The 64,779-nt window shown below is 33.1% G+C and overlaps 8 protein-coding genes and 1 long non-coding RNA gene across 13 annotated transcripts; 3 read left to right on the top strand and 6 right to left on the bottom strand.

The window, feature by feature from the left end:
• Window positions 1-6,889: 6,889 nt before the first annotated feature.
• On the bottom strand, window positions 6,890-12,139 carry LOC107260735 (probable methyltransferase PMT3). The gene is made up of 8 exons (XM_015727958.3): window positions 11,902-12,139; window positions 10,481-10,955; window positions 10,224-10,388; window positions 9,913-10,095; window positions 9,113-9,707; window positions 8,475-8,587; window positions 8,110-8,330; window positions 6,890-7,604 (listed from the first exon to the last, which is right to left on the bottom strand). Exons 2-8 carry the CDS (start codon window positions 10,727-10,729, stop codon window positions 7,283-7,285), a joined length of 1,848 nt encoding a protein of 615 aa, XP_015583444.2. The 5' UTR covers window positions 10,730-10,955; window positions 11,902-12,139; the 3' UTR covers window positions 6,890-7,282.
• Window positions 12,140-26,974: 14,835 nt separating this feature from the next.
• Window positions 26,975-28,597, bottom strand: LOC107262398 (protein LIGHT-DEPENDENT SHORT HYPOCOTYLS 4). The gene has a single exon (XM_015727955.3). It carries the CDS (start codon window positions 27,850-27,852, stop codon window positions 27,229-27,231), a length of 624 nt encoding a protein of 207 aa, XP_015583441.1. The 5' UTR covers window positions 27,853-28,597; the 3' UTR covers window positions 26,975-27,228.
• A 5,547-nt stretch (window positions 28,598-34,144) lies between these two features.
• LOC8280436 (putative E3 ubiquitin-protein ligase XBAT35) lies at window positions 34,145-38,817 on the bottom strand. 2 transcript variants are annotated; one of them, XM_048379668.1, is made up of 11 exons: window positions 38,547-38,817; window positions 38,349-38,463; window positions 38,148-38,228; window positions 37,895-37,983; window positions 37,695-37,786; window positions 37,432-37,513; window positions 37,040-37,142; window positions 36,824-36,877; window positions 36,467-36,552; window positions 34,864-35,551; window positions 34,145-34,462 (listed from the first exon to the last, which is right to left on the bottom strand). In XM_048379668.1, the coding sequence occupies exons 1-10, from the start codon at window positions 38,646-38,648 to the stop codon at window positions 34,895-34,897; spliced, it is 1,461 nt and encodes a 486-aa protein (XP_048235625.1). In that variant the 5' UTR covers window positions 38,649-38,817; the 3' UTR covers window positions 34,145-34,462; window positions 34,864-34,894. The 2 variants fall into 2 exon arrangements, with proteins under 2 accessions (XP_048235625.1, XP_048235626.1); XM_048379669.1 differs by lacking the exon at window positions 36,824-36,877.
• Window positions 38,818-39,785: 968 nt separating this feature from the next.
• On the bottom strand, window positions 39,786-46,564 carry LOC8280435 (PH, RCC1 and FYVE domains-containing protein 1). Of its 4 annotated transcripts, XM_048379255.1 has the most exons (10): window positions 46,448-46,564; window positions 45,606-45,830; window positions 45,193-45,279; window positions 44,774-44,863; window positions 44,539-44,625; window positions 44,347-44,445; window positions 41,896-43,983; window positions 41,614-41,760; window positions 40,622-41,052; window positions 39,786-40,358 (listed from the first exon to the last, which is right to left on the bottom strand). In XM_048379255.1, the coding sequence occupies exons 2-10, from the start codon at window positions 45,651-45,653 to the stop codon at window positions 40,142-40,144; spliced, it is 3,294 nt and encodes a 1,097-aa protein (XP_048235212.1). In that variant the 5' UTR covers window positions 45,654-45,830; window positions 46,448-46,564; the 3' UTR covers window positions 39,786-40,141. The 4 variants fall into 4 exon arrangements, with proteins under 4 accessions (XP_048235212.1, XP_002533468.2, XP_048235213.1 ...); XM_002533422.4 differs by having other exon boundaries at window positions 45,606-46,466; XM_048379256.1 differs by lacking the exon at window positions 44,539-44,625 and having other exon boundaries at window positions 45,606-46,466.
• Window positions 40,144-41,042, top strand: LOC125371106. The gene is made up of 2 exons (XR_007217337.1): window positions 40,144-40,278; window positions 40,436-41,042. It is a non-coding gene; the product is annotated as an uncharacterized LOC125371106 (long non-coding RNA).
• A 44-nt stretch (window positions 46,565-46,608) lies between the features above and the next one.
• On the bottom strand, window positions 46,609-51,870 carry LOC8280434 (protein tas). Its single transcript, XM_002533421.4, has 8 exons — window positions 51,576-51,870; window positions 50,921-51,016; window positions 49,615-49,698; window positions 48,544-48,704; window positions 47,987-48,104; window positions 47,528-47,663; window positions 47,236-47,414; window positions 46,609-47,000 (listed from the first exon to the last, which is right to left on the bottom strand). Exons 1-8 carry the CDS (start codon window positions 51,777-51,779, stop codon window positions 46,761-46,763), a joined length of 1,218 nt encoding a protein of 405 aa, XP_002533467.1. The 5' UTR covers window positions 51,780-51,870; the 3' UTR covers window positions 46,609-46,760.
• Window positions 51,871-53,281: 1,411 nt separating this feature from the next.
• Window positions 53,282-55,313, bottom strand: LOC8280433 (legumin B). Its single transcript, XM_015727957.2, has 4 exons — window positions 54,941-55,313; window positions 54,586-54,845; window positions 53,984-54,490; window positions 53,282-53,880 (listed from the first exon to the last, which is right to left on the bottom strand). Exons 1-4 carry the CDS (start codon window positions 55,266-55,268, stop codon window positions 53,503-53,505), a joined length of 1,473 nt encoding a protein of 490 aa, XP_015583443.1. The 5' UTR covers window positions 55,269-55,313; the 3' UTR covers window positions 53,282-53,502.
• A 1,613-nt stretch (window positions 55,314-56,926) lies between these two features.
• LOC8280432 (11S globulin seed storage protein Ana o 2.0101) lies at window positions 56,927-58,993 on the top strand. Its single transcript, XM_015727956.3, has 4 exons — window positions 56,927-57,381; window positions 57,476-57,735; window positions 57,833-58,339; window positions 58,414-58,993. The coding sequence occupies exons 1-4, from the start codon at window positions 57,066-57,068 to the stop codon at window positions 58,819-58,821; spliced, it is 1,491 nt and encodes a 496-aa protein (XP_015583442.2). The 5' UTR covers window positions 56,927-57,065; the 3' UTR covers window positions 58,822-58,993.
• A 4,011-nt stretch (window positions 58,994-63,004) lies between these two features.
• On the top strand, window positions 63,005-64,252 carry LOC8280431. The gene has a single exon (XM_002533418.4). The coding sequence runs from the start codon at window positions 63,335-63,337 to the stop codon at window positions 63,956-63,958; it is 624 nt and encodes a 207-aa protein (XP_002533464.2). The 5' UTR covers window positions 63,005-63,334; the 3' UTR covers window positions 63,959-64,252.
• The last annotated feature ends 527 nt before the right edge of the window (window positions 64,253-64,779 follow it).

The following is a 64,779-nucleotide window of genomic DNA, read 5'->3' as shown; positions in this document are numbered from 1 at the left end:
TTAATCTATGCTGTGAGAAAGATTTTAATATGGCAATAAGATATATATATATATATAAATTTTTGAAATCTAATTTTTTTGATTTTGTGTACTTAATTTTTTATACATAAGATTGTTGTCTTAATATGTGTATTTATTTTAATATATGGGATTCAAACTTATGTGTAATTTTGTGATTCTTAATTAATGAATTGCATTTCTAATTAAACACTTATTCTAATCTTAAGAAATAACATATTAATAATAAATTAATTTCCTAATTAGATAATGATTAATTTTCTAATTAGATAATAATTAGTTTTCTATTTAGATAATGATTATTTTAAATATAGTATATTAATTATATTATAATATTATATTAACTAATAAATTAGTTTTTAATTAAATAATTATTTTAATTCCAGAAATAATATTATTATTTTTACTAATAAATTAATTTTTAATTATTATAATAGTTTATAATTTTAAAAGATAGTAATATAAATTATATTGATAGTATTAATTTATATAATATTATAATTAATAAATTAATATCTTAAAAATTATTTTTATATTATTACATTAGTATAATTTTTAAAAAATTAAGAATATTTAAAAATTATTAGTTTCTATTATTTTTTAAAATATTATAAATGAATATTAAATGGTCGTGCAATGCACGAACAAACGAGTAATTAGTTTTAAATATCATACAAAAAGTTATTAAAAAAGAGAAAAAAATTATTAGGTAAATATATAAAAGAGTTAGAGAATAAAATAAATCAAATTTGATTAATTGGAAAAAAATATTTTCTTTTATTTAATTATTGAAAAAATAAATGTCTTTTGGGTCTCAACGTATATTAGTTGTTGTATTAAATCACGATTTGCTTTTGTAAATGGGCTATTTTGTCGATTTTTCATTAATTATTTTCATTAATATTTTTCTCCTTCGAAATTTTGTTATTCCCATTGTGTAGTAAGCATTTACTCAATATTCTATATTTAATAAATACATTATAAATTTTTATAAATTTAATTTAATTGATATATTTGTTATTTTTATTTTTATATTAATAATTTTTTTAAAAAAATTAAAACTATTAATGTTATGTAAATAAAAGTAAAATAAACAATAAAATATAAAGAATATGTTAGATTTAAATAAAAAATTATTTTTTTATTTAAATACTCTTCATAATACTTTTATAATAAAAATTATACTCTTTAAAATAAAACGCACCATTGGAAAAGCTCTAAATTAAATTATTTATAAAAGTAAGAATATGGTTATTAAAATTTAATAAATAAATTTAATTAAATATCTATATTTATATATATTTTATAAGTAAAAATATTAAAATTATTGCTATATTTTATGAATTAGCTTATCAACTGGTCATACCTAGTTTAGACTTAATTTATTTATTAAAGATTTTTACAAATTATTTTTTTCATTTTATTATAACTTTTTTCAAATAAAAAATCTAATTATTTATACTTTTATATATTTAATGCAATTAGCTTTTTTATTTTATTTTTATATTGGAATAAGTGTAATAAATTTTAAAATATCCATAAAATGATAAATTTATCTAATTTAGCTAATTTTTTAATAATTAATCTTATTAAATATTTTTTTAATCCAAATAAATTACTAAAAGTCGACTATTATAATAAAATTAGAGGAGTAAACTTGCATAAAATTCGGCTTATTTATAACTCTAGTTGTATATTGGATTATGTAATAGAGATGTTATTAAATATAAAAAAGTGAAAATAAAAAGACAACAATAGAGAAAATTAAAAATTAGTTAACAAATGGTATATGTTCATAAATTCAACAATATCGTTAAGAGAAGAATTATCTTTTTATAATAATTAACAACTCTTTATGACAATGAACAAAATCATAAAATTACTAATCTAGTTTTGAAAAAGTAGAGTCGGACTTGTACATAGAAGAGTAATAGTAATTAATTCTGTAATATATTGTTATTAATATATTTAACTTGTAACGTCAAAATATAAATATAAAATAAAACTAAAAAGATTACATGCCAAATTATTTATTATTTACCTATATTAATTTATATAATCATTAAATTTTTTTTCATCAAATTATTATTTTTATTCTTTTATTATTTTAACTCCAAAATTAAACATGAATAATTACTGACATATTGACTCCATTCAATATATATGTTCAATAGATATAATATATGGCATCATAATTAACTTGGCCTCAATAAAAGATTTCAAATTACTCAAATGGTGCCATATTTTTCATTTTTGGGTCAATAGAGAGTAAGCTGGGACTTTGGTCCCCCACATCGCAAAAATGTTTTCATAGTCTATATTTATTAATATTACTATTAATTTCTCACTAATTTTTGATGTTATATTAACTTTAAACTAAAATACTAACTAATTATTTTAATTTTTAAAATATATAAATTATTATTTATAATTAATTTGATATGTTTTATCGAGAAGGTCTACGGTTTACAAATTACATCTATCTATATCAATTAATAAGCATTGATAACAAATCTAAATATAAATTTCAAATTATCACATTACATGTACTAATTAGTTAGCACATCCTTGCTAAGTAATACTCAAATGTTATAAATTTAAAAATATAAATAATATTTTTAATATTTACATGAATAATGCAAGTTTATATATTCACAAATGATTAATTGGTAAAGTTCACATCAACTTTAGGTTTTCAATGGGTCGATGTGAAGTCATGTTAGACTTAAATCACATCGCACTATGCCAAAATAAATGCTACATATGTATCAAAAATGATATTCGAAAATTCACTCTTTTCTTTTGTTTTTTACTTAACAATATATATATTACCCATAAATAGAAAAATAAAAATAAAAAATAAAAGATAAAAGCAATAAAACAAGAGCACCCACCGATTACTTTATTGACTTATGTCGCAACAGCAACACTAAAACACTATAGGCGATAAATTGAAATAAAATGGCGTGAAAATGAAGATATGGAAGAAAAAGAAAATGATATTTGTGGGGGAGGGGAGAAATATATAGTAAAGTTACAAAATTGCCATTGAGAGAAAATGGGTGATGAGCTGGACCATATTTTAGAGAAAACTGGCAAAGCATGATTGCGTGAACAGCGACGACTTTTTAAATTTAATCTTCATATATATTAAATTAATAAATAACAATATTAGAAAAAGCCTTAATATCCGCCTCAGACACGGCGAGCATGATTGACACGTGGCTCTCTCCGCCCATTGCCTCTCCATCTCTGCCACCTTCTATCATTTCACGCTCCCCGACTCCTTCCGCCTTGCTTCTTTTCCGTTGACTGCTGTATATGTACTTAATATATATATATGTATGTATAAAGAAAATTTAGAGTGTTTTATTCTTTATTAAAATTAGTAAATATTTAAATTCATTTCGATGCTGAAACCAGTTCCGAGTACAATGTCGGTTCGGATCTAGTATCAAATCAGAACTAGTCCATAGAGTGAGACTAAAAACCAGTAAAGATTTTAATTCCATCTCTGGCACTTGAATTGGACTGAAATAAATATTTTATTTTTGATATGAAATCATTATAAATTATTTTAGAAAGTATCTGAATTTCAAAATTAAAATTAAATCAGCCCAATATCCAAAACGACTCAGTTTTAGTTTTTATTTTTAATTTTTATTAAAATCCGAAACATAATAAAATCTAATTTAAAGTAATTGTAAAATAGCAATCATCTTATAGTTTTCGCTATAATAACACGAAGATCACTCACTTTTCTCTATTAGAACCATCGGTATAAATATATTTGATATAATTTTTAATATAAGACGTAATGAAATGAAAAGATTATAATGCAAGTCGAGAACACATTTTATTAATTATTATTTCATTACACAAATTATAATAATTAATAAGGGCAGTGAAAATATTTTATAGAAAAATATTAATCATCTAGCTATGCATAGCAAAAATCTGCGTTGCTATTTTGATTACAATAAAATCCATTGTTATTATTATTATTATTATTATTATTATTATTATATAACAAGATGGTTTTTTTTTTTTTGTATTAAAAAGTAAAAAAGGTCTAAAAACAAAGTTATTTATTTTGTGTGTTGTGTGGTTATATAATAAATATGGGTTGGGTTTGGGTAAAAAGGGGTGTTAGGAAGTTACAGAACTGAACTTAAAAATTGAAGTTGAAGTAACTTAAAAAAGAGATGCATAAGTTTTGAGCATTGGCTTCTTCACCCCAAAGATTACAACAAAATCGAAAGGAAACATAATAGTAATAATAATATAATGTATATGTTGTAGTTTTCAGTCTCCACGAAGTGAACCCCACGACAAAGGCAAATTGAGTGGAGTGAGGGTTCTTCCCTTATGAGTAGGGCAACATGGGGACCATCTTCTTAGCCTTAATTTTGTTAGATATGCATCAATTTGAAAAGACCCAAAAAAAAAAAAAAAAGAAGAGGAAGCTGGTAATAGGGCAAAGGCAAAAGCTCTTGATATTAACCATTCCTCTCACATACAATAAAACCTAATTATCCCACTTGCTCTATTTATGTTCATCATTATCTAACCTTTTGCCTTTTGCTTCTTTATATGGTAGAATATCTCCTCCTTCTTATTCTTATTGCCTTTGTCGAAATGAACCCTTCTTCTGGGTCATCCTTCTTTTCCCGGTTTTACCCTATAGCTTTAGGGACCCAGCCGTCTTGCCAAATCATATACAATTGCTTCAGGTTCTGGCCATTCACTTCATTGGCTTAGGCTAATCTAGTTTTTATACATTACATAAAAACAAACAACCTAAGAACAATTAGCATACTTCTAGTGCAAGAAGAGTTTGTTTTGAAGAGCTAAAAACTTTACGGGGATGACGATTTTTTTTACATGTATCTAGAGTTAGTCTAATTCTTATTTTTCTAAAACGTTACAGATAATAAAATATTATTTTAAATATTTTAATGTAGCTGCGTATTCAATATTAAAATTGAAAATCTTATTTAAACTAAAATAACACACTTTTTAGCAAAAACAATGATATTACCGGCCATTGTAACCGGAAATATGTATTTAAACATTCTTACAATATATTACTCTATAGATAGTTTTATTTTGGTTGGTCTAGTTTGTCATATTTCGTGGGTGACAGGTGACTAGGAAATACGAGGGATAAATTTTGCTCTTAACCGTCCAGCCAGCAACAGCCAACAATTAGGAAACAAAAAGGACATGCACTAAACTTAATTAATAAATTAGAAATGGGTTGCCAAGTGGAAAGAGATTCAAGCAAGCACAAAGACGTGGGTCAAACCCATAAGATTGCAACTTTAAATGCCTATGGAATCATATGGTGTGATGTGGCAAAAACACAAAAATCCCTCTTGCCTAGGGAGAGCATAATTTCCTCTTGGCAGGAGAACAAGAGAGAAGAACAACAGAAACCAAGATTTTGTGGTCTGGGGGCATTGGCCAGAAAAGGGTCCATATGTGCCCCAATTGGGCAAGGAATTGGACTGGGAGAAACATGATACATGTTGGCTAAGATGGGTTGGTCTTAAGTGTAGTTGTATGTGGAGGATGGCGGATGGTGTTATTGAGGCACCATATGGCCAATCAGAACTGACAGAGTGATTGATTATTTATAATAATTTGTGAGTGCCAAATGGTAGGGAACGAGGAAAAATTCATTCGACAACATTAGAAATAGGCAGCAACATGACATGTGCTTTATTTTTGGATGTATTTATGGTAGTACCATGGGCATGTTGGTTTAGGTTGCACTTGCACCCACAGTTATAATACCAATAACCAGATGACTCATTTCTTTATAAAAATTAAATAAAAAGATGACCCATATCTTTGCAACGTCCACTTTTTGGGTACTCAACTCCATTTTTTAGTCCACCTAATTGAGTGTTTGATATTTTAATTAAATTGATCCAGTTCAAGTAGACATATCATATTAGTAATAATATTTTTTAAATGATTTTAAATAAAATTACAATTTGTCCAAGCACAAACGTACTTAGAATGGATATATATGCAAAGAAATTTATTTATTTTTAATTATTTTGAGTTCTAAAATTATACTTATTTATATTTAATGATTAAAATTGTTAATAGAGTTGAATTTCTAAAATTAGAGTTTTATTTAATAAATTATTAATATAATTTATTACCGAATTAAATTAAAATTAATTCAATTTATCAGAAAATTAATAAAACTCTATTAGTAAATTTATTTGTCTCTCTTTTTCATTGGAACTTTTATATATGTTATAATTATAATTGTAATGAATATTATTATGTAAAATTATTTTTTTTTTCTTTCTACTTTGAAATTATAATTTTTATCGACTACAGTTTTGATATTAGATCTTTTATTTGAAATTCAATTGTTATAAATTATATGACAACAATATATAAGTCGGCAAGTTTAACAAAATTAATGTGAATAGTTAACATATAACATGTCTAACAAAGTGATTTAGTAAAAATAGTAAAAGAAAAATCAACTATATAAAGAAGAAAAAACTAACTTTTAAATCCATGTATATCATTTTAGGACGGACGGAGCATAAGTTTATCCACCCAGTTTTTCAGTTCCATAGTGAACAAATACTAATATCTTTCTCATTTCAACTAGAACTTGGCAGTCTTGTCTATTTTCTCTTTTTCCCAGTTAGCTGGGGGGCTTTACTTCTTTTAAACAGACAAAAACAACCAACAAGAAGAAGGGCTCCAGAATGCCGACTTGTTACAAGGCAACCGCATCTTAATGGTAAGCACATATACAACATCTGAATCAAGAAAACTACCTACCTCCTGGAGCAAAATACCACAACTGTTCTTTGAATTTGCATCTTCAGGAATATTAGCAAAGAAATGAACTTATATAATTTAGAATGCAGACAGTATTCTTTAATAAATAATATTAGACAATTAGAAGCCACAATTCTTATCAACTTCAGCTGCACATATTGCGTGTGATTATTAATCAATAGCTGAAGTACTACTTGCCACTGCACTCAGGACTAAAAAGGAGATAAAGAAGAATACCCTATAAAAGCTGAATTGCTGATAGTTTATCGCTATCGAATTGAATCATTATATGGAATAAAGGTGGGCAAAAAAAATTGATGTGAACATCACTTAATGCTACAAAATGAAATTGTTTACTGCATCACTGCCTCATATGACCTTCTTAATCCATTGGAGCACTAGGAAATATAGAGGAGCAGGCATGAAAGGACCATATTTTGTAGTCCTACTCTTCATCTCTGAGACTTTCACTTGTCAGCCATAACTTCTTTTGGACAATGAACACAATTTCGCCTCCATCTTGGTCTGAATCTGAACTGGAATCAGATGTTGCCACTGCTTCCCAGTGCAATGCCACTAAGTATTTCTTCACAAAATCTACCACTGATTGTTTGTCACGAATGATTATAAAACCACTAGGTCTAAGGATGCGATCCATCTCTATAAGCAAATCTTCAGGACTACAGCCTTTTTTCTCTATTTCAGAAAACACAGTCCAAGCGTGGAGCAAATCATAAGTCCTAGGATATGTTGAAAAAGCTTCACACCTGTCAAAGAAGATAATTTATGTAAGTTTCGGTTTGGCACATATTACATCTAACAATCCCCAATACATTAAAGTTGATGGAAATGAAAAGTCATCATCAAACTTAAAAAAGAAGTCTGAATTAGTCAAACTAGGAACATATTATGATCTTGAGATACCAATTCGTTTCACAATCTACAGCCTGTGGTCCTCTTGGAATATTTACACTCTCTCTCTGTCCCTACCCCCATTGAGGAATAAGTCTTGCTAACATAGAGAGGTTATATCATATACCTCAACCCAATCATAAAATTATATTTGTGGGGTCAATAACTAAAAGAACTCACTGAGTTAGATCTATTCTCATCACTGTAAAGAAAAGACCAGAAAAAGATATAATAAAATGAACCTCCTAAGGAGTTAAAAAAAGAAAAAACGAAACAGGGAAAAGCACCAGAGAGTAATCTTGGCAAGAAGAAAAGTCAGATGTCTGTTTAAATGAATTTAAACAAAGTTGATTTCCATACCAGTTATGAACAGTGCCAATCAGTCCTCTGTCATATATCACCTTCAACGTCTTCGGTCCATCTTCAGGGATGACATTCATTACCCAAACATCCTTGTTTCTAAGAGCAGCTCCAAATGACCCCAGGTTTGCTTTCATGTCCATCACGTTCCTCAATGTGTTTGATTGTATCTTTGGACTTAAGAGATTCCAATAATTTTCCACTCTATGTTTCCAAAGTTCCTGCACCACACACAAGCAACACCGAAGCCTAAGTTCTTGTCTGTATGTTGCTACTGAGAAGTGCTCCCAAATAACCACAGATAAACAGCAATTAGGGAAAACAAAGTTTTTAAGACACATTTTATAGTATTTTCCATTACTTACAGTGTCCTTCTCAAACATTTCATTTGAATAGCCAAAATCAGCCAGTCTAGGAGGAGGAGAAGTTAATCTGGCAGGCCAAGGAGCCAAACCACTCCCCTTAACTCTATGGTCATCTGATAGGAAAGTAAAATCTTAGAGTTAGGCAAGTCCAAAACAAATATCAACTTAAAAATACAGGCCATCTCATAGGGATGAAAGATTTTATATCCATATAATGGGTTGACACCAGAATTTACGCAAAAAGAATACAACGATTACATTTTTATACACGAATACAGCAATTACATGCTTAATAATTTTGCAAGACTATATACTCTCCAGATTCATTGCAAGTACAATGACATGACAAAATCTAGAGCACTTATTGCACGTATCTAATCAAACTTGGTGTAGCCTAAAGCACCTTTGTTCCCGGTATAATGACATATAATCAACGGATAAGGAATCAAAAGAATCACTTCATTTTAGGAAACAATCCATTAGTTCGTAATTACAGCAAACTTAACTAAGGAAAAAGATATAATATTAATGAGCAGAAAGTAGGTACCAATCATTATTCAAATAAATAACAAATGAAAAAGATTAGCTACTAAGAACAAGGAAATTCAATAAAGAACATATGCAAAAGGAACACTCACGATCAGAGTAGGGTGTAATGCAAGCTTCCATAGACACGCCCCACACTGCATCTGGATCATCATCAGACCGACACAGGGGAGGAAGTGTACCAGGTTCTCTTTCCATGTAACAGTCATTTGTCAGAGGTTTTTGCCAAATAACAGTTTGGTTCCTCTTTGCAGCTATCCTCCAACACATTCGTTCCACAAGGGCACTCATTTCTCTCCAAATCCTCAGATCTTCTTCATCTTGTGCATAAGCTTCAGGAGACGAGTAGGCAAAATAGCCTCCTGGTCGAAGTAAACGATCAAGCTCAAGAAGAAGTATACCATCTCTTTGAAGCCAATCTATTCTACACCGTGAACAGTGGGCAAGCTCAAAAGATCTGCTTGGGTAAGGGAGTCTCTTGGTCCCCAGAACACCAAGATATGCAGGAATTCCTCTTTCTAGGGCAAATTGGATTTGGTTTTGATGCACATCATTAGGTGCCAATGACATTGCAATGATATCAGATGACAGAAGATAAGCACCAAAGCTAGCAACACCACAGCCAACATCCAAAACTGTTCTCAACCTTCCTTCATTGTTTAAGTTATTTTTTGAGAAGTTAAGCATCTGCCAACAGACAACAAAAAAGTAATTTATTGCTATAATCATGCAGGACAAGGAATGTATAAAAGAATTAAGAATGCTTAGAATAGGGGGAGAAAAGCAGACAAATCCTACATAGTATAGAAATAAAGAATATGCATCAGAATTGGTTCAAAAAAGAAGTTGAAAACCATATAATCACATCCATAGCAAGAGAAAGAAATCTTACGTTTGCAATTGAAGCAATATATTTGTCAGCTCCATAATGAAAATGTGTGCCACCCCCAGGAAATGATATCTTCTCACCTTTTACAACCATCCAGTTCTGGTCAGATTTCTCATGTGCAAGGTGGGTATGAGGAATGTTTGCTTTCCATACCTCATCTCTACTTTTTGGCCACTTAATTGGGATCTGTATGATCAGAGCAGAGGTACAGCATTACAATTGAATAATTAATACATATTAAATCTACAATTGGTAAGACAATCACAAGGAAATTATGAAACTATTCTGACTGCTAAGCTTTAGCACATATGCACCTTGTACCCTGCTGGAGGAGGAATCAGGCAATTGTACCGCCTTTCAGGAGGAGGGCAATGGCGTTCATAATGCTCCATCAAAGAGAGATCCAGCTTCATTCTCATTTGATAAATAAGATGCCTGTCTAAGCAGGGAATGAGTTCTGAATGTCGATCATCGCATACCTTCATGATCAGGATCAGACAAATGAATCATTATCAGTTAACAAATTGCTGCAAGAAGAGTGTCAAATTAAAGAGAAAGGGGAGAGACTTACAGGGAAGCTCTTTGGTACACTATCGTCCTCTCCATCTTCCTGGCCGAATTTGATTGATTCATCTTGTTTCCCATCAGAATCATCATCCCCACCCCAATAAGGTGACCCGAGTTTTCTCAACTTGCTCCCATATTCTTGAGAGCCAAAAATGGATCCATAATAAAAATATATGAATCCAAGAAAAATTGCCACTACACAGACAGAAGTGATCAATCGCTTCTTCTGGTTCCCATCAGATCTCCCCCTCATTGTTTCCCTCTCTCTTAGATGCTCAAAAATATTTTTCTGCTCTCACTTAAGCACTATAATATCATAATGAAGATCTTATCCCACTATACTAATCTTATGTCAATTTCACCATCCAAGATAACCCTGCTTGTTTAATACCTCAAGGCTCTAATTTGAAAGAAAAATGAGGTAATACAGATTCACTTAGGATTTAGCAGATATCAACAATAGATATTGGCTGATCAACCTGTTAATAATAAAGAAATTAATGGGCCATCAGTAAATTCATATTCAACGGAATTGATTAAGATGGTAGACATAATAATAGATCCAATAACTGATGCTGGATCGAACTTCATGTATGTCTGAATCCACAGATGCCAAAATAAAAGGCTTATAGGTGCAAAGAGTAACCAAGAAAACAACATAAACTTAATCATGAAGGAAAAGAAACAACAAATGGATCCCACCAATATAACCAGTCAGAATTTTGAGAAATCTAACTCCACCAGTTCACAGGAGGGTTATCAGTTATTTGAATATGAAAAGGAGAAACGGACCACTCATCAAGAAAGCAAAAGTAGATGTCAAATGCCTAAATCTTTGGGCAAACAAATACTATGGTGCATAAACATAATTAAAATACTAAAGTTCAAGAGCATGTGGCAAGCTTGTTTTTGATATATAGATCCGTGTTCCTAGGCAACCAGACTAGAAGCTGAACATTTATTGCCAGTTATAAAAGCAATCCCAATTATAAAACATTTCTAACTACGGATAATTCTATCTACTAAATAGACAGCCAAACTAAATGAAAAGCAATGATACAAAAGCAACATTCAATTACACAAAAATATTAAACTTCGTGAACTAAAACTGATAAATTGACAGCTAAAGGAGCAACAAAAATGGACAATATCTAACGGATCTGCAAGAGGTATACCCTTTTCCATTCAAAACACATCAAGAACTAACAGAATTGACAAGAAACATGACGATGAAACCAGCAGAAAAAAAAGAATGTGACAAATCCAATTTAAATAAAAACCGAATCGAGATTAACCAGGTTAATCAAAACCGAGATGGAATTCCAATAAGATCCAGCAAAAAAACCAATATTTGTAAGATAAAAACGCAAATACAGCACCAAGAAAACAGTTTCAAAGAACAGAAAGAAAGCAAAGAAAGCTTACTGCTTTTGATTGAATGGGGAAATGGGTATTTGCAAAAATGAGATCTGAGTCTATAAGATGCTCTGTTGTATAAGAAGAAACGGGCAAGAGACAAGGAACCGAGATGATAGACTGAGAGAAAGAGAGATTAGATCTCAAATAAAAAGTTCGATTTTTTTGATAATTCTATTTTTGAAGAGAGAGAGAGAGACAGAGAGAGAGTGTGTGTGTGTGTGTGTGTGTGTGTTTGTAATGCTGTTAACTTACTGTCAAATGTCAATGCCGTTGAGGACTATTCAGTAACTTACTATTTAATTATTAATAGTGAATGATATTAATAATTAATTTATCTCTATTGAAAACTGATTTATAAAAAAAATCCAAATTTGGCAAATAAATAATAAATGAGAAAATTGACTTTTGGTGCCCATCATTATCATTTTTTCCTTTTTTTTTTTTGTTTGTTATATTGGATAAGGAAATTCCAGCAAATTTAATTGACATTAGATCTCTTCTTCTTAAAAAAAAGTGTCGGTGATATTAATTCTTCTCCTGATCTAATTTGTGGAGAATTTGTTTTTGCTTTTATTAATCATTAATTAAAGTGTGTTTTACCTTCTTCTTTTCTTGAACATGGTCATAATTTATGGTATTAAAGAAAAAGTACAAAAGAAGCATGGGTTTGGTACATGTTGGTTCTAGCCCCAAAACTTTCAACTCTTCCGGAACCACACTAGAATTAATTAGGGCAGCAAATGATATAAGAGCGGTCCAACACATCCACAACCCCATTCAACACAACAAATGCAAAAGCCTATACTGCAGCCATTAAAAACACTTAGACGAATCATTTTGTAAAGCTGAAACACTTGATGAACTTTAATCTGAAAGGTAGCTCCAGCAGAATGTAAAAAAGAGGCTGCAACAACTAGCTAGAGGAGTGGATATAGACATCAAGCAGTGGCGATCTTAAAAAATTTTATCCGTGAAACTAAAAAGAAATGTTAATGAAGACTAAGGGTAAACAATAAAAAAAAAAAGGGATTATATTATTAGTGTGAATAAATATGATAAATTAATAAAGATTAAGAGGAAAAATGTAACACCTGGAATTTTTATATATTTAATAATGAGTTTTTATTTAAGTTAATTTTAACTTCATTATTATTGGGTTTAATTTGAAATGATTTAATGAAAAATTTAATATTAATCAAATAAATGAGTTATTTTCTATACCCAATTAGTTTGAAATTTTAAGAAATTATTCAAGTAAATTATTTGAGAAATGATTATATTTTGGTTATTCAAAATTTTCCCAAATGCATATTTATATAAGTAAAATTATATATTGAAAAATTTTGGAAGAAATTATAAAGGATGTTTTTATAAAAGAATTTTGGGAAAATTGGTATTATAATTGATTAGTAGTATTAAATTTTAAGTTGGAAATTGATTATTTAATTTAATTGTGTGTAGGATTTAATTGGAGGATTATTTTGGAATAAGGATTAAAAGTATAATTTTATTTTTATGGGGTTTTAATGAAAATTTGTGAGCTTGGTATTTTTGTAAATAAATATGTCGGTCAGGGGTATTTTTGTAATTGTGTAATTTCAGTAATTCTAATTTGGCCCAAATTAAATAGTTAGGGGCTTAATTGAAGGCTAAAAAGAAGTTTGGGGGTCAAATTAGAATTCTGCAGGATGAAATTGTAAGTAATTAAGAAAGTTGAGGGACCAAGTTGTAATAAGGAAAAGTTCAGGGGTCAAATGTCGATATTGAAGGGAAAGAAATCGGGGAAGAAGAGAGGAAGAAAGAGAGAAAGCGGGCGTCGACGTGAAGAAGGAGGCCGGGTCTTTGCGTCTTGGTGATCAAGGGCTAAGCGCAAGAAAAAGCTACGTCTGGCGGTAATCGCGTAGGGGCCGGAGGCCGAGTCAGTGGCGATCGGCTCTCCCTGCAAGGGCTCTCTTTGGCGGCGCTGTGGTGGCCGGAGACGGAAGATCCGGTGGAGAGAGAAAGTAGGGGGCAGCCGCGTTTTTCAGCTTTTCCAGCGAGCTCCGGCGGAGGATGGACGTATCCCGACTCTCCTCAGCTCAAGCTTCGCGATGGCACTGGTTTCGTGGCGATCGGGCTTCGTTTGCAAATCGACAGTCGAGATCGTCCGCAAATTTCTCCGGATGATCGGGTGTCAGATCGAAAAATCGGAAGCAGGGATCGTCATCAGCGCGTCGTTGTGAGTCCGATGATGTGTTCGGATCGTCGATCGGACTCCGGTGGCTGGAGGCGAGTCGACCGAGCGATCGAGCGTCTCGGTAATTTTCTCTGGCCGTTGATCTTAGAAATCCTTTGATTTTAAATTTGTGTTTATTGGGTTATATTGAGTATTTGATGATATTTGTGAGTCATAAATAATTGTCTGTCAGTTTGCTTGCCTCGTATTTTATGCTGTGTGGCAGAGTCGGGAAATAGTGAAGTTTGGGGACCCGACTCCCGTTGTTTAAATTGTTGGATATTTGGAGTGTTCTTCTGGCAGGTCCTGGACCCATTTTTACGGGGGGTAATGTTCGTGTTGTAAAGGAGGTTCTGCCGGATTTTCGGTAGAATTCTCCTAAGTCGAGATTCTTAGACAGTCAGTACTAGGAGTCTAGACCTAGGATTAATGATCGATTGTTTCATCGTTTTGATAAATTATTTTCCGTGACTAGATTGTCAGTTCGTTCGGCTCGCTCCTACCGAGGCACCGGAGCAGAGCTAGGAGGTCGCCCAATTCTGTGAGTTAAAGTCATATATCACTTATGCACGTGTCATGCATAAAATTTGATTTGCTACTGTGATTATTCATTTGCAATTTTAATTTTTTATTTAATTATTATCATTATTTTCTTGATGCTTTTAATTATTATTTAAATATATTTTTCCTTTATCACCAATTTTAATATTGCATGATGACTTAGGATGGGACGGCAGTAGAACATAGGAGTTGGATGAGTGTTCCAATATAATATGAGAGAGATAGGAAAAGGGTAAAGAGGTAAAAATTTTGAGAAAGAAAGATTAGGACCTGCCCTAGTCGAGCATCGCACTCTAGGCTTAGTAGAGTGTGGTTGCCGGAGTAAAGGTCCCTGGTCGAGCGTTGCTCTCTGGGCGCCGGCTTATTTGGAAATTTAAGTGACCAGACTGGAAGTAAGGTCCCTGGTCGAGCTATGCTCTCTGGGCGCCAATCTTATTGGATAAGAGAGCCGAAAGGCTAAGGCTGAGAGTTAAGTGACCGGACTGGAGGTAAGGTCCCTGGTCGAGCTTTGCTCTATGGGCGCCAGTCCTGTTGGAATGAGAGGTTTGAGATGTTAGAGTTGAGGTTAGTTGAGATATAAGTGTTGAAATAAATCGAGATGTTAGAGTTGGGATTAGGGTTATACTGAAGTACTCCGTCCCGTTGCATGTGGAATAATTTTTGTTTAAGCAAGGCATGACACATATGTCTTAACATGACACGTATGATTCGCGTGATTTATTAATTATTTTTAAAATTAAATGAATGTGATATTGAAATGTTTGAAACTGTTTTAGATATATGATTTTAACTCACTCTCGAGACTGACAGTCTCATTTTACTATTTTTCAGATTCGTGACTGTTAGTTCTCCTGCGACTCTTATTCAGTAACCCGACTCCTTCATCATCGGGTGATGTATTTGATTTGGTATGTAAATTGGTAAATCTTAGATTCTCCGCAGTAGTAATTAGTAGATGTATCAGTTGTAAATTTTCTGAGCTTCGGGTCTCGCCTAGTTTTTCTGGTAGACCGAAGTAATTTTGTAAAGTGTAACTATTAAGATAATTTGTGGTTTTAATAATATTAATTTGAGATGAGATTTGTTTAAATCAGTGAGTGTCAGGCTTACTACGGGTTTCGGTGGCCTTAAGCCTACCCATTCCCTAGTGCCGGTCACGGGCCCACGAGTGGGGTCGTGACAAAAAATAAAAGAGTAAATGGGGAATGAAGATAAATACTTAAAAATTGAGGGATTTAAATGATAATTTTGGAATTAGTGAAGGGCTAATAGAACCATAAGCAAACTTATAAAAAAATATTAAGAGTACTAAAATGTAAATTTGCCCTAAATAAAATCACCACTACCCTCGAGCACTCCTCTATACGCCATAATAAGTATATCAAATTCTGAAGCACGATTCGCAAGAAATAAGAAAAAATATGACAAAGAGCATTACTCCATTCCTCCTGTACACACAATTCATGAGAAGAGATAAGATTGGCACAATTAGAATCATTAGTACCACTCACTTCAGTGATTGTCAATATTTTTATATCTTATAGATGTTGAATACTCTAACGCTCACTCATAAATTCAAACTACAACTTAATGTTTGAACCACTAATGATATGAAAAAGAAAAAAAGAATCAACCAGGAAATGACCCTCCTCTGAAAGTGGTATTTATGATATAATTAAGAAACTGGATTATTCAGAAAATGAAACATGCAAACCCCTACTCTAATGCCATAATAAAATTTAAATTGATCGAGTTGATAAGGTGATAGGTAACAATAAAAGGATAGAGTTCCAATCCTTTGATAAGAAAAAAGAAGAAGCTAAAACTGAGCTCTATTATAGTTGGATCAAATCTTGATCAAAATGACTTGAATTGACCACTTAAATGGTTAGGCCTCACCCACCTTTAACTTTTTTTTTTCTTATATATATGTTTTATAAATGTGAGATGCTCTGATACTCTTCCCCAAATGGAACTAATACTTGATTTTGAGCAACTATTTGTTGTAACTTATGATTACAAGGCAGAGGGTAAGACCTTGGAAAGAACCAACAGCTACTCTTTTAGACTAAGTAATGCCAAAAGCATCATGTTCCAGCCACAAAGCCAACCAGCAGGAACACTTTGATGAACATGTAATCCGCTAGTAGAGGCAAACAAGAAACCATAGCAACTAAAACTATCAGCAGCAGATTAAATTTGACTCCCTATATAAACTGTTTGCACGACAATATTGTAGCCTCTACCAGCGAAACCATGATCACTTGCTTAGGCTTAATTAAAGCAACCCGCAGGAGGAGGATGCCACCTTACTACCTAGCATTTCGTCAGAAATTCTATACCAGCACCCTGTGGATCAAGTCCCCCGCATCCTTATATTTAACAACCTCATGCACAAAGGCTTTAGTATCCTCCACAATTCTCCCTCGAAGCCTGAGATCACCATTAACAAGCTAACTCAGTATTTCTCATATTATAGACCAATTCAAATCCCTCGTAATATTAAGCTTATGAACCTTGTGTCCAAAATGGGAATGCCCTGAAACAAAGAGAAGTTTACTATTTTTGGACACTCTGGCCTTTAAATATTTTGTCAGATCAGAAAGTAATCGATCTGAGTTGGCAGATGTTTTTACAAAGAAAAGTTGGGGCCCATTCTTAGGCCATTTGCAAACAACTCATATTGTGGGCCAGGGAAGGGAGGATAGCCTAAAAGTGAGTGAGGGACAGACAGACAGATGGGTTTACATTCTTTCTTAATAATTAGTGGGTGAAGAAGAGAAGGAAAAGGACCCCTCCGAGTTGGATCTATAAGTTTGCCCATTTAGTGGTAAACTTAATTTTAACATAAACTAGTGTTCATTGCATGTTAGTACTTAATTAGAATTTGACAAATGAAAAATCTTTGATTATTGTAATAATTACTGCCCTAACATGTTTAGGGTCAACATTTGTATAAGAACAAACGTTGTAGGCGAATATTATTATTTTTTTAAGAAAAAGCAAAAATAAGAGAGTGGAATCCCTTGATTTAGTGTGATAAGAGTTGCTAAGCTTAATATAAAAGCAACTGATCAATTTCTTTATATATATACATATAAAGGAGCGATCCAAGTAAGCCTTGGAAGAAAAAGAGAAAAAGTAAAGAAGAAAAGGACATAAGATTCTTTTTCTTTTTTCAAACATCTTCCAAGTACAATTATTTTCTTGGTACATTGAAAATGTACATTTTATGTACAATCCTGCATGTGAATGATATCTAATATCATTATTTTCAAAAATTGCTTGAATTTACTAATTAGGTGTAGCTAAATTAGTATTGAGGTGGTGTCTAAAATTGTGAGATTTTAAGTTAAAAATGGCAGTAGAAGCCAGTAAATAAATCAACTGTATTTTTAGTCTTAAATGGTTTCAATTTATATGTGAAGAGATGGGTTGGAATTTTGGGCGTGAGGTGGTGTAAATTTAGATGTCTTACTCTCTAGGGCTCATACTTTCAGAAAAATTGCAGGACTACCGTGTGGGCTGATATTGAGCCTCGTTGAGAGGTGTCAAATTGTGCTCATCAGTAACATGGATCACATTTCATAGCCTAACCCACGAGATTTCCCCAGCAAAGCCACAACCTTTGAACTAAATTTACGTTGTATTGGGCTGGGCTGGATCAGAGGGTACCTAAAGTTCACGTACTTCTCTGCATGGTTTCGTATGGGCATCATGGAAAAGTACATAAACAATAAAACCTCCTGTCAAATAAAAAAATAAAAAGAAAAAAAAAAAACCTCTCACAATGTGCCATGTTTGGGACCGGCACGAGACCGAGACTAACACGGGATCATCAATTAGAGAATTCGGTGCATGTTTCGGTTACCCTTCCAACAAAACTCAAACCCTTCCTTCGGAAAACAACACATAATTTAAACTGATTATTACAAACTAAGTACAACACATATAATTGTTGGATTGGGTCATTTTATATACGTGAAAGAATCCGACATGACTCACTCATATCATATGACATTTATAAATTATATATTCTCGTTCAGATCATTTGGAACATTGGCCACGAGATGAAAACATTATTAAAACTACAAAGTTTATGTGTTCTTCAATGTTCAAAACCAAACACCGACGAATAAATAATTAAATTAACTACACTGTACTTGGCTTGGCAAGTATAATTTTTGTTTATGGAATTTCACTTAGCAATGGAATTAAGGTTATAAAATTTATAATTAATAAATAGTAACTAAGTTTATTTTTAGGTATATATAATTCAATCAACTGCTTATTTAAAAAATTATCAATTAAATTGACATAAATCTTAAGAAAATGTTGAGAAAAAAAAACTGTTAAATCTCTATAAATTTAAACTAAAGTCTTAATTGTATATAAAAGAGTTGGACCAGATTGACCCTGCTCCGTTGTCTGCCTCAGGCCGTGTCAATGTCAATATCATCTACTATATCCTGCTAAAGTTCAATCAAACATATAATCATCTTACCCAAATATAATACAAGTACTTAGCTTAAAATAATGAAAATAATTTATTTATTTTTTTAAAACCTTGGGTTAAAATCTGACAGAAAACAAGTACTTTTGTTCTACAAAACATTATTGATAAAAAATGAGTACTAATTAATTTAAGCTGCACCAAGCAATGATGTTTTCCATCGGAACTTGAAGCTATTAGCAAGCAATCAACATAAATAACCACCTCACCGCTCCCACGAAGCCTACTCATTTTAGCTCTTCCAGCATATTTTAGAGTGGCAGATTCAATTCCCATTTCTTTTTTCAACAATTTACTTAAAATCTTTTTCCTTCTTTATTTTAAAATTTTAATTAAATTTTAACTATTCAATTTAAAATGAAAAATATAAATTTTAGATGTAATAAGTCATATTTTAAGAACAAACGTAAAAAAAAAATCTCAATCTATAATAATCAATAGTATTTACTAATTGTTAGATATGATTCATATACCAATATAAAAGATAGATACTAAAATAGAGCATAACAGCGGAAAGAAGAATCCAATTATTAGCCTTATTTCTCAACACCGATAACAACAAAAGAAAACCCCATAAAAAGTTACCTTTTCTTTTTTTTACCTGAGGTATAAGTTTACTTGGCTGCCTAAGGTAACATTCCTTTATTTATTTTGTATTCATCAAGTGGAAGATAACCTTTTCCAACTGCAATTTAAAAACAAAATGACAGACAGAGTTACTGAATTTTACTTGACATGACAAATGGGAGTGCCGTGTCACCTGTTTATGGTCCACATCAAGTAAAATTAAAAATAAAAGAAAAAAGCCAGCGACAATGACATCCACGGCCCTGCTCGCGCCAGGTGGCTAAAGATCACTGCATGAAGAAGAAGAAGAAAGTTTATTGCCCGGATTAAGAAGTGTATCAAGGGGACATGATTGACAGATGAGCACGAGCATCCGTAGGCCCCACTCCCTCTCTCTTTGTCAACTCGATTTGACCCTAGACTGTCTCCTTTCTCGTACCTGTTTTCATTTTCATTTTTTAGTTTTACAGAACTCATTTTTGTTATTTTTTTTCTTACAATTATTGATAATAACAGAATTAATGAAGCTATTATTTCGGATAATCATTGAAATTAACCTCCACAATTTCCTATTCGCACACATTTTCTGTTGCTACTATATATTAATTTGAAGGATAAAAAACCTTAAATTTGACTTATTTTTTTTATTATTTTAAATAAGTAAATAAAGGGTTGAATTAACTGGGCCTTGAAGGAACCGACCTAATCAAAGTGTGGTTAGTTCCAAAGTTTCAGTTCAGTGCTGCAAGTCTGTGAATGATGGGAAACAAGATTCCTCAGTTTAGAAAAAGACACACAAAATAAATTTCTTAATGATGATAATTTTAAACTGAGGGTTTATTATTTCATTTGAAAAGCAACTGAAAAAAAGAATATAAGTGACTGTTTCTGTCTAACAAGAATAGCAATGGACAGTGATGGTCAATTTTGCTATTTTTATTTTTGTTCCATTACAACTATACAATTATTAATATGCATGATTGGTCTTTATTGGAAAAATTGATAAATCTAATTTTATAATGTTATTCAGGTTTTTGACTAATCTTTTACAGGAATTTATTAAAGGAATGAGCATCCATGCAGAACCAGAAAAAAGAAAAAGGGTTATGCAATTGGGCATCATATAAATTTCCCACAAATTTTTCTAATCCTTCATTTTTGTTTATTTCCAGATATTATTGATTCCTAATTATGCTGTTAGTACTATAGATTGCATGTGTTGCCCAATTTACTACTCTTAATCTAAGGGTTTTATTTTAAAAATTAAAATTCAAAGGAATTAGACTATCCTTTCTTGTAGTCTACTATAATATAAATTGAAGCCATCATATAATGTAAACTCTAGCTTGATTAATATGTCATAAAAAAGCATAAATATTTCCTTATACTTGATGATATGGACTAATCATAATATAGCATAAATATTTTTCTAAATATTGGTGAAGTGCCAATCATAATTTAATAACCGAGTAAACTTGCATAGTAGCTTAATAAAATAAAGTTATATGATTCATGACAGTTGAATGATAGAATAAAATTAGGTGTGAGAATGACATATAATAACTTAAATAAAGATAAGATAAAAAAATATCCTAAAAATTATAGGAATCATATCCAAGGAATTACTAATACAATAATATCTAATATATCAATGCAATCTTGATTGGAAGAGCCAAAAAAGCCCATATAAAAAAAAGCATGACCCGAATATCTCAAGATTCAAAATAATTTTATAATTTTCTAATTATTCCTTTTGATCTTTCTTAGCCATTGATCAGATATAAAATTTGCTACTTCTCATACCTTTTTCCCTTAATTTTATAGGGTACGTTGACTCCGAAGAATGAGCTTTGATACTCTTCTAATTGGAGAAGTTATCAATACGTTTACCAAAATTTTGACCATATGTAAAAATGTCTCAATTATATACTTTGCTACAGCAAAAGTATATTATTAAGGTTTGGTTTTAGTCCTTTCACAAATGAGATCTCCTTTGTTAGACAAAGAGGACCCTCTTCCTATGTCTAAACCCGAAAGTGAGTGAATGCTTATTATATGATATCACATAGAAATTGATTTTTATATATATATACATATCATTTTTCCTAAAGACATGTATTTTTTTTTCTTCGTTTAAATATTTTATTTTCTTAATATGGGGTTAAATCTGAATTTTTAATCTAATTTAAACTTATAAAGTTAAAATTATCTATAAGATTATAAGTTAAATATTTTATTTTCCTAACATGTCACTAATCCTCTATAGGAGAAGCAAAGATTTGAGAGTGGCAAAGTGTTACTTTTCTTTTGCATAAAATAGTTGTGGTTAAATGAAATGCCAACTCTAAGGATCTTAATCAATCAAGTGTGTAATCTTGAAGCATCGTCTGGATAAGGAAATGGGAAACATTTTGCTTATCTTTCGCAACGATAATAGCTCACAACAACAGTTATATCTAATGTCTTTAGTCCCCCCCTTCTTATAATTCCCTCAAAAAACAAACTGTTAATGACTGCAACACATAAACTACCAATTTAGAATGTGAGAGGCCCCCCCCTCCCCTCCATACTATCTCTTAGTTTTTCTTGGCATGAGCAGTAGTATACAGTGGAAATTGGTGTTCCACATGGATGCTCAGTTGGCTGGATTTGAAGTTTGAAATGTTGCACATAATTATGCCAATGAAATCTTAGCAATTAGCCAAAAGAATATTAATCTTTTGGTCCACCGACCCTGAATTTAAATATGCAGAAGACAAGCAACGAAAATTGAATACACTTGTTTATTACTATATAGGCTTTTTGCTCATTTAACAGATTTATGTTATTTTACAGGTGGATTAGATGATGTCTCTACTTAAACCTTTATTTCATTTATTGGCAGATTTATATAATTCAGTCTCCATTTTGGGAAGCTGTTACAGTCGAGTGATTCTGGGTAAACTGCTTATATTATCTTTTTTTTTTTTTTTTTATCAGAATTTTTGAAATGAATATGAAAAAAGAAACTTTAAATTGAATTTTACTTTCGATAATAAATTATTAATTATTACCTCTTTATTAATTTCTCATCTCTCGTCTTATGCATTAGCAGATTATGGATCTTTGTAGGTAAATTAATTACAACTTTTTTCTTTTAATAGATCAACGAAACAAAAGAGATGAGCATGTAAATCAAATGCAAGCGACCCACACCAGAATAATTCTTTTCTTTCAATATTAAGCAAAAGTACATAAATGGAATATTAACCTGTGAAAAAAGAGGGTAATGCTTTAGCTAAAATGTCACTTCATTATAAGCATATCAACTCCATTACATCAGTGAAGTAGCAGAAGGACACCAATAGTACTTACGAAGCAATTTTAAGGCATGCGAAAATAACATCTCTAAAGTACAAGGACGGGTAGGGTGCTTATGTAGCGGGAGCACTTATAAAATAAATTACAAATCCGTTTATTATTCGTAAGAATACCAAAAGTACAATTCTCAAAATTCTATTGATTTAATAATATCAGAAAATTAGAAAAAAATATAAATTTATTGAAATTTAAGATAAAACAACCGGTCACCATAATGTTCAAAAAGAACAATAAATAGTCTTTAGGGAAAAACTATAAAATATCAAAAATAAATCAAAAAACCAAAAAATACAAAAATTAAGATTTAAGGGCCAAAACGAAGGACCTGAAAAGTAACGGACATCACAGCCAAAGGCGGTGAGTTTGAACCGGAGGCCCGTTTCCTTCCAAAATAGCTTTTGAAAACGCTCGAATCCGACTTCGAGAAGTTGCTCAAAATTACAAAACTGCCACTACCGTAATTTATCAAATTTGTTCATGAATGTCAATGCTGCCAAGTGAACCGCATCAGGTGCCTGCTCCTATACATACATATATTAATCAGCAGAAGGAAATTTTGGAACCAACGGTAACATAGAAACTCATAAACAGTTATTCTTACACCTTACCTGAGTTTGGTCGAAAGGAAAGTGTAGTTAAGTTCAAAGGATTCATGCCTAACATGATTCGGAATTTTATTGACTTTATTTTAACTGCCTTATCAGTGCGTTTTGATTTCAAAAATCAATAAATCATCATATATATGCATGCATGCGCCACTTCTAGATTTATTTTAGGCTATCAATCAATATTGGATGATTAAACCATAGGTATTAATAGAAATAAGACTGAAGTGATTTTACTTTTTAATAATTTTAAATAGATAAAAGAGCAGCGTGGTTAAAAATTGTGTAAGAATAAATTAATTTATTATTAGAAAGTTATGTTTTAGAAGCTTTAAGTTATCTTTGGCTTTGATTAGTAATCGTTATTATATTATTCGTATTTAAAAACATTAAATTAGAACTTGACAATTCTTAAATTCATCTTTTGACCATTAAATTGATATCACTGGATTAATAATTTTTTAATATAATATGATGATCAAATAATAAAATTATAAGTTATTATATTCCAAACTCACATTATGATACACGATCGCAATATGATAATGATAGTTGATAAAAAAAATTTATTTAATTCTTACAAATTGAAACTTTTAATAGTAAAATATTTATTTGCAACTTTTAACAGAATATTTATTTTTATAACCACTAATAACTTCAGATAGAGATGAGTACTTATAATCATAAAAAAATTGAACCACGTTTTTTTTTTTTAGTTTTTTCTAATATCAAATGCTGGCTCTTTATTAATTATTTTCAGGCAAAGACCAGTCTTATAAATTAGATATAGACCAATTTAATTCTCTACCGTTGATCTTGATCTTGATATTGGGAGAAAATAATAAGAGAAAGAGTGAAATGAAAATAAATATAGTATTCTACGTATTTAAATTTGTGTGGAGTTGATTATAACTAAACTAAATTCTAATATAATAGATAGAATTTTTAAATGAATACAGCATTAGTTTGTCAATGTATTCTATAGCTTCAAAATATCTTTTTCAAGTTTATTATCTCTATTTTACTTTTTTCTCATATATTTTTTTAAAATAAAATAATTTTTTTAATGAATTTCAACTAAAGATAACATTAGTTTATTGGTTTTAGAGCTGATTTAGGTTTGAACAAAATAAAAATTAGGGCGTGGAGATGAGTTTCATTTAGGACTTGTAAAGTATGCAAGCATTGTCCTGTTGAGAATGGCATAGGTAAAAACTTGCAGGACATGAGATCAAATCTTACATTTACATAGATACACAGTTTGAATAAATTATACTACGCATTAACTGAACCTAGAAAAAAAAAAAAGGAAATTAAAGGAAGAGCTTAGATTCAATACAATCGGGTCATATTCATTTGAGCCACACGAATCTGTTCTATTTCACTCAAATAATAAAAGGAATTAAGACAAAAACAACAAGGAGAAAGAAAAATGGAGAGAAAAGGAACACTTTCTTCAGGTAGAGATATGCATTATCACGAGGAGAAGAAAACAAACCACTTTTGATGGCTTAAATAGCTCGTAATCTTAAAATCCCTGGTAGGTGTCAAGTGGCGCCTAAAAGTTGCCTATAACTTAGCCATCTTATTTATTTGGTTTTATTGATGCAACCGTAGATTATTAATAACTGAAACCTAGCATAATTAGGTATTATAGCTCATATAAAATAAATGACACCTCACCAATCATGGAGGTTAAATTAGTTGGATCTCCTTCAAACGACAAAAATTCTCTCCATAGTCAGTAATCTATTCAAAAGGCATTCATATAATCATTGGCTAAAGTGTGGAAAAAAAATTACCTACGCCAATTAGTGCCTTAAACTTTATGGTAAAACAATACATCAAATTTCAAATGTCACCAAATTCAGAAAAGGAAAAAAAAGGAACAAGGTCTGTGATATGGTTTGTAACAATAAAAAAACTAGGACATTCAATGTACGAGGGAATTAAGCAATAACCAAACCTCTTATAAGTTTCCAAATTCCGAGGAATTTGGATCATTTCAATGATATCGAGGATATGAGTTCATAGAGGTGTTGTTTTTTTAAGACATACTGAACATGAAACTATCACACATTTGCTTTAAAGGTTGCATTAACAGGTTGAAGATATATCAATATAAGATCGAGAAACTTCACCAGAAAACAAAAATTAGATTAAGGAAAAGAGGGCAAGAAGAAGATGAAAAAAAAAAAGAAAAGAAAAGAAAAAAACAAACAACACTCAAGAATATGCCAACTGAAAGAGTTAGGTTTAGATGGATTTATGTAGTTGACTGTTTAAACACAAATTTTATATCTGGTCTGACCTTAATTATATTATTTTAGTAGATTAATAACATATTATGAGTTCATATAGCAACAAAAGGAGGGAAAGATATAAAAATAGTGTTAGTTGTGTTTCTTCCAAATTCTAAATTAAATTAGCTTACCATTAATAATAAAGTAAATAACTCATTAACTACATTGTGTTATTTATTAGGGTTTTGGAAATATATATGGGACTACTCTTATCTTATTTAATGATATATCCTCTTTGGGGAACATCCAGATATTTGATATGACACAACAGAGATGATGTTTAAACTACAGAGACCATTCTAAGACAAAAACCTATCTTAAAAAACTAGCTGGTGGTGTTAAGACCAAGAATACACTAACACACTCTCCTATTCTTTCACCTTTATATGGAATGAAACTTTAGTTGCAGTAACTCCATTTTAAGCTTGATATATATACATACTACAGTTACCCTCAAAAAAACATTACGCAAGCTTTTGGCATCCATGTCAAGCTAAGCTTAAAGCAAATAGCTAGCAGGAAGTATAAAAAGCAAGATTGTGAATCACAGATTATACATATATAGGGAAATACCAAAAATTGTGTACACATATAGTGCTTGACAAATCTGACATAAGACCCTTTTTTTTGATTGAGACACAAGATCCTTTTCAATGCCTGAAATGATTTGTCAAATACTACTACTGCATCATTATTTTTATTACTATTATTATTATAAAAACCATTGAACAAAATGGAGAAAAAGAAAAAGAAAGAAACATAAAAGAATTCAAAAAAAGACACACAAGATGATCTCCATATCTATTACTTGTCATAAAAATGACCTTTCCAGTTTACATATATCATTATATCCCTGATAAATTGGATGTTTACTCACGAACATTGTTTAACCTGCTACCTCTCTTCTTCCTCTATTACTACTATTGCTGCTGCTATGACTACAGTTGCTCTTAAGTTTCAATAGTAGAATAATATAACTTCTTAATATAATCATAATCCATCCATTACTTACCTACAGCAATCTACAAAGTTTTCTTTCTGATCATACATATATGATGCAATACAGATGATGAAATTAATCTAACAAATAAGTAGTACCCGTTTTCAGTTTTATATCGCAAATAATAAAATCATAGCAAGAGACTTCTAATGAGTTCTGATTTAATTATCATCATTCGTTAATTGAAATCGGCAGTAGTGGTAACTTTCTTACTGATCATCCCTCGCACCGGTAGTGGCTGCTGCTGCTGTTTGTGGTGGTGGCGGAAGCTGCGGAGCCATGAGTAATGCAGGACTCTGCTGCTGCTGCTGCGGCTGCTGTGGTGGTCTCTTTCTCTTCTTCTTCTCATAGCTAATCCCTCTAGCTTTAGCTTGTGAATCTCTAACTTCACGTAGATAAAGCCTGACAGCACGAGCTCCGAAAGGATTATTCTCTGGCTTACCTCCATGTTCTTCAAAGGCGGCACGAAGTCTGCCAATGAGAGCATCGAGGCTACCCCAGGCTTGGCGAAGAGGACAAGGGCAAGGAGCAGGTGGGTTTGGATGTCCAAAGAAAGGGCAGAGTTGAGTATGGACTTTGGTTTTCCCAAACTGGTCTAAGTAACGCAAGAACTCAAGAACATGAGCTCCACTGCATCTGGACAGTGAGAGTGGTGGCCTGTGGTTCCGGAGGTATTGGCCAAAGGTGTTCCAGTCTCGGCGCTTTTGGTTCTCATAACGGCTGAGAGTGGAAGTGGATGAGGAAGAGACAGCACTGGTGATGGTAGTGGGGCTTGTGGTGATTGTCAGTGGAAGAGTTGGTGTTGTGGAGTCAAATTCTTGAAGTGAGTCCATTTCTTGAAAGTGGGATTAAGCCGCAATCTTGGATATTTTGTATCGGTGGTGATCTTGATTCTTGAATGGGCTTGTTGCTCTAAAAGAAAGAAAGAAAGGAATACAGAGTAATTAATAATCAAGAATCATAAAAAGAGCTTGTTAACTGAAAGATTTAATCATGGATTTGATAAGATATCGCATGATCAGTTGCAGATGAGGTGTTACTATATCTGATGAGGAAATCAAGAAATGATCATAACCCAAAAAGTATTTGACCAAAGGTATTAGAATAGAAGTTTTAGATAGCTAGGGTTCAAGAATTGCCATGAACTTTTTGTTATAGAGGAGAGAGAGAGAGAGAGAGAGAGAGAGAGAGAGGAATTGATTTTGAGGAAGATGGAGAATGAATAATAATGATAGGGAAGATGTTATATAGGGGAAGAGGAAAAGAATAGTAGGGCTACAAATATATAGAGTGACCTCTTTGTTTGCTTTCAGGTTTCTTTTGAATCTTTGTTTGATCAATCCTAGAACAACTTGAAAGGTTTATGATGTTGGTGGTGGGCTTTTACCTACTTTTATTATAATCTTAAAACATTTTATTCTTTGTAAGCTTGGCAAAATATAAAATTTTTCCCTCAAAAAGGGGGAAGCAACTGGGCTCCTACCCTAGCAAGAGAAAAAAAGGGATAAAGAGAGAGAGAGAGGGTTGATGGTAAAATGAAAAGAAAGAGCTTGTTTAGGGTTGTTGTGGCAATGGAAATAGGCAGTTGAGTAATTGACACAGAGCAAATAAATAAATTAAGAAAAGGAGAAAGATGATAGATAGAGACAGGATAAAGGTATTGGGTTAAAAACTCATAAGGGAATAACATGATTTTGTTTCTTCACCCCCTTTTGTATTGATTGACAACACCTTTTTCTTTTCCAATGACTATATTACCCTTTTACTCATCTCCATATTTGGAGCCATTTTCAAGAAAGCAACAGTTGCTTAGCACTGTGCATGAGGAAGTATGAACTTCTAAACCCCTCCCAACAGAAAAACAGAGAGAGACTTCAAGCTGCCACAAAATCACCCAATCATCATCATGGACCTTAACAGAAATCTGAAATTTTTGTTTCTCTTTGTCCAAAATAATTGTAGTGGAAAAAAATGGAAAAAGAAAAGAGCAGTGAAGCTATTGTTTCTAGATCAAGCTTTATCTTATCAAGTTCTCCTAGATTATATGCAGTAGTACGTAGCTTTTTGGGCTGTTAAGCATAAATGTCTGCTATAATAATTCTTGCTAGCTAGGCTTATATATTTATATAGCTAAGTTTTCAAGATCTTTTGGTGATGTACCTATTTATTTCCCTTTTGTCCCTCTCATGAGACAGGGAAAGCTGAAGTTATTGCCTTTTCTGCAGTTCTTTGTTCGATATTGTATAGTTTCAATGCTTAATAAAGAAAGAAATTGCTTATTGAAAAGAAATTAATTAATTTTCTTTTTACATTATCTCCAAGATGTATTCGAAAATGAACAATCATCCATTGCATAAGCTTTTTAGAGACATCTGGTATTTAATGATACAGATCAAGCTTTTTCCTTTTGCTAGTTACCTTACCTAGTATTCCATGCAAAAACGAACCATCATCAATTAGGGTTTGAGTGGCGTAGTACATATTTTTGTATAAAATCTGTTTCATGACACGAATATCATTATTGCAATTTGTGCCTTTTGTGTGCTTTTTTTTTTTTGGTTTATTGTCGAAGAACCAATTTATACTCAACCTAAAAGGGTACGCCTTAATCTTTTGATGGAAGAAATTTTTTTATCTCGAATCAAATAATTCTGTTAATCCAAAAGTTCAGAGTTCAAGAATAACATTTAAACTTTTTCAGGAGGTATGAGTCTTCATTATATAAACTCTTTTTTAAAAAAAAAAAAAAATCTAATAATACATGTATGTAATATCCACAACTAAACTAACAATTAAAATCACAGCTATTTAAACTATAGAATTAGTATGAAAAAAATTAAAAAAGATAAATATTCATTTATGCTTGGTAGAATTGAATAACCATTGTATTTTATTTTATTATTATTTATAAATTTACCTTTAAATAATAAACAGCTCAATCTTTTTTAATTGGATAATAATTATTTACTCTAGAAAAATAGTATATTAATTCATAATCTTAAACGTATCATATAAATTAATATTATAATTTTAATACTTTTAATTTATATGAATCTAATGAATGTATAAATTACTAAAATGCCATTTTAAAATTTGAGAATTTAGTTTTCATTTAACACGAGTTATTTTTTAAATTTATTTGCTCCTCTGATTAATTTATACTTTTTATTTACATTTGAGTATCGATTCTAACTCATTTTGTTAAGATTTGAGAGTTTGAGTTTTCTTTTTATACTTTTTTTACAATGCCATTATAAATTAGAATCTTATAAGGTACGAATATTAATACTGATATTAGGTAGGATCCTCTCCGACTCCATATAGAATGTAATGGGTGGAGCATTGAACGAGAGACCCTGAATAAAAGATTACATTTTTAAACCCGTTGCCTCTCTGTTGTGCTGTTTAGGAGAGGATATGCCTAAGTGTTGCTGTATAAGAAGAAAACGCAAGAACATCTAACCTTTTCCATTGGTGGGAGTCTACCAAAGCCTAATTCTAGTTGAAAAATTGGACGATTGTTGTTGGCCCGAGAAGGTATGCACATGTGCTGCCTTGTTTCATGGCCACTTCACTGTGGCTATGATCAAGACAATTTTGTACTGGAAATGTGAGGTGGCCAAAAAATTCTAGCCAATAAATCAGATATATTTGAGCTTGTAATCAATATATGCTCAAAACATATATATATATATATATTTCAAGAATAAATATAATTGTCATACAGTACTAAATGTGTTGGATTCTATTTCTGTGTGTGTGTATTAATTTATTGATGGCCTAGAAATATCAAATTAACTAAACTATACTTCTGTACAACTGAGTTGGGTGGAGGACCAACAGTGTTTTTGTGTTTCTCAAAGAAATAATTCTTTTTTTCAGCTTGTTCTTGTGTACAACTTGTTTTCTTTTTTCTTTTTACCCTACTTTGTCTAGCACATCTTATTTATAGATTTATATAGTCACTGTCAGTAGTAATTAACTACAAAAGAGATGATATAATAATGTAGGCCCTGATAGGAAGTGGTCATGGATTTATGGCTCATCCACCCATCCTTGTATCCTATTTATGGTTAGTGCAAATCACGGATTGTTGCCTTGCCAATATGCTAATAAATATTAGGATTTGCTAGTGGTGCCTGCTTACTAAAAATGTTTTGGGAGAATATACAAGAGATGATTAATTAAAGGCCAAGATATCGAGTGTTACATTTTTCTATTGAGTTCAGGTTTTTTTCTGTTATAATTTCTTTTCCGAAGACAAAATATGTTACAATCATAAGAGTGGATTATGCCAAATGCATTTGAAAAGCACAGTTAACAACTTATTAGTGATATAAATGAAATAAATAATTCAATTTACATTTCATTGGAGATGTAAATGAGCTTGCGAGCTATTAAAAATTTATCTTGCACTTCAATTTGTTTAACGAGACTTGTTTAATAGACAGGCAATACTTAAATTAGAAAATATTTAACTTACTAGACTTGTAAGTGAAATTACTAATAATTAGTTTGGTATCTAAATATAATACATGGTTTAATTTATTTATTAAAATAAAATTATAAATTTTATTCAATAATTTAGTATTTTAGATAAATTGACATTAACTTATTTTAATTTGAAAATGATTAAATTGGTGAGACATAAAGGATATTTTAGTAGCGCCATTTGATAATAAACTAGTCAAGCCCAAAGTAGCCAACATCTCCTATATCTCACAATGGGAATGAACTCAAATCCTCTTAATCTTAGGGTCCTCACTCTTGGACATTCTGCAAATACCCCATTCACAGTTAAATAGACTATTTCTCTTTTCGATAAATATTTAGTTATAATATTATATTTTTTTATTAGAGGTTAATATGGACTATGAACTATGTAGAAGAAATAATAATCTCTTAATAAACCTCTCACTAAAAAAATGATAAATTCCCACAGATGTTATGGATGATAAATGAGGAAATAAATTTAAGACTTCCTTTTAGTTCTGACACTATAATACGAATTTGATCACTCAAACTTATTAGCTATCATATTGTCTTTTTTCTTTTTGCAATGGAAGCTATCAAGTTTGTAGTAGAGAAAGCTTACTTTATGTACACCAAAGGGTAGATTGTTATTAAAATTAAAAATTTTAATGTACGTATGATTCAACAGTCGTAGTAATCTGTGAATGCTCATAGAATCAAATTAGATTATTCTTTGGGTCACATAATAAGCAAGAATTATATGATATAAACAGCAATACAGTCGAGGAAAAGAACACAATGTCAACCACAAGCTTTTCGACATGGATTGCAGAATCAAATTTAGTGGCTCATATTTGAATATAAAACCAAAAATATGTATTCTCTCTTTGTTCTTACCCATTCCTAAAGGAACCGAGAGAATATTGATATCTTAGATTATATGCTAATCAATCTCCTAATCAGCTGAATTATTCTAATTTTGTCCCTATACATGGTTACATTCATCCTTTAACTATAGGGTTAACCTTTTTAATCTCATTGTCGGAAGATTGAAATCAAAATTGGGTTAGCGGGCAAAGTGGAGAAGCTCACACATAATTTTGATTTGTACCCCTTCTTTTTCTTTTTCTCTTTGATAAAGAAAAGCAAAGAAAGAATAGAGATATCATGTCTCAATCTTTTCAGATATGAGATATTATGTGTATAAAAGCAATGCCTTTTTTTTTTTCCTCACCCTCTTTTTATGAAATTAAACAGTGTAACAAAACTTGATCATTGGATTTGCTAAATATGGTGGTGGAAATAAGATTTTAAAAGAGTGAACAGAAAGTGACATTAAATTGAGCACTCAAAACGAGAGAATTTGTAATGTAATTTTCACTAAACAGTGAATGGAATCCTTTTTGCTCTTACTGTGTTAACCAATTGCAATTAAAACCATGAAAAGAAAAAAGAAAAACTTTTCTGAAAGAAATTTAATATCAAAACGCCATGTTTACCAACATCCGTACAATTATTCAACTTTCATGTTGCCTCTCATTCTAAGAACAATATTTACTACCCACTTATTCCATGATTCTTGCAATAAAATTGCCAAATCACAAGACTAATAAACTTGCCTTGCACGCCCGCTGTGTAAGGAAAATGATTCGAGATAACACAATCATTTGTCTTTGTTGATATTATGATGTTCCAAGTTGATTAGGTTTGGCATATATTGATCTAATTATTTTTTTTTTGTTAACCATTGCAGCCGATAAGTTGAAATTTACATTCAAATGAGAAAATAACTTCATAGATGATAAATTGTATAAGATTTTTCCGATCTTGGATTACTTATAAAATAATCAAAGTAAGAATATAATTCAAAAGAATTATATTAAAGATAAATAAAAAAAAATAATACTACATACTGTATCTTTATTTGTTTCAATTCTTATCTACATATGACGTGACATAATATTTTTATAAAAGTGCACTATAATTTTAAAACATTAAAGAACAGTTTAGTAAAAATATTATATACAACTTGAAAAAGAGATGTAATAAATAAAAATGGGCTGTTTAACATTTTGTATGAGGAATCAATTATTTTCTTTAAAAGTTTCCAGTTATATTTTCTATATAGATAAAACCTCACTACCTATGCTTTATATCTAAAACAAAGGCAGTTGTCAACTAAAAGTTCATGTTAAGCAAGCACTAATTATTACTATTGGAAACATGCTCGACGGTTTATTAACGAATTTGTCCTGAGGACAAACAAACTTCCTCAAAATAATTAAGAAGACAATTAATTACCCAAAGTGATACTAAAGTAGCAACTTTTTTGAAATGTTAGGCCTATGTAACATTTTATGTCCAAATAGGCCCAAGGAACGACCCACAAAACAGGTAGCACAGAAGATGTGAAAATATCGGCTCCAGGAAACATGGCAAGTAGATAGTGCATGTTGTTTTGGGGCTGCCCCATTCCCTCCCCCACCAAACCACCAGCCCTGCAAAAAGGACTGTAAATGGGCCTCAGCTAACAGCTCCCTGTAAAAGGTAAAAGTGCTTTGAAATTGCCTGGCTCTACCATTTCCGTCCTTTATTAATATTTACATAAACTTCGATAGAAAAGAGTCAAAGTTTCAGATTTGGTACAAAATCTTGAACATTGCAAAAGACACTTTGAATCCCTTGTATAAAGCTCCACAGAAAAGATAATGTATACAAGCAACATACAAACCTAAGATGTAAAGGTATTATAAAAGAACTACACACAAAAAGCCTGTGAAATTATATACTTATGCAGTACCCAAGCATGATCTGGATCCTGCTTCAGTTTTATGCGACAAGCACTTGTATATAAAATGTTCAAGAAGTGACCAATGATTAGCCTCTTATTTAGTCCCTCTCGTAGACTCATATGCTTCTGCTGAAAGCCATCCAAAATTTTTCCATCCTTTTGACTGTGGCTAGGCTTACCTGCAGACGATGCTTTACAGTTAGCATTTCTTAGTTTCAAAATTTAAATACAAGGACCCGACCATAACAATATGAGACATTATTGGCTTTTCTAACAGCTCTGCTCATACACTTATGCCCACTATAAATCCTACCACTTTCTAACAGTTTTGAGAGCTTTACTTATATGTAACTGAATTCACCTCCAATAGAGTTCTCTCACTATCTAACAAGTGGAAAAATCCCCCTCAAGTAGGAGTTGGTTTATCATACCTGCAGGGATATGCCAGTGATACTTCTAAAATCATTAACGAGCAGGATAACTTGCTTATCCACATAATTCAAGGGAAAATTAATGATTGACCTTGATTATTTTGTCTACTCATAATCTCTTTCAAGGTTGGAGTCTAAGTCATGCTTACCATTCACAGCTTCTTCATTATGTTGCAACGTTCAAACAACATACAACCTAACAACCTGGTCAATCTTGGCACGGCACACAGGGCAACCCCATTCCTTGGCTTTGATCTCCTTCAAACAAGACATGCAGCCTGCCATATGGCCACATGGGATGCAAGCCCCCTCAACTGGAGCATCCAAACATATAACACAAGATGAAGATTCTCCATCTTGTTTCTTTTTGCCTGTGCTAGCTGGTAAGTTCTCCTCAGGTGGAGAAGTCAAATCAACAAGGCTAGAATCAATTGATGGATAGTGAATTGGACCATCTTCTACAATCTCATCTATGATAGGTGGTGCTGATGGGACCAAAGTTGGGGTTTGAGTTGCTGTTTGAACAATAGAGATACTATTCTGGATATGGTTTTCCCGAATTAAATTGCAACTAGGGCCACCATCATGTGCTGCCCACATGTTGCTAGCTGCTTTTGGAGGAGGGGCCAATGGTGCAGACAGAGTACTTTGACTGCTAGAACTGGTGGAAGAACTCGCTTCGCTAGAGTGAATATCAATAACAGGTGCCTCTGCTGCGGCAGACTGGACGGATGCATTAATTGCCATTGCTAATTCTAAATCTTCCGTAGATGTAGGTGCTGTTGCTTGAACAGCTGAAGACTCAGAACTATGCAAAAATGCAGGGGGACGCATTGCCTGAAAGACCAAACATTCCTGTCAAATATTATTATGAAAAATTGGGCCCTTGAATTTAAGGATTATGCACAACTTTCATAAGTGTCATCTCAAAGCAAAATATACTTGGGGAATATTGGAGGACAAAGATGAAGATTAAATAGTACATCTCTGACTCAATTGAGGGCAAAAGGTGTCTTAACAGTCTCCATTCTTTCCAAAGACATCCTAGGGGATTGAAAAATAGTACCAACGCTGGACAGTGTTAGAAATTATGGTACTATCAAGTTTTTGAATTTACTTTCCTCAAAGGAAAAGAAGGGTCAAGCACTATGAAGTCCTTGAGGTCAAGTCATTATTACAAATGCATCCCTTCTGTTTGAAAATCGAATTAGTTAGTCCTTGAATTTTATGTTCGTTAACAATAAAGTCCCTATGTTAGTCTTTGGTATCGGTCAACACAGTCAAAGGACTTAATTGATAAAAAAATTCTCAATTTAGTCCTTAAACTTAATGTTAACTATCAAACTCGATAATAAACTTTTTACAAATTAGAGCAGAATATTTTAAATTTTAGAGTAGTTTAATCATAACATCAAAAAGAAAATTACATTTTATTCTTATATTAAAATTCTTTTTTATCTCATTAGAATAAATTTTTTTAGCACTTTAGAAAATACCTAAACCCATGAATTCTTTAGACCAATACTTTTCTATCTTAAGATTTTTAAGAGTTAAAGATATTTAATTTTCTATTATTTCAATAGAAATTCATCTGTAATTATGACCTAACCTTAGGGACTTCGTAGTAATTAACCCTGAATTAAATTATACTATTAAATGGAAAACAGGAAAACACATGGAGAGTACTTTTGACCAGCAACATTCTCCCAGTTATTATAGAATAAATAACTGTAAAAAAAGTGAGCATTCTACCTGTGGAATTCCTCTGCATGCATCACAGAACCACTGAAGCTGCTGCTTGTCACCTTCATTTCCTGGTGCAAGTTTAATGCGTGTTTCTGGCAAGAAGCAACCTTGAGATTAAAATAATCACAAGATATATATCAAGAGAAAAAAGAACTAAGCAGTTAAATAATATATAGTTACTTCGTATGACATGAAGAAACTTCCTGTTATGTCGTGAAATTCTCTTTCAAAATGGAGGCTGGAGCATAGCGAGGGTACATTATATATCCTAGTATGTTATGAACTCACAATTACGGTTTCTATGCTATGATTTCAGGAATCATTTAAATCTATTTTGTAATAATTTAGGACTATCATACTTACGCCTAACTGTTCGAGGCCTATGCCTCGCTCGTCTCCGCCTCCTTCCTCTTGGGACTATGCATGAACAAAAGTCCAATGTAAATATAAAGACTAGAAAATGAAATGCCATATCAATATCAACAGAACATATAATCCTATGTAAATAAAGAATCAATGCCCGGAAAATGAAAATGAAATAAACTTCAAGAAGAGTCATCTGCAGCATTAAGAAATTACTGGTGGAGCTTTCGTCAATTATCACTGAAGGGTCAGAATGGTGAAACTTTGGTTCCTCCAGATTAGCTCTCCACAATGCAATCAATATACGTGGTTGGGCATCCTGGTCATTTATTAATTATAGTTCATATTAGACCCTCAAAGCCTCAACAACAAAAACATGCAAGCTCTGATAGTCAGATATAAGTTCAGCCATTTTTAAGGCCATAGAACATACAAGGCTAACATTAATGGGAAAAGGAATTAGACTGAAGACTCAACTTCAAGCAAAACCTAAGACAGTCATAAGGAATATAAATACTGTAGTGGCTAGATCCATGGCTGCAGTTAAAGATCAAATGCATGAATTTGTCCGATTCTTTTGCAAAGTGGAACATATATAGTTGTGATACCTGTGCACTAGAATACATGGCAAGCTCCAACTTGAAAGGCTTTGTAGGATTACGGGATCCGGTTGGTAAAATAACAACCCATCTGCAAATGCAAAAATGAAACCAGCAGCATGAATAAATTAACTAGCATTAGAAATGTTACATAAACTGCTTCATGCAACCTGTTCCAATATTCTTAGGTCACAGACAGCATATCCAATAATAGAACAAAAAAATTGATAACCGAAAACACTTGAATGAGACAGCAGGAAATCTCTACTTACACTTTTCTTGAAACAAACTGAGGAGCTAGTACCTCAAGAAATCCAGGCCCATAGAATTCCCGCATCAAACCAGAGAATAAACAAATGTAACCCTGCAAAAGGGTCCGAGAAGAATCTGACTTAAGCAATTGTGTTTCATCAGCTATTGAGGCTTGTCATTTTTGCTATGAGCTATGTATAAAGCCACCTGAGAAATGTACCTCAATTGTACGGACAACATTACTGTATCCTTTAGCCCTAGCAACTTCAAGAGGAGTTTGACAATCATCATTCATTACTAATGCATTTGCTGCAATTTTTAAAGATACGTGATATTAAATTGCTGAAAGGAACAATAATGATGTAAAAAACAAAAAAAAAGCCTTATAACCTTAATGTTAGACCTCATTGTTCTCGCTAGCATCATCAAAGTTTTGATAATCAACAGAAAACAAAGCAAAATTTGAAGCTTACCTCCATGGGAAAGAAGTAATTTAACAGTATTAGCAAGCCCTCTTTTCGCAGCATGATGTAAAGGAGTTCCTCCATTACGACCTACAAAATAAAAGTAATTACAATATCTTTAACTGGTAAGATCCCAAGCTTTACGAGATTAAAACTTTTAACATAAAAAATCAAGCTAAAATCAAACACAAATTATTCTCGAAGACATACCAGGTCTATAAGCATTAACATTAGCACCAAGCTCTATCAAAGTTTTAGCCACGTTATATAGCTCTGGGTTCAAGCACGCTAATATTAGTGGCGTTTTACCTTCTCTATCTATCCACTACAACAAAATGATTCAAAGAAAATAATTTAATTTAATTAAAAAACTATTACATATTTTAGAAAAAAACAAAAAATTGATACCTCAAGGCCAGCGCCTTCTGTGTAAAGAGCTTTGATTCCTTCTGTATTGCCGTAATTCACTTGCTGATATAGCAATTCGCCTTTTGATTGCTGTTGCCCCATTGTTTTTATTTTAAGGAGATTGAGAAACTTTCTCTGTTTGTTTTAAAGGAAAATAAGAATGGTGTTTTTACTTTCTTTTCTTCAGGAAAATTCGAAGCTCTTTTCCAGGAAAATACATAATTTAGGTTTTACTTAGCAGAAAAGAAATTCAAAGAAAGTCAACAAATTTGTGTTATTAAATAAATTTTGACAAGAAAACGGTTGAGCTAAACGGATGTGGACGTGAACCGCGTGGGACCGCTAGAGCAATTATCACAGCTTAATAATGATCACAATGAACGACCTATCGTTTGCGATTAATATCAGTTCATTCATGTTCCTTTTACTGACAATCGTTTAGAGTTTATAAATTGTACAATTATCTGTCTTTCATTCAAATTCGTTTTCACGTAATTGTTTATATTAATTTTATATGCTATATGATTCGTTAAATTTTGAAATTTATAAATTAAATTACTAAAATTAATAAATTAAATATTATTATATAGTTTTCTAATTTCTTTTATTTGATGATCCAGTTGGAAAAATCATGCCATCAATAAACACTAAGATAATTGTTAGAAAATTAACCCTTTCACCGTTATAATAACTAATAAGGACTATTTATTTTCTAATTTTTAGTTTAATATCCTAATTACCTTTTATGTCATTTTTATTACAATAAATTTCTTTTCATCAGATTATTTTACCATATGAGTAACTTTGTCGAAAACTCGATTTAATAAATTAATAATATTACTCTAAATATAATTTTAAATTATTTCAGTCTTTAAAATTTATTTTGCTAAAAACAGAGCAAGTAAAAAAATCAATTATTTAAATTCTACTTGTCTAAATTTCTCATCTAATTTAGCGAGAAAATAAAATTTACTAATAATAAATTTAAAGATTAAATTATAAATTTTTTATATCAATTTAGTTCATTAAGTTTTTATTCCTATTAAATCATAAAGATATATTTCGCCATACAAATTTTGTATCAAATATAAATATTAATCAAATTAGAGTTATTTATAGAATTAGATTACATTTAAATTATTATTCTGGACTTTCATTAATAACACACCTAAAAATATTTTCAATGATATTTTTTATTTTAAAAAGAATAATTTTTATAATAAACAGTAGCTTAAGAAATTAAAAAAAGAAATGATAAAATCTATAGAATAATGGAGAGGTTTATAATGTCCTAACAAAGTTTGTCTACTGTACATCACATTTGTCTCGTCGCAATAAACAAATAATTAATGGGTGAATGAAAATAAATAAGAAACAGAGGATTGTTTTTTCTTTTTCTGCCTTCTGAATCACATATCCTTCTTTAACATTCACAGTTGCAATATGATGTTTGAGCTAGAATCCTGGTGGCGAGGGGAAGAAGATCATCATCTAATAATTTCTTTTCCGTTAATGAGCTAGCCACTTCCTGATTCTACATCAGCTTTCTGCATTGATTGTTGCAACAGACTAATTTGCTAGATTATCATGATGTACTAAGTTTCAGATGATGGTCCTCCCTCATTTGTTTCCTCAGCTGGGGCTGTAGATGATGGTACAGCGGCTGCGGACGCGGCAGAGGGTGAGGCTGGAGTAGAGGATGATCCAATTGAAGCAGCAACATTTACTATTGGTGGACTGTACCTTCTGAGCAGCCTATCTTTGTTTTCTTTCCACCATACTTCTGCCTGTTGCTCCTGAAACCTTCGTTTACTGCAAAACCATTCAAGGCAATGTATCAAAGTTAAATAAGACGGCTTTTTTTTTCTAATATCTTCATTCTTTTTCAGGGCGAGCCTTGGTGCAATTGGTTATTACTGCTTTCGTGTCCCGTAAGTCCTTCGAGCCCTGGAAACAGGCTTTCTGCAGAAAGCAGGCATTAGCAGGGGAGAGCACTTTACGCACCGGATGAGTCTTATATCTACATTCTTTTCATGACTGTCTTGTTGATCAATGATAATATTTGCATTGAGTACCTGAATTTTACGCGTTTGAAGATCTTTACTCCATTGGAACGTTGGACGAAAGTTACGTACACCCCAGGTTCAAATTGTTCAATACTTTCTCCTTCCTTTTTTGAGGTTGAAGCGTCGTGTGATCGGGACTCATGTTCCGATGAGTTATGATGGGGTACAGTCTCTGGATTACTAGAAACAGATAATCTATGGCTGTCCTGAGGAACACTTCCATCATGAGATAAGTCAGTAGCTTGATATTCAATCCTATTCTCTTGCATATTTGAAGTTGTATCAGATGCATGTTTTTGGCCTGACATTAAGCTTTCTGCCACGGAAGAACTTTCAGATGTTTCATATATGTGCAGAAAAGTCTCGATTTGACCATTCATAGCTTTGAAGGTTTCGCTATCTTGAATATCAGGAGGCAATTGCACTGTCATTTCTTTTAGCTGAATCACAAAAAAGCAGCAAGTGCATGGGCTAATCAGCGCAATAGCACAGCTGTGTTAATGAGTTAAAAGAGGAACTCACACAAAGGCATATATTGCATATATTTTGCTTATTAGAGATGATTAAAACCGTCTGTTCATGAGAGATTTAATGTACTTTGCAGTCATCTTTTCGGAACAAATGAACATTTCTTGCATGATTGAGGATATATTTTAAACCCAAGTTAACTTCATATACATCTTTCAAAGTAGCATTACAAAAGCATGTACATGTCAAAACACTCTATGATGCATGTGTTTTTCACTAACCCATGACAAGAAATGCTTTTACAGTTAAGCCATTGTCACATATCAGTATACCACTCAAATATATCCGAATGGTAATTCATTAAACATGTGATTCAGCGACTCATTTAGCAGCTAGACTTTCTGCATGGATCTAAATTCTCGACAGAATGTTTTGTTGAACTATCTGCTTGGCATGTCAGTTCTAGCATCCATTGTTATGAAGCTATTTAGATGCAAAAGTGAATTGAAATATTAAGGAAAATAAAAACAAACCTGTTCTGCCAGGGATTTCACAAGTTCCTTGGCTACTCTACACTTTGATGCTTCTCTTTTAGCCGATAAAGCAGTTTCGTTGGCTTCTTTCTGTAGTTTTTGGATTTCTGTCTCTTGAGCATCACACTTTTGCTTGAAAGTCTTCATCTGAAATTATTAAGGGAAAATAAAATAAAATAAAAGTTATTTCCAATAGTCAGTTTCTCTGTATAGATTCCTAAATCTGCAAAGGAATTAAATGGAGGACGCAACCAGGAATTACAAAACTGATATAATTATTACTTGGTTTTGCACTTTTGTCATGTCATTCTTCAGAATCTCATTGGTCTTCTTCAGGCTATCAATGACACTTCTAGAAAATCCAGGACTGGAAATACGTGGAGGGCTTGGTCTCCTTGAGTATGGCGAAGCAGGTCTTGAATTGCCCATAGGCTGAGGTGAGTTCAGAGGAGACAGAGATACTGGTGATGAAACAGGCTTCCAAGCATTTTGAATAGCACTAAGTGAACTTGGAAAAGCAATATCTTTTAGCTGTAAGAGATTTGGAACTTGGGAAGCTCGGACAATAGAAGGAGCCTCAGATCTCATTCCAGGTCTCACTGACTTGATTTCAAGATATTTTATAGGTTCTGTAGAAGGAGAAAATAAAGTTCTTGAAGTATTGGCCTCTCCCCTGTCCATTTTCTCCCTGATATCTATTGAGCGGCGTGGGGTGGTAGCTTTCCTATTGATGTTATAATTACCAGTATCAGAAGTCTTAAGTTTTGCATAGCAAGCATCGCAGACGCGATGAGGTTTGCCAGGAGTAGGAGCCAATGCTGCTTTCAGAGCTTTTTTGGAACTGCAAGCATGGCAATGCACCAGACCACAATTATAACAGTTATGCCTCTTTCTAGTAAAACCAAATGCTTGCCGGCAGCCAGAGCAAACTGATTGGTCTGCTCCAGAAACCCACTTGTGGATGCATATACTGGTGGTAAAATTTGAGCCACATGATATATTTTTAACATGCCTATCTTTCAATGCTTCAACTAAAGTTGGAGTTCTTCGATCTTCTGTGTCTCCATGCCCCAGTCGTCCATTGGCACCCTTACCCCAAGTGTACAATTCACTTCTTGACGTAAGCACAGCAACATGGTGTGCACCACAAGAGACTTCTTCAACAAATTCACCAACCAAACTGTCTTGTACTAAGGTTGGCATTTTTCCATCAGAGGCTGGATTGCCTAGCTGACCATGTGCAGTTCCACCCATAGTAAACACATGACCTGAGGTTGTAAGGGCAACAGTCAATGTTTGGCCACATGCTATCTGGTGGAAGTTGTAGTCAATAAGGCTGGAGACACAAGTAGGAAGCAAGTAGGTGTCCTTACTTCCATGACCTAAACGGTTTTTGTCGCCATCACCCCAAGTAAACAGCTTCCTTGAGGAAACATTTGCCCCCGACTGGCTCATAACCTCTACAATGGCAGCAGTATGCCAGACACCACATGCAACCTTTATAGTCTTTAGTCCACTCAATAACTGCACCTCTTTTGGAAATGACAAGCTTTCTCTGTCTCCGTGGCCCAAAACGCCAAAAGCTCCATCCCCGAAGGTAAATAATTTTCCATTTGAAGTTGCCAAAGCTGAATGCCATGTGCCACAGGCAATAGAGAAAACCTGAAGTCCTTCTAGAGGTCCAGAAACCCTTTTCGGTATCCAGTGGCTAACATCAGTGCCCTGGCCAAGGAGTCCAGCATTCCGTGTACCATCACCCCAAGTGTACAAGTCACCAGATGTAGTCACAGCACAGGTATGATACTCACCACAAGCAACAAAATCCACATTGGTAACTGCAAGAAACTCGACAAGCCGTGGGCAACTGAAGTCTGTTTCAAATCCATGTCCAAGTCTCCCCCCAGATTCCTCTCCCCAGGTAAAAACCTCACCTTGCCTTGTTACAAGAGCAACATGACGCACCCCACAAGCAATCTGCTGTACATCAAGAACTACGTTAGATTCTAGGGGTTTAGGAGTCAGCACATCATTCTTTATAGGAACTGAGCTCATGGACCCATCAGGGAAAACGGCATCACTCCAAACTTCTCCCCATAAATAAACATCACCTAATGATTCAATGTCATCTGGACCTGATCCACCACTTGAACAGCTAGGAGTGCTTGAAACACTAATCCGGAAACCATCTCCACCACTTGTTCTTAGTTGCATATTTGCACGTTCTGACGCTGCATCTGAGCTTGCTGAATTCAAAGAAGTATCACGAGGACCTAAATCAATAGACACTCTCCCACGATTAATACTTGAAGATAAGTCTAGTGTTGCACCAGAGATACGGCCATTTTGCAAAAAATCTCCACCGTCAGTTAGCTGCAGAAAAAGATGCGGATAACAGAAAATTAGCCATCTAAAAAAAAATTAAACCTTTGAACGGATGATCAACAAGAGAGGCAGCGATTCATGTTCGTGGCCAATCAGATGCTCATTACTCATTTGGCAAGGACATGAACGACAGAAGTCAATATCTTCATCCGAGATATTGGTAGATTTTAAATGACTAGATACCAGTATTACATGGAAGCCCCGCATATATTGCTTAGCAAGTCTCCAATATGGTGGAAAAGAACACCAATTTTGCCCCCACCTGGCTTACTCACAGGAGCTAAGTCATTGTAATTAGTAGTAGATTTGATTTCTGGATCAAAAATTGTTCTAGTCAAAAGGAAAACTCACATCAGAAATATCACTCCTTGTACGTCTACCACGATTCCTTCCAATCAATGCCTTAAGGCCCGCAAGCCACACCTCCGCCTCAACCTTGTCCTTACAGATCTATGAATTAGAAGAAACACGAAGTAGTCAGATTCCAAGGTATCATTCAGATAAAGATTAATAGACACTGATAATCTTGATACTGGCACTGACCAGATCAAGAGTTCTTTCACCGTTGTTATATAGAAGTGAAAACGACAAGTAATCCTTTTCAGGGCGTAAGAATCTTCTAAATACAGCCTATCAAGAGTATGCATACAAAGGAAAGCAACCATTTCCGTTAGTTAACAATTGGAAACAAATCTATTGATGGTTACATAATAATGCAAGGTTAGCTGTGATACATATCATGAACTAGTTCTCAAGAGAGAAGAAGTCTTTAACTTACAGTTCTCTGTCCTGGGATAATCCGTGAGACAGAAGATAAATTCAGAATCTTTTCTTCTCCACGTGATAACCATATCAATGTTGTTTCATCCTGTCAATATCACTAAAATTCAAATTATTTATACACGTGAGGCTATTGACAGATACATCATAAACATACGTATCAGGGAAGGTCCAATATAGACACAGATGACCAATTTGAACTTGAAATGAGCACATAGAAAATGGAAAACTGAGGTTGCAGATTTTAAAACCTATACATAAGATATGATTTTGGAGGTAGTCAGTCTAACTACTCATTTCAGGGAAATCCGGTAAAGTGAGAAGCAGGTTACAAGAGCCGGATACCTTCAAATTAATGTAAACAAGACTATTCATGGCATGTAAAATTAATTATGTCAGTAAACAGCAGTAACTCACTGGAGAAAGTCTGAATGCGCGAAACTTGGGTTTTCCTTTCCGGCTGTACTTAATTAACTGCGTGCCTTTTTTCAAAGTAACAAGTGCCTTCAGAAACAAAAAGAAACAAATCAAAACATAAATTCAGACCACAAGAAATTCTTAGAATCATCTGCCTTAACACACTAATATTCCAAACCCACACTAGATAAGTTATGAAGCACTGATGGTACTATTCTCTAAATGCAGCAGAATTTTGTTCTGTCAACAACAAATTCCTTACATTTGTATATCTTAGCAAGTTTCTAAATTGAGTAATCTAAAGATATCATAACCTTAACCCTTCCCATTTCTGAAAAAAGTGAGCCTTTTCAAAGGTCCAAAATCATGCTTTTCCTTTTTGCCTTAAAAGAAAAGGGGAAAAGAAAACAAACTTGTTCGATGTCACGGTCAGAATTGCCATAAATAACAGGATCTGCCATTCCATCTGAAATATTTGCAGAAGAAGAAGCTCAACCGATAATAACTGCATCAGGTGGTGCGGCAGCGACTTCAATGCCCAAGTCTTCATAGATGCATATGTTTTTTTCTACTTTGATTTGGCCTCTCATCAACCTTCTTTTTCTTCTTTTTTATTCATAAATCTTCTCAAGATTTGCCTCCAAAAAACAAACCAAGAAATTCAAGAAACACGATGCAAGAAACCAAATCAAATGTAATCAAGAATTCAACAATTTAAAACACATAACATAATCACAATCCACATTGCAGATTTTTTAGAATAAGATCCATATATGGTTGGTTTCAATGAGGAATATGCAGAATTGGATCATGAAAATTGACCCATCAAGAAAATGCAGATCAAGAATGGATGTCGGTGTGAAGAGAGAGAGAGAGAGAGAGAGCGAAAGGAGAGGGAAGTGAGCAGCGAGTCAGATGTTTAGGGAAGTTTGCAGCTCAAAAGGAATTAGGGTCAGATATTGGCGCGTCTCTCTGTTTGCCTCCACGTTTCCCAACTAATTAAACTGCATTTCAAATTCTACTCCCTAATGCTTTTTTTTTGGTCTGTTATGTCCTGCCATTTGGCTTTTCATGGAAAATTAAAATAAGAAAGAAAAAGAAAACTCCTCACAATGAAAGTATTATTATATTTATAATATTATTTCCTCCTTTTTTTTGGGTGGAATTACTGCATGCCTATTGAGATCGAATGTATTATTTGTCCCGTATTATTGATATGTAATAAAAAAAATGGAATGAAGGTACAAATAAATACCATAAAGTAAGGTGTTCATTCAGGTGTGCATCAAATTCTTTTTGCTGTTATGAATCCTCGTACGATACCAATAATAAAGTGCTGGAACAAAACATTGCTAAGAGATTGTCATACGTTGCAATAAGATTCGAACACAAAGCAAACTACTGTGACAAAAAAAAAAAAAAAAGAGGCACTAAATAATTGGGATATGTTGGTAGAAGATCATAAATCCAAAACACTATACAGTATGTCTTGAATCTAATTACATACTTCACATAGGCCAAAACTGAAGAAAAGAATAAGATTATATAACCTTAAAATGCTACAACTCTCAAAGGATAGTAGGATCTTTGTATCTCTTGAAAATAGTTTCAATATCCGCCATTACTTCTGGGGGCAAAGGTCGCCCAGTTGTCAAGAAAGCATCAATGTCTTCTCTTAGTTGATCAATGGAGGTTGCCCCAATAATAGAACTCGTCATAAATGGTCGATCTCTTGCGAATCCAAGTGCGAGTTGTACTGGAGTTAAACCATGCTTCTGTGCCATTTCAATATATTGAATTGTCGCTTCCTGTGATACAGATAAGAAGATAAATTCCAAAAACTTAAGTTTCTCTGAAATCTTAGTCTTCTAATACATTATCAATCAAATAGTCAAAACACAATATTCACATAGAATAAAAGATTCAAATACTCTGGACACAAATTTTTTTTACCCAGGCCAGGGGGCTTATGCTGTTAGATCTCCAGACTCTCAGTGCAAATTGCAATCATAGAAAACATTTATAGATTATAGATAGACATACCCTGGCAAGTGAATATTGATATCGTTCCATGTATCCAGGAAAAAGGTTCAGTCTCCCTTTTTTGGCAGCTTCAGAATTCATATCCAGATATTTCCCACTCAGTGATCCACCACCCAAGGGAGAGTAACAAAGCAAGCCAATGTTGCAATTCTTTGGGTGGCAAACTTCAACAAGATCAACTGTAAAATATCAACCGGAGAAATTACAAGGGCCTAAGAAAGATAAGTGGCAAAGAAAGCAGAACTTTAGTTTTCACACTTTTATGAAAGTAAGAATAGCTTCAAGAACTTACTTTCAAAATGGCACCTAACCAATAGACTGTAGCTGTTCTGGATACTCACAATCTTAGGTAGCCCTTCAGTTTTAGCTGCATGAACAAACTCCATAACCCCATATGAAGTCTCATTTGAAACACCAATATAGCGGACCTAAATAAGCTCAAAAGCATTTCATTTCATCAGTTGATTGCTAGTATTTTCATGACATGACAATTAAACTATGCCAACTGAAAGAGCGTCAGATATGCAGATGAAGTTCACTTCTCTTCAGTTATATAGATGCATCTGCCTTCCTTCCAGAGCTAGTGCAATGCATTTATTTATTCAGAGTCATAACTGTATATATTAAAGTACTGAGCATGATAATAGTGATAAGGCATGACTACAGTGCATTATAGATGACAAAGACCATTAGCTTCTCAAACTTTAAAAATGCGACACCAATAATGTTGTACAGGAGCAAAAGGAATTACCTTTCCTTCATCAATGAGCTCTTGGAAGGCCCTCAGTTGCTCTACAAATGGCACACTGGGTCTCCATTTTGAAGAATCATAAAAAAACTCACCAAACAGTGGTACATAACGATCTGGCCTGCATTAAGTTGGATCCACATGATAACCAATCAACCTTTTTGCTTTTACCATTAATTTTATTTTCAAGTATAAACATACTAAGAAAATGACGTGCCTGCTTCCACTTATGATCGGACAATGAATTGAAGTTTGGGAAACATAACAATAAAATGAAATGTGGTATTACTCTTCAACATTATCAATATATGATTCCAAAATAGCCAGAACATGCATTACAAGATTCCACATGAGTAAGAAGGGAGGATAGAAAAGTGAGGGCAGCAGCAATTGTACAGCACACCAATGAATTTGTGCTGCTCTCTAAGCTCTTGCCTTTGGCTAGAATCATAATACAATGTTAATATAATCTGACGGCATTGATTACTAGTAACATAACCTTAGAAGCATATCTTTTATATATGCTAGCAGGATAGGTCACACAGAAACCATGAAGTTACCAATGTATTTGCAGCAAATCGATGTAGTCAATGCCAAGGCGCTTAAGGCTTTTCTCCACACTCTCTTTGATATTAGCAGCATCAACACGCAAAATCTTAGCATTCTCACGAATATAACTTGACCGTTCTGAATAACCACATACTTTGGTAGCCACAATAACCTACTTATGATGCAGAATAAGCATATATGTTATTGCATAAACTGCTATGCAGCAATAAGTTAAACTGCCTATAAAATGTAACAACCAGGAAGGTTATACATGGTGATGAAAGGTACTTTAACAACAAATATATTTACGCTCAGTCTTCTGGAGTATGAACTTACAACCAGTTCAAGCAATTAGTCATACATCTCATGCCAATTTTATCTGCCAGTTTTTAGTTACTGGAGATTAGGGTGACCAAACGTTCAGTTTGGTACCAAATTGAACCAGTAAAAACCGAACTACTGATCCCCCTAACAGATGAACCAAACTGATTAGGTTTGGTATCAGGGATTATATTTTTTTATTTTTAAATTTAAATCTTTTATCAATTCCATATTATTTTTAAAATATTTATTTCAGTAAAAGACTCATGTTCTACAAACATGAGAAGAAAAGTATTTAATTTTTATTCATAATTGTATTAAAATTATATAAATTTTCCTTAAAACATTAAAATTCTATAACAATAATAAAAATATTTTATTAAAAAATAAAAAAAATTGGTTTGGTTCTACTGAACTTTTGTTGCTCAAAACCAAACCAAATATGAGAACCCAAATGGAACCCATCAGTTTTTTGGTTTCATTTCGGTTTTCCTCACCCCTACTGGTGATATTGAATGTGATAAATGAAAAGGAAAAAAAAAAAAACCATAGTCATACCACGTTATAATATCAAGAGCTCACCTTTTTGCTATAAGGTTCTCACTGCAATTCAACAAAATGATTCAGGAAAAGGCATATAGCATTTCATTTAAGTGCTCCGTGATATCAAACAAAATAGAATTGTAAAGAACATATTCAAAATCTTTATCAGAATGCCTATCACAACCTTATTAATGGGCCATCTGTCATGCACCAAGTACCTTATCACGGGGCTGAGACTTCAACCAGCTACCAATGTAGAGATCTGTTCTTCCTTGTGTTTCCTTTCTCATTGGTATCGGATACTGGAAAAAACATACAGTAGTTCAGTAATTGACTTAAAAACATCACAGGATATATTCTGAAAAATTCGCATGCAAATCACATCCCACAAAGTCGACAATATCAAATTATTTGTAGTCAACTGCTTCAGGGATTTCCAGATTCTGATTCACCCCACTTGTGAAAAACTGAACTTTAATTGAACTTATTTGAATTTGAGAATTCAAGTATTTTACAAATGATTATATAGAAAACAGAAAGGGGTATTTCAGTTGACTGAACTTGAAGTTAAGCAAAGAGAGAATTAGCATATACATAGAAAGCCAAGAAAACTATGATTATGATTAATTCAACTTATAAGATTTTGGAACAAGTGGGAAAATTACAAAGATGAAACCATTTAATTTGAACAACAGAGGACGGGTTTTCTAACAAGCCTTATAGGGAGCTCTAGGAACTCTGAATAGTTGTTTGACCAATGAGTTATTTAAGTACACTTGGAAGCAGTGAGAAGACTATTAAATAGGACTGATGCAGCAAACCCATATTTATGTAGAAAGTCATGCTCCAACATCATAGTTGCTGAGGGTAAAATTAACAGCAAGGGTACAAGGCTAACAAACAGAAAACAGAAACATGGATTTTGAGTAATCTAGGAATGGTAACATGATTTAATCAGAAGACAATTAAATATTCATACATAGCCAACTGAATGCATAGCAGTTTATACAACCTATTCTAACATTCTTATACTTAAGAGCAACTTCAACTTCTAGATTAGCATCTTAGTCCTACACCAAATCCTTACCAACACTAGTTACAACACCAAAAGAATTAATTCATATATCATTTCACAATGAACAGGATGTTTACTATTTTATTGGACAATAAACATACAACACTGCCCAACTGTATCCATCATGATGCCTGTCCAATACAGATGCTGCCCCTAAATGGATAATCAATGCCTTTGTTTTAAGGCTGCCACTTTCTGAAAATATATGCAAAATTCAATATTCATATATATATATATATATATATAGTATGCAGAATGCACATGCATTTGAACATGCTAATGAAGTACCAGGGAAAATGCTCACAGCTCCCTTTCTAAAAAAATTTTTGAGGAAGCCAATGAAATTATCCAATATGGGAACACATAATACAATCAGAATTTTGCATATCAATCAGAGTACAATTAAATGAGCCATGACGAGAAGAAAAAGGAAAACGATGAAAACTTACTGCTTCTGCAGTGTCAAGAATATTAATGCCACGATCAAATGCATAGCTAAGAATTTCATGAGCTTCTTTCTCTGTGTTCTGTTCCCCGAAGGTCATCTGAAACATTAAAGAGAAATATAATTAAAGATGTTCATTTGGCTATGCACAGTCTATGCTTCTTAGACCAGAGTCTTCAGACAACCCAAATCAAGAACAATGTCAAAAATTAGTAAGAAGAAACTGATAGAAAGAAGGCAAGGGAGTTGCAGAAGTCATCTCACGCAGCTACAAGAACGCATAAGTAAAGCAAAGCAAACAAGTGTAGCAAGCAAATTAATAGACTATCACCATATAATAAAATACTGTAGTGGAGTAGTATATAGCTTTATGGCTAGAGGCAGACAAACTTCCATTTCAGTAAATTTTGCTAATCAGCCAAACTATAAGAACCATCCTACAAACTCTTAATGTCTCAAAATTAAGAAATTCTCTGAAGTTTCAAACTTTTCTACCAATCTTGAAATAGGGTCAGGCAACATGAATCGAACATAAAAACTGAACAAGATAACCAGCATTGGCGATAATAAAGTTACAAAACAGTCCATCCAATTCAGTTATACACGAAAGAAGCAAAACCCAATTAATATTATCGAGGAAAAAGATAAGCGTTCCTTACAGTTCCAAGAGTAATTTCGCTAACTTCAAGATCAGAATCCCCGAGTTTTTTGTATTGTAAAGCGTTCTTCTCTGATAGCTTTGCACTGATGGGTCTGAGAGCATTTCGTGCATTGCGCATGAGAAAATGGCGAGGGACGTACTGAATGTTCTTGTTACAGAGAAATGATGGGATTACAATTGACGAGGTAACGGAGGATGCCATTTTCTCTCTTCTTCAAGAGAGAGCTCTCAAAGAAATAAGTGGAGCTTCTTTTACTTGTTTTCTCGTGGACGCTTCCTTATCGAGAAAAAAAGGTTTTTCTTTTCTTTTAAAAAGAAAAAGTGAAAATTGGGATGTTCAGGATTAAGTATTTACAAACATAATCGTATTTTATGTTTGTGCAAAATCATTCTTCTTAAAGTTTTTATTTATTACTATAAGAACTCTAAAATCTGATAATAATAAAAAAAAAAAAGAAAAAGAAAGGAAAAGACTCATTTTTGCCTACGTTGAGGAATAAAATTGCCACTTAAATCATTTTTGGAAGAAATAAATTGTAAAATCCGTTTTCTGCGTTATATTAGTCCTTCATTTAAGTAGGACTATAAAAACAATTGTTACTTTAAGTGGGTCCATTTGTTACTTCTTTTAAAATTAGCCTCAGCTAAATGAGAGGCTAATATAACATAAAAAAATGTGCTTGGCAGTTCATTTGTCCTAAAAATTAGTTGAAGGACAAATTTGGTCCTCAACCCAAACATTGAAGGCAAAAATGAGCCTTTTCCTATAAAAAAAAATATATAAGAACTCTAGAATGAGCATATAATTGAACTGTGGATTAATTTTTCTTGTTCTACAGAAATGGGATATTATTCTATATATATATATATATATATATATATATATATTATTAAAAGTTTATTTTATCAAATTTTTGCATCATAATAATAAAAAGGAAGTGCTATGCATAAACAATAAACACAGATAAATAAGAAACTAAAAAAAAAATGATTTAAAAAATAAAATAAAGATAAATAAGTTAAGGGAATAGATAATTAAGTACATAAAATAAAGAGAAACATATAAAAACATATTTTTTATGGAAAATGCTAAATATTTCATTCTTTTATTCTCTTTGATTAAAATTAAAAAATAATTTTATAAAAATATTAGATGTTAAATTATATCTCTAAAAATTTTATGATAAAAAGTGAAAATAAAATAAAATATAGATAAATAAATAATAAAAATAATAATGAATTCCATAAACAACGGTGAAGTCTTTTACAAGTAACGATAATTTAGTCTTTTAATATTATTTGTTGCATAAACTCAAGTCTATGGATTGGATATTTTTATTAGGAATATTTTTAGTAAATTAAATTTTGCAGTCCAATAATTAAATAATAATTCAATTTGTGCATTTCTTTTAATGGTATTTTTTATCCATTCAAGTGTAGTTATTAATAATTTTATTCCGTATTTCTCTTTACTTATATTTTTTATTTATATTTTCTATTTTCAATTGCAAAGATAAGTAGAAAAAAATTATTCAATTAAACTATTAGATAAGTAATTTATTTAATTAAAATGTGGACAAAATTTGGATAACTTTTAATGCATAGGATATTTTAAAAAAAATGGTTCTACATCCCATCTTTTTTGCAATGTTTCTTTCTTTTATTTATGTATAGATCGGAGGAAAAGAAATGGAAATTCATATATTTGGATGAAAAGTAGCATTTTGTTTATTGCCATTTATTTAGCTCAAAGCTTGTTGACTCTCGCACAAGATCCATTCACAGTACAAGCCTATCAGGAACTGGATACTGGTTCATAACCACTAGGGTTTTATTCTTCACTGTAATAGTTTACAGTGCTATTGGTTTTTTTTTTTTCCTTTATTATAAATTACATATTATTCCAAGCTTAATTAACTAGTCGTTTATGTTGACCTAGATCCAGGACTCAGCAGTGTGACTTCCTGTCTATTATCTTTAAGCCTCCTGGCATCTTCCACGGATACCTGGAATGCATTTGCTACTACCTCCTCAGGCATGGACCTGATTGCTGAGACCCGTCCTGCTAGTTGGTTGATCTTTGCATTATCATTAGTCTTGAAGGATACCCATTCTAGTCCTTCATTGCTTGCCTTCGTTATTACTACAAAGTTCTGTGGTACTGTGAACATTTGACCCCTTTGGACTTGTCCATCAAATACTGAATCTCCATTTTCATTAACGATCTGGACACGACCACTTCCTCTAGTGATGTACCGAATGCTGTGGGCATTGATGTTCCAGTGTGGTGTCATTAGAGCATTCTGCATAAAATTATCAGAAAAAATATATCATTTACAAAAATTTTATTGTGTAGGCAAGTATACAACCTCTGCTAGTCAAATTTCAGGTCTCGTTAAGCCTTACCTTGTAAAGGACGGCTTTCTGAATACTGAGTTGGAGGTATCTGAGAATGGGGAGGTTGTGACTATTGACACTGGTGACACGGCCGGCACGTGGGTTGTAGATGTCAGCTTCTGATGGTTTGTTGATGTTGTGTCTCAACCTGGCAGTGCAGAAAGTTTCCTCTAGGCCATTGAATCTGGCTCTAGGACTCCTTTCCAATTGTCGTTGTGCTTCTTCTTCTCTTTCTTCTCGTTCTTCTTCTTGGCTTCTTTGTGGGGCTAGCATCTCAAGATCATGCTCCACGCTCACAATGATGCCTCTCAAATCATTTTCACCCCTTAACTTTCTTGCAAGATCTGTGTTGATGTTGAACGATTCTGCTATCACTCGCTCGTCCATGCCTGAAAAGACGTTGCCGGAGTTGTCATGTGCGCTTCCCGTGGAGGTTGATCTTCTTTCACTCGTGCGGCCTCTTTCACCTCTTTGGCTCTGTACTTCTCTTTGAGGGTTACCAGCAAGGAAGAAGTCCTGGAATTAGATATTAAAATTAGAACATATATAGATTAAGATTCTCAATCACTAATGCAAAGTCTATATCATGAGTCTATATACGCGATTCTTACTCTGTGGTTCTGGTCAAGCTGATTGGCAGGATTGCTGGTGTCAATGATTTGGACCAGAACAAGAGGAGATCGACCATTGTTGTAAATCCATTGAGCTACTCCAGCATGCAAGGCAATGACGTCGCCCTCCCGGATTTGACGAACCTTCTGATGCTGGTCTCTACGGCTTTGTCCTTGGCCTTGACTCTCTGACTGTGATTCTGATGGTGACTGATATGTCTCAGGACAACCTGGGAATACTGATCCCTGAATGCCTCTGCCTGCATTGACCATAAAACAAGAAATGCATTGAACTCATTTCTTATAATAATGAGAAAATTGTGCTACAAAATACATGATGAAAGAGTTGACATGCCTTGGACAACATAAATGAGCTTAGGTCCATTGACGTATTGTGGCAACAATAAGCCCCTCTGTTGAATAGTATGGCGCATAGCTACAACACCAACGCATTGGAACTGTTGATCATTCTCATCCCAAATTTCTGTCAGACCAGCTTCTGATTGAAACCTACGAGAAGGCTCGACAGCGTTAATACGGTTGAGTTGACACTGATCCTGTTGCCCTCGCTGCGGACTTCTTTTCTCGCTGTATGGCGAAGTTGCTTGCTCTATTTGAGCAAGAGAGCTATGGAACAAAATAAGAAGGCAAAGACTCAGAGAGAGAAAAGAAGAGCAAGCCATTGTGTATATCAGAGAAGAGAGGGCGATGTACTTGTGATGAAAAGGAAACTGGACGGAATGGTATTTATAGGGAAAAAGAAAAGGATCAACGTCTGGACGTGGCAACTCGTTTGTTAAATGGTGTTGATTGTTTCTGCATGCGGGTTTGTCTTGGTGTTGCATGTAATTCTGATACATGTTCTTGCTTACACATATAATATTCTTGTAGCGTACGTGTTAAACGATGATCAGCGGAAGAAGATTTACTTATTTCAGCTGCTAGCTGGTTGATGTGGGAATATCATTGCTAGATTTATGTACAAGGACTTGTTACTTGATCTGTTCATTGACAGTTTGTATTTTCTCTGAGAGAGATGGTAATGCTGCAGAGTTAATTTGGAAATAAACGAAACTGCTGTAATATCTTGGATTTCTATGGGAAGTAAATGTGGTCGGATGAAATGGCAATCTATACTTTCTCAGGCTGAATCTGATATTAATGAGCTTTCTTTTACTGTTACGTTATGAATTGGAACCTCAATCAATATTCTATTATTAATTTGGAAGAAAATGTTTTCTCATGGTGCTCAAGGGTTTAGTCTATAGCCTATTGCTAATCGTAAGATTATTATTTCAAGCGTAATTTCCTTTTCTAAAGCAACTAATATAATGACACAAATCCGTCATTTAATTGTACTTTCAATTATTTTATAAAAATCTTAATTTGTTTTATTTTCAACATGTTTTTTTCAGTTATTTTTTAAATAAAAAGTGACACATTATAAAAAATAATTAATGAAGGACAATAATTAAAAAGAAAAGATGAAACATATGAATTTCTTTTTAATAGATATAATAATTAGATTAAAGTTAAATAAATAAAATAAAATAAAATAAAATTTCATAATTAAAAGAAGATTAACTGCAATTTAATGTTTATTTGTGATATATATTATAAAAAAAAAAATAGATTTACTTAAAAATTTTTGAGAAACTATTTATACAAAGTTGAAAATTCAACTCTGTAAACTGAAGTAATAAAAACCAATAGGGAAAAGAAAAAGAGATCGATAAATCATTGTACTTCCTTGTGCAACGCAACTGATGAATTAAGAACTTAGCAAAATAAGCTAGCCTTCTAAACAAATGTCGATTATGTAGCTTAGCTATATAGTATATTTAAGTAATTAACATCGAATAATGTGTTTATTATTAAGTTTCGTCATAACCAACATCAAAATATAAGAATCTTTTCTCTCCAGTAAATTCTACAGTACAGAAGTATGCCGTTCCATGTTTTTACAATTTTATCGGCAAATTCTAACATTCTAGCATCCATATGAGGAAAAAGAAAAGAAAAGAAAAGAAAGAAAGAGAAATAAAAAACCAGAGAACCTCGAGTAATGTGATGTTCTATCAAAACAATCAGTACTAGAAATTGAACTCTTCATGGCAAATCACCAACACGTACCCTTCAGGAAAAATTATATGTGTAAGCAAGGAACTATATCAAAGTCATGCATAACATAAAGACAAATACACATGCATAAACACATATAGACAACTCACTATCCGATTTGCCACGTCCCGGACATTATACTTATATCAACCTTTTTTTTTTCCAAATAAAACTTGGCATTGGTTGGACCTATTGTTATTATTATTATTTTATAAAATACCTTATAAAATTTTTAGAATTACTCTTAAGGATAATATATGTGAATTCAAATAATAAAATTCATGGCGTTATTTTTTTGTCTATAAATAGCAGCCTGTTACAGTCCCCAACTTCATCACATTTTAGATAATAAATATACAATGGGTTACTCTCCTTTGCTCCGTCTTAGTCTCTGCTTTCTTGTTCTGTTGCATGGCTGTGTTGCTCAGCTAACCTCGAGGCCAGAGAAGCAACAACAACAACGATGGAGACGAGGTGAGTGCCAACTCAACCGCATTAACGCTGTTGAGCCCTCGCGCAGGATTCAATCGGAGGCTGGTCTGACAGAAATTTGGGACGAGAATGATCAACAGTTCCAATGCGTTGGTGTTGTAGCTATGCGCCATACCATTCAACAGAGAGGCTTATTGTTGCCACAATACGTCAATGGACCAAAGCTCATTTATGTTGTCCAAGGCATGTCAACTCTTTCATCATGTAATTTATAGCACAATTTTCTCATTTTTGTAAGAAATGGGTTCAATGCATTTCTTTTTTATGGTCAATGCAGGCAGAGGCATTCAGGGATCAGTATTCCCAGGTTGTCCCGAGACATATCAGTCACCATCAGAATCAGAGTCGGAGAGTCGAGGCCAAGGACAGAGCCGGAGAGACCAGCATCAGAAGGTTCGTCAAATCCGGGCGGGCGATATCATTGCCTTGCATGCTGGAGTAGCTCAATGGATTTACAACAATGGTCGATCTCCTCTTGTTTTAGTCCAAATCATTGACACAAGCAATCCTGCCAACCAGCTTGACCAGAACCACAGAGTAAGAATCGCGTATATAGACTCATGATATAGACTTTGCAGTAGTGATTGAGAATCTTAATATCTAGATATGTTCTAATTTTGATATCTAATTCCAGGAATTCTTCCTTGCTGGTAACCCTCAAAGAGAAGTACAGAGCCAAAGAGGTGAAAGTGGCCGCACAAGAATAAGAGGCCAAAGCACCGGGACAGGCCAACAGGAAAGATCCCGCAATATCTTTTCAGGCATAGATGAGCAAATGATAGCAGAAGCTTTCAACATTAACGTTGATCTTGCAAGAAAAATGAGGGGTGAAAATGATAACAGAGGCATTATCGTGAGTGTGGAGCATGATTTAGAGATGTTAGCCCCACAAAGAAGCCAAGAAGAAGAACGACAAGAAAGAGAGGAAGAAGCACAACGGCAACTCGAGAGGGGCCGTGAAGGTAGCTATAATGGATTAGAGGAAACTTTCTGCACAGCCAGAATGAAACACAGTATCAACAACCCATCACAAGCTGACATCTATAACCCACGGGCCGGGCGTGTCACCAACCTCAATAATCACAACTTCCCCATCCTCAGATACCTTCAACTCAGTATTCAGAAAGCTGTTCTCTACAAGGTAAGACTCAAAACCATTACATTCATCAGAAAATAAATAACTTGAAGCAAATTTTCTTGATTATATTCGTGCAGAATGCTATAATGACTCCACACTGGAACATCAATGCCCATAGCATCCGATACATCACCAGAGGAAGTGGTCGCATTCAGATTGTTAATGAAAATGGAGATTCAGTCTTTGATGGCCAAGTTCGAGAGGGTCAAATGTTCACAGTGCCACAAAACTTTGTAGTGATAACAAAGGCAAGCAACCAGGGTCTAGAATGGGTATCTTTCAAGACCAACGACAACGCAAGAATCAACCAACTAGCAGGACGAGTTTCAGCAATCAGATCCATGCCCGAGGAAGTAGTAGCAAACGCATTCCAGGTCTCCGTGGAGGATGCCAGGAGGCTCAAGGAGAATAGACAGGAAGTTACAGTGCTTAGCCCTGGATCCAGGTCTTCTCGGTATCCAGGTCTCAATATTCTAGAGGACTAGACTCCCTGACTGCGTGATCCTTATAAGGACGGGAAGAAATTAAGCGCTAGTGACTATGTAAGCATTAGAGTTTATAGGAATAAAAGCTTTAGTGGGCATAAGAATCTAAAAGTTGATGTGCAACTCTGAATGTATAGTTTATCTTGCTAGAATAAATGACAGTTTAAGAATATCTGCGAGCTAAATTATTCATCCAACTGAAGCTGCAAAACCAATTTTCACTAATCCGAATAGGAACCAAGAGAAGAGACATAATATGTATTGCAGATTTATTATTCTATACACTTCAAACAGAGAGTGTTATGTTCATTAAATTCCAGAACCAACCATAAGTTGTAGAAGTTAATGATTCTTGGCGACAGTTGTTTCGGAGAAGTAAAGTGTCCTTGATTAAAGGATAATTAGAAAATCTGTCCATCCATGAACAAGTTGCTGGAAATGCAGTGTATCTAAGATCTTCGCGGACGCAACTTCTTCCCAAACAGGCAAGAAGAGATCCATCCTAAGGCAATGTGAAGATGCCGATTATTTCTCCTTCAAAATACTTTCCTTAGCTCTCCCTCTACCTTTAACGATACTTCAATTGTCAGGTTTGTTATTCTCTTTCTTTCCTCTCCTGTAGAGCACAGGGCACTCCATGCAAATTCCAGAATCGAAAAGGTTAGTAAAAATCATCAGCTAGTAGTAATAGTATAATGGCTCATGCCTTCCTTTTTAAATCCTGACGCCTCTCTTTCCTTAAAAATATTTCTGAAACATCACAAAAGTAGAAAACTATATCAAGTAATCGCTAATAGAAGAAATAATCAATCACCTTGTCATCTACAAATTTGCTAGAATCGAGCAATGCCCTTTCATGATCTCGAGGAAGCAAAAGAAAATTCTTTCCATGTCTCATCAATATACTTAAGATTCACTAGGGACTCACCGGTCGCTTTCTAATCATGACAGACAATATTAACTCAATCAGCGAAGAACTCTTTTAAAGATATTTTTGTTATATATAGGGTAAATTAATATTAAGTTCATGCGATTAGGTCATAATTATAAGCAGGTTTTTTCTTTTTGAGATTTGAATTAGTATGTCCATTATGTTTGATTCTGTTAATTTCCGTTCAATTTTTATCAGTGTTTAAGGTTATTTTGCAGCTTGAACAATTAAAAATGAGACCCAAAATGCTAAAAATACTGTCATTTCATTTACATACATAATAAATATGATATATGGAGGAAAAAGAATAGAATTTTCTCAAATTTTAGTTGCTTCTCTCCTTATTGGCTTTTTTCCCTTCATTTTTCATTTTTGAAGTAAAGGAAGTTAGTAGTTTAGGGAAATAAACCTTAGACGCACTAATTTGAATCTCAAATACAGAGGTCAAACTATAATTATAATTATTACATAACCATTGGGACTTGATGATAATTAGACATAATTAACACCCCTAGATATAATTAACACCGCCCTAAGTTTCAACGTGGCTATACTCTCTGCACAAATGGTCTAGAAAATTTTTTTTACATAGGCTTGGTGTATATACTATAACTAATAAAATAGTGACATATATGTATGAATGTTTTATATTTTGGTATTAGATGATTGAAAAATACTCTATTATTTAAAATTAATAAATATGTATCAATCATCTATCGATTTGATGTACCATTGGGGATAATATACCAAACTTAACAAAAAATTTTAAATGCTCTTAACCCAATACCCCAAAAGCTTAACCTCTTTGTTAGCCACGAGACTAATTACCGCTCTTTCTTTATGTTTTGGGAAATTCGGAACCCATCATAGCGAAAAATTAAAAAGTAAGAAAAACGATTGGTGAGGCTATACCGCGGCAATTATGCATGTCAAATTTCTGAACAAGAATCTTCGACATTGCCTTAAAATTAACTTAACCATTTCTATTCAACTTTTGGTATATGTAACTTGCGGGGTGATTTACCCATCAAAGAATTTATGAAGGAGACTTAATGGAAGCTTAATTCCTGGCATGCAACTAGGCCAAAGGGTATAATTATCTTGCTCTTTCCAATCAGTATTCGAAGCAATTGAATTGAACCAGCCAATCACCTGCTTTTTTTCAAACAAGAAGTAACATTTTCGGATGGGAAGGAAAGGAAATCTTCTTTTCTGTCCTCGGCCATTTTGGTCACAAACCACAGGAAAAATCTATCTTTTCAGGATGATTTTTCCTTCTCCCCTCTAATTATGTTGTAACTGTGCAAATATGTTAGGGCGATTTCTGATTAAATATTACTTGTGTTCACGTGATTATTTTCTTCCTTATTTTCTTAATATTTATTTTTATTCTTTTTCAGATCCTTCCTTATCATGGATCCCCCAATTGTTCAAATCAGTATGTTTTTATTTAAAAGAAATAAAGATAAATTAGCTAAATTCAGGTGTAAAAGGTGTTTAAACGGGTCCAAGAAGCTGTAAAGCAAAGCTAAACAGACAATGGAGCCAATTGCTTTATGCTTTGAATTAAATCATATGAAAAAAAAAAAAAGATAAAGTAAACTTTCCAAGTTGGAAAGAATGCATGTCTTGCCGTCCTGACAGGACAGACATGAAGAGAAAAGATAACAAATTAATATATCTACATAATAAGGCACTATCTTCATAGAAGGAATATGTCTCCTGACCAAAAATAATAATAATAGAAGGAACATGTCTAGTTTATCGGGGGAACTACATATAAGAGTACTAGAAATGACACTCCCTGTTTTGATAATTGCAAGTATAAATTATTGAAGGTCCTTTGCATCAATGGTGAGAAGGGAAAAATGCTTCATTTGTTTGCCACCAAGACGATCATTTTTTTTTCTCTTCACGTATATGCTTTCTCGATATATAGTGGCCAAAAACTTGACCTTAAAATATGAAGCATCTTTTCAGTGGGTCAATCTTCATTTTTGTTGTGGGTCTCAACTTGTTAAACTATTTATAAGATAGTAACTAAAATAAGCTGGATTGTTCTAAGCCAACAAGAAAAAGGAAAAAAAAGAAATATCTAGCTTTTGATTTCTTTATGCGGTAGGTGGCTTGAGATATATTAGCCACAACCAAACGCAGAGTTTACCTTTGTTCATTGCTGTTAGTTAGCACTTGAATAAAAAAGGAAAGAATAGGGCCGCTGAAGAGAAATAAAGAGGATTATACTTTTTTAAGTTTTTATACAAAAGCTTGATGAGTGAAAATTATTGTTATTATCATGAGTATATGAAATCAATTTATTTAAGATAGATAATTTTTGGAATCGCAGTATAATTAAATTGACTTGTTCCGAGAAAAACAAACAATTAATTACCATTACATGCAAGACCATTTGGAAATGCTTAAACAATTCGATGAAGAAGTTAGAACCTGATTAGTCTTTATCAAATTAAAATATGTATCAATCATAGTCTTGGAGACCAACCTATACAGATATATAGAGAGAGGTCGATCTTCTTGTCTAATTTATTGCCTGCAGACAACCCATGATTTATGGAGCCCCTTTGCCTTTGGATAACGTTTTTGAATTAAAGTAGTTGAAACTGATCGATAGCAGCTACTGTACATGAAATTGAAAAACCATCTCTAATAATCATGAAAGCTCTATCCCATGTTACTAAACTAAGAGAAATGCCTGTGGTCCCTAGTATCTACTTCAGTAGCAGCATTACTCTATTATAAAGGCTGGAAGTTTTACACTCCACTAATTTATATTATATTTCAGTCAGTATATATATATTAACACTCTAAAAAACATTAAAACTGAAATACATAAATAAATAAATGGCGTGCAACAATTTTTACCCAGCCAACATGCCCTTTATAGACTCTATTGTCACAGCTATTGTTTGAGTAGAATATTTTAGATTTTAAAGACTTTTTGAAAAAATAAAAAGTTGAAGGATTAAATTGGAAAAAAGAAACACATGGGACAGCAAAGCACCATTCATGCAGCTTATAGCTACATACAGCAGCATTACTCTGTAAGTAATTCTTTGGTACAGGAAATTAATCATTTTCTTATTTTGGTTACAGAAATTAATCATTTCAGATCACCAGCTGATTTTCTTTCTCAGCCATTATCTTCTACTGTAATGGAACTGGAACCCACCTGGATTATATTTGCATATATTGTAAGGACATTGCTTTCGTCATTGAGTAAGAACTTAGGACCCAAGTTTCCTTCCACTACCGAAAGCTAAATAAGACAGCTTAATTGACTGAGGATTTTTCCTGATATCTTTTTTTTTCTCAAGTCATAAAATAAAATGTCTTTGTTGCCATCCTAAACCAGCCCAGCTTCTTTGATTCTTTCCCTATGATTTGAGGGACATTTTTGGATCCCCATCAAGAAAGAAGCTAGAACAATATATATGAATCCTATGATTTTCCTTTCAAGCCGCCTTGCTCCCATAACAACCAAACCCTTTATTCCTTTCCTTATGCAAAATTTTCTTTAGAAATTCTTTTCTGTTTTCCTTCCTTGATCCATTTTCAAAGAAAATGCAACGCTCAAGCCTTAGAAAGAAACTCCAGCCTGCAAAGAAGGCATGGAAACGCTTACGCAAGACAGTTGAGTCGAAACTCAATAGCTTCAACTTCTCTAAAGCAATCAATGTCATCAAGAACAACTCCAACCGTATCCTATCTTATTGCAGTCTCCATTTTTTTCGTTTTTTCAAGAAACGTTCCATAACAAGAAGGCCTACGTATTTTAGTCACCATTATAATTTCTATGGCAGCAAAAAACAGCTCATTGATAAAAACTTCTCGCCCATATACATAGACCAGCTCTATTCTATGGAGGCAGAGTCGTCACTGCAGGCTAAGAAAATCGTTGCATACGCAGAAACAAGTAGCAGTAGTAGTACTAGTAGAAGAGGAAAACAAGTTGCTGATGATGAGAGGGCATCGCCAAGAAAAGAAGACAAGGCAAAGGAGAAAGAGAAGGAGAAGGTGTTGTATAGCATCGAAGATGCTTGGAGGGAGGTTGTTGCTAAATCTCCGCAATTGCGACCAGTTGATGATAGAGCTGAAGAATTTATATCCAACTTTCGCCAGGATATAAAGATTCAGAAAGAGAAATCAATTGTTGAATTTGAAGAGATGCTGGCTAGAGGTACCTAGCTAAGATATAAAGTTCATCTCATTTTCTTTTTCTTTTCATCAGTTGTCAATATACATAATATGGGTGTGAATTAACAAAAGAGTATGATGGTGAGAATTAGGAGTTGCAGATTTCAGTGAGGGTCTTCTTTTCTGTTCTCTGCTTTTTTACAAGATGAAGCGAAGGCCATTCTTTTTATTTATCTATTTTGTGTCTTCTTTAACATAAAAATTGAAGGTGTGGCTATGTAAAGAGACATTGTGTGAGATTGATTTGTATTCCTCTGAGTTATAGAATTATGATCTATTCATATACTTAATTTTTTTTTTCCTTCATTATATTGTGAACCCATGGCACTTTGATTGCCATCTTTATGTTTTTCTTCTTTAATTCTTTTTTGCTTTTGCTGGAAAGAAAGGGATGGGAAGATGCATAGGAGAGGTCTCAAGGCACATAAACATCAGAGATGAAGTTGGGCCTGTTGAATATAATCACAGGAATTTCCAACCCACGAGATCACACTTAGAACGTAGAAGAGTAGTTTTATTGACATTTGACAAAAAGCAGGCAATAGCAGCAACCAAGAGTATTATTGTTCATTTGTTTCACAGGTAAAAAAAATCAGTGCAATAGCAGTGAAAGATGTTAAATCATGAGCTAGCCCTTAAATGAACCTCCAAGCAATGTTCCTAGGTTGACGGGGGAAGCCAAGACTGTGTAACAGTAAGAATTTCCTATAACGACACTAATTAAGAGTTCAAAGATCGTGGAAACCAGCTGAAAAGCAAAATTCAAATAAATCAGTAATGCATGAATGCAAGAGAATTTATGCCTTGGAGAA

Source organism: Ricinus communis, chromosome 9 (genome assembly GCF_019578655.1).
Source record: "Ricinus communis isolate WT05 ecotype wild-type chromosome 9, ASM1957865v1, whole genome shotgun sequence".
NCBI classification, from domain to species: Eukaryota; Viridiplantae; Streptophyta; class Magnoliopsida; order Malpighiales; family Euphorbiaceae; genus Ricinus; species Ricinus communis.
This window is presented reverse-complemented; position numbering and strand designations above follow the sequence as displayed.

Bases quoted from the DNA above. Each gene is read 5' to 3' on its own strand.
- LOC8280434 (XM_002533421.4), bottom strand. From the start codon at position 51,779: ATGGCATCCTCCGTTACCTCGTCAATTGTAATCCCATCATTTCTCTGT. The intron at 47,415-47,527 runs GTAAGTTCTTGA...GATATTTTACAG, and splicing joins GGTTAGGTGCCATTTTGAAA to TTGATCTTGTTGAAGTTTGC. The intron at 47,001-47,235 runs GTATGTCTATCT...TCTGTATCACAG, and splicing joins ATCAATATTCACTTGCCAGG to GAAGCGACAATTCAATATAT.
- LOC8280432 (XM_015727956.3), top strand. From the start codon at position 57,066: ATGGGTTACTCTCCTTTGCTCCGTCTTAGTCTCTGCTTTCTTGTTCTG. The intron at 57,382-57,475 runs GCATGTCAACTC...TGGTCAATGCAG, and splicing joins GCTCATTTATGTTGTCCAAG to GCAGAGGCATTCAGGGATCA. The intron at 57,736-57,832 runs GTAAGAATCGCG...ATCTAATTCCAG, and splicing joins AGCTTGACCAGAACCACAGA to GAATTCTTCCTTGCTGGTAA.
- LOC8280436 (XM_048379668.1), bottom strand. From the start codon at position 38,648: ATGGGGCAACAGCAATCAAAAGGCGAATTGCTATATCAGCAAGTGAAT. The intron at 37,984-38,147 runs GTAAGCTTCAAA...TAAAAATTGCAG, and splicing joins ATTACTTCTTTCCCATGGAG to CAAATGCATTAGTAATGAAT. The intron at 37,787-37,894 runs GTACATTTCTCA...ACCCTTTTGCAG, and splicing joins ATGTTGTCCGTACAATTGAG to GGTTACATTTGTTTATTCTC.
- LOC107262398 (XM_015727955.3), bottom strand. From the start codon at position 27,852: ATGGACTCACTTCAAGAATTTGACTCCACAACACCAACTCTTCCACTG.
- LOC8280431 (XM_002533418.4), top strand. From the start codon at position 63,335: ATGCAACGCTCAAGCCTTAGAAAGAAACTCCAGCCTGCAAAGAAGGCA.
- LOC8280435 (XM_048379255.1), bottom strand. From the start codon at position 45,653: ATGGCAGATCCTGTTATTTATGGCAATTCTGACCGTGACATCGAACAA. The intron at 44,864-45,192 runs GTGAGTTACTGC...TGATATTGACAG, and splicing joins GCGCATTCAGACTTTCTCCA to GATGAAACAACATTGATATG. The intron at 43,984-44,346 runs GTGAGTTTTCCT...CTTTTTCTGCAG, and splicing joins CAAGGAGTGATATTTCTGAT to CTAACTGACGGTGGAGATTT.
- LOC107260735 (XM_015727958.3), bottom strand. From the start codon at position 10,729: ATGAGGGGGAGATCTGATGGGAACCAGAAGAAGCGATTGATCACTTCT. The intron at 8,588-9,112 runs GTGAGTGTTCCT...CTTTCCTATCAG, and splicing joins CATTACACCCTACTCTGATC to ATGACCATAGAGTTAAGGGG. The intron at 8,331-8,474 runs GTAAGTAATGGA...TGTGTGGTGCAG, and splicing joins AAATGTTTGAGAAGGACACT to GAACTTTGGAAACATAGAGT.
- LOC8280433 (XM_015727957.2), bottom strand. From the start codon at position 55,268: ATGGCTTGCTCTTCTTTTCTCTCTCTGAGTCTTTGCCTTCTTATTTTG. The intron at 54,491-54,585 runs GTAAGAATCGCG...ATCTAATTCCAG, and splicing joins AGCTTGACCAGAACCACAGA to GACTTCTTCCTTGCTGGTAA. The intron at 53,881-53,983 runs GTAAGGCTTAAC...AATTTTATGCAG, and splicing joins AGAAAGCCGTCCTTTACAAG to AATGCTCTAATGACACCACA.